This window comes from Ambystoma mexicanum, chromosome 4q, assembly GCF_040938575.1.
Source record: "Ambystoma mexicanum isolate Mex_15411 chromosome 4q, UKY_AmexF1_1, whole genome shotgun sequence".
Classification (NCBI taxonomy): Eukaryota; Metazoa; Chordata; class Amphibia; order Caudata; family Ambystomatidae; genus Ambystoma; species Ambystoma mexicanum.
This window is the reverse complement of record NC_090928.1, coordinates 1,044,939,961-1,045,012,049: the sequence shown is the minus strand read 5'-3', so window position 1 is coordinate 1,045,012,049 and position 72,089 is coordinate 1,044,939,961.

The following is a 72,089-nucleotide window of genomic DNA, read 5'->3' as shown; positions in this document are numbered from 1 at the left end:
CAAGCTAAAAATGCCTATTTTAAACATTGCAAGATATTCAAAAATCTCAATGAACACCAGCAGACAGTTGGCAGAATGTAGTCTGGTGTGCATACAAAATCTGGGAAAAGAAAGAGCCTAAAATAATGTTCATAATGAAACTGGCTGAGCTGTGGATGTCAGCAGCCTAAGTTAAATTGGACTGAAAGACACTAAAATATAAATGTTTAAAATAAATGAGTGACCTACTGTTGAGTGTCACATAGTTTGCAACTGTTAAATGTCATAGTCTTGAACTTAGAATCAGCGTTCTAGCTGCATGTGTAAAAATTGTAAGTTTGATTTGGATGAAGAAAAACTGGGAACAAAAGTGACATTTAGCTGAAGCCTCGATTAAAGAGATTGAATTCTGCCTGGCAACTACCCCCGACAGGAGTTGAAACTTGCTCAGCCACTCTTCCCAGGCCTGGCCTGCATTCTCCTGCCCTCACCAAAGGGAGATGACACCTCTCTGATTGGATTAGGGGAGGAGCAGCTGGGCACTGCAGGAAACTGAACAATGAGACTTCCTTGGCTCAGGCAAATGTTAAATTAGGGGGGGTCGTAAATGGCTTCCTCTTGAGAGAAACTGGGAGGAGCAGTGCCTTTGTGAGCAACCTGAGCTGGAGGAAGTGGACAAACCAGAAATTCCACCATGTGCTTTGGGAAACCACACCCCTCTGGGCCAGAGCATAATTTTAAAAAGATGGATAATTCATAGTACGGACTTGTCAAAATTATATAATTAATATAATTATTCTTGTGATTTTTCTGTGCACATTTTAAGAGGTGTTAAAACTCTGTACCATGTTCTGAGGCAAAACCCCATGAATTATGGAGATTGCAGACACGGGGTTCACGCTAGAAAAATGAAAATTTACTGGAATATGTGTAGAAAGGCGGTGTACATCTGTGTCATTTTTGGTAAAAATCCAATATTGGTAAACCAACCAAAAAGCGCAAAATGTTGTCATTTCTTAATCCAAGCTCTTAGAAACATCAGAGTTGGAACAGAAACTACCTTATGTAATATATGATATGTACATGTAATGTCAACCACTTGTGTATTTGGGAAATAGGTTTAGTTATGAAAATGATTTTCTAAGGTAAAAGGAGCCATAAACATGACACCTGATGACATAGGATGACTCACTGCTCCCTTCTCAAATCAGGTCAAAGAGAAATCCTTGACCTATCAAATCGTGAGTGGGTTGGGCATAGAAAGTTAGCATCCACACCCATTTTCAAAAGACATAAAAAGAGCCACTGGAAGCCAGACAGGGACATTCATTTTCCAACCTTCAACTGAATTCCTGCGCAGCACTCTGGCAGAGAACTCCAGATTCCAGAACTCCAGAGATCCAGAACTTCACTCCAGAACCTAAAGCAGAGAGGCCTGGACCACCAGCTAAATCCTTTTTCAGCAGGCCTTCAGAATCCAGCAATCCAACCAAACTATTCTACAGCCGGGCGAGCTGTTGGATTCTTGCCAAGAACTTTTGCCAGAACCGGTAGCAGACCCAAAAAGCAGTGCTGTATCCAGAGAGACCAGACCAGATCGCTGTGAGCAGAACCAGAGATCCAGACCAGACCAGCAGAGCAGAGCTGACCCAGATAGCTGTGACTTCAGAACCAATCGCCTGGAGTCCAGTCCCAACCTGACCAGACCCTGACGGCCTATTTCAAATTCATAGTGTGAGTACTCAGCCAGAACTGTGCAAAACCAATCTCTTAGCTTAAAATAATCTGATTCAAAACATTTGAACCTGTCCAGAACTGCATCATAGGAATCGTGTGTCCCTTCTCCGATTTTAAACCTGTAAAAGTGTCATTTTGCCATTTTGAATCCTTATTTCATTTCTGAAAATCTACCTTCACGAAATCGTCCATTTCTCTTGAACCGTTAGTGCTAGAAGCGAGATTTAACTTTCATTTTAAAACTAAGATTCTAGGCTTTCCCAGAACCGACTTTATTCATTATATTTTCCGTAATTGCGCTCGACGAACTCGGAAAAGGTGCCGCGATTTGCGATTTGGCTCAAATTTCTTCACTTGTCAAAATAGCAGCTTCTTGCTTTCCATTGCTGAAATTCGTTTGCAACCTGACAATCATTCATAGAGCATTGCTAGAGTGATCCTGAACTAATTTAAAGTAGCTATCACCCACCCTGAATCTCTTATAGGGAATTAAAAACCATTTTTAGCATATTTTACTTAATTGCCACCACATTTAAAAGGATTTTGCCTGTGTTTTAAAATCATCCCTGTGATCTAAGCTTGCTAGGGGGGGACTGAACTACATTTGATTGTATTCCTGAGAACTGTGTGCTCTCCCTTCCATCTTCTATTGCATAGGAGGGGAGCGAATTGCCACCAGGGGAAACGTGAACATATTATCTCTTGTGAAACCCTACCAGTTATTTCTGTACTGCATTCTTTCCATCATTGTTTTTCCTTGAAACCATAAAAGCATTCTCAGTTACCTTTTCCTCCCTATACTAACTCTTAAGTAATTAAATCAGTGTGCTAGTGTAACATCACCCAGTGTTGATCACTGTCATATTCTTAAGTGTGATATCAAATATTAATTTATTATAAATGTGTAATATATATATGTATTGTTTAATTTTTCCAATAAATCTTTTAAATTGCAAAACAAACCTACTTCTTGGCTCAGTGAGGTCTGGGGGATTCAAAGAGAGGGGCGATATACAAGGGTTCATCATCCAGATTATAACTTGTCATAAAAATATATAAATAAGGGTTTCCCTTGAGCAATCCCAGACAAGGCACTGACTTAGTGGGAATGTTGAATTGAAGTCATTTAACAGAGTGGGGGCGCGTAGCCGGGGATTCTGGATTAGATCTATCACTTGTGCAGATTAATACAGTGTGCTAACTGACAGGATATATAAATTCTGTTGGATCACCACGCCGTGTTACACTGTAAAAACACCCCTCAAAGGAACGCTCTAAGGAAACGGTCTGTTTTGCAAAATAAAATACAAACTTCTGTAAGTCAGGAAGGAAATCAAGTTCCAGAATGGCGACCTTGGTAGATATCAAAATAGCCAGAGAACACCTCTTACATAAGCTATTTGTGAGAGGTGAGTGGGCTCATCAGGACCAGGCGGTCTGGTTGCAGGCAATCGCACCCCAGATCACTGAAACAGGGTCAGATATATGGAGAGATCAAGGTCCCTTACATGTGGCCCTGAGTGAACTATATATGGCCCCTAAGGCAAAGGATGAGCACAACAAGATTGCCTGGGTAGCGGCATATTTATATTTACATATGGGAGCCATACAGGACAAATGTGCCTGGCAAATAGGCAACTGATGGCATTAGAGAAGGCCCAATCTGACCTGGTCTCTTCTGAGCAGAGGCTGCAGAGGAGCCAGGAGTCAGAAAATGATAGTAGGCAGTATATTATTAAAATAAAGGAGGATATGGATATCCTGCAACAGGAAAAGTCTGACCAGGATAACAGATTTCTGGCCTTGCAGAAGGAGTATCAAGAAGGTTTGGACACCCTACTGCAGAGCCAGAAAAAGCTGGAGCAACAACTGGACTTCAATAGGGCATGCGCAGAGCAGGTAGTCACCCTGCAAAGCCACCTAGATAGGGAGAAGACAGAGAGCAATAAACTGATTTTGAAAGACCTGGATACCCAGGCAGATTTTGAACAAGAACGCCAGAAAGCTGGTGCCTTTCAAAGGCAGAGGTACGACCTGGCGGCACAGATGCAGGCTTTTAGTCAGGAAAGGGACACCTTAGGCCAGGAAGTCTGCCAATTAAAAGAAAAAATTGAAGAAAATCACTTGGTCCTCCAGGGACTGGGTGACCTCCAAAAAGAGCATCAGAACTTGTTCAAGCACACCAGGAGGGTGGAAGATGCTCTGGCAAGAAAGGAGCAGGCCAGTAGGGATGGTACCCAGGAGGTAACCACCCTGCAGCAAAGACTGGCCCAGTATTTCAGGACCAATCAGGAGGCGCAGAGAGAAAATGAGGCTCTCTGTCAGCACAATGATAGGCTCCAGCAACAGGTAGCCATGCAGGAGAGACTGCTAGAGTCTAGTAAGGCCTTAACTGAAGAACTGAAAGTGCAGGCTCTTGCATTGCAACAGGGAGCAGGGGCTGATAGAGATGAAGTTCGCTGGGAAAGGGAAACCCCGGAGCATAACCTCAGGAGCCCTAGTACCAGAGGCCTCCACCTCTCCCAGTCACTGGACTCTGCCACCCCCATGTCCCCTGGCGCACATGAGCACAGGGCCACAAGGATGGTAGATTACTATCCAGCCAAAAGTACGGGTTTATAGGCCAGTACCTCCCAGGAATGAATGGGCGGGCATCCGGGTATGGGCACGTAAGTACAGTGCAATTTAGTGGGGAACCCCAGGAGAGTAGGCCCACTAAGGGCATCCTGAAAACCTCTGCCTAGTTAGGTCAGTGGGGGGGGGGGTACCCATCAAATCCTGGCAGCAACGAGGGATCTGAAGACTCCTCTGAGCGGCCCAGGACACAGGAGACCAGGTCCCCACCTTCTGCCAGCCATTCCCAGGCTCGCAGAATCCGGGAGAGCCTGGAAGATCAGGCGGGCACTTCTGGGAGCAGTGCTTCTGAGTCAGAGGATGAATGGACCAGGGTTACCCGAACCAAAAAGGCCAATAAGGCAAAAAGGGCCTTGCTTAAGGACCCCTTAAAGCAGATCAAGGCAATCAGGAGTGTCATCACACCTTATCACAAGAACGCCAAGTATTCTGTTTGGGAACACTTGGAGCTCTATGAGCAAATGATGTAGACTTTCCATTTGAAGGACAGCAGTAGCTGCATTCAGTATGTCAAATGGACATTCTCTCCAGAATACTCCAGTTTCTTTGCGGGGCTGGAGGACCAAAACCATTCAAGATGGTCCACATATAGGGCGGCCATCTTGAAACATTTTGTCATGCGCCGCATTCTCAGCTGGCGTCTTTGGCCCCGCTGCCGCTTACGGACTTCCTGATTCCCGTCACGCTTGACACTGCGTTCACTAAGCGGTCTAGTTTTTTTCCGCTTGGTTGACCGTAGCGTTATTTAACCACTCCTCTCCCTTGGTCCAGCGCGTTGCAACCTTCCACGGTCAGCTGCTTTTCTTCGCTGCTGCGGTCTTGCTACATGCTGTCTACCTCTTGCTCCTCGAGCCTTACCTTTTGCTCTTTCCTTTCTCTTCCCGGTCCTGCTCCGGTCCCCGTCTTCAGTTCTCTTCCTCCTCCCTCCTTTCACTCCTTCGTGCCCGGCTTTCTGCCTTTCGTTTGTTTACTTTCTTTTCCGGTGTTGCTGGAGTTTACTTATCCCGGTGCTTCCTGTTGCTGCCTTCTCCCGTCTCTCGTCTGCTTTACACGAGCCCAGCTGCCATCAGGATACCTGCCGGTTCAAGGTATTTTTTGCCTATTCTGGCTTTTTTCCCCCTTTTTGTCCCTCCTGAGAGGGGGACACGGTCAGGGCGTATTTACACGCTCTCTCTGTGGCTTCCTCTTGTGGGAGACATGCTCAGTCTCGAAAAAAGGAAAAGGACTACACGGCACACCGAGCGCTCAGCCCAGTTGAGGAGGATTTCGACTCCACAGGTGAGGAGGTTGAAGAGATAAAAAAGGGAACTAAAATTGTATTAGAAGCCGGTGCTGACACATTTTTCTGTTCACCGGAATCCCCAAGAGGCTCGCAAGGCAGCCTACAATTTGCAATGTGGGGAGGATCAGGCCCCACAAGAATTTGTGCAAGAATTGAAGCGTGCCTTTGCGCAGACCACCAGAAGGGTGCGCACGGACAGCAGAGAATTCATCAACAAATTTTTCCATGCTCTCCCCAAATACATAATGACCCAGCTCGTGAGAGACTTTCACGAGAAAAGATCTTTAGACTGGGTCATTGAGCAAGCGCCCGCATCTATGAGGTGCACAAACCAGTGGAAAATAAGAATCAGCCCAAAAACCCCAAAACCAACAGCACCCCTGCTCCTGCCAAGGTGGCAGAGGTAAAGGTTGCCCCCGTTTTAGATTTGGAGATGGGGGATCTAAAAACCTACCGGCACCAAATAATTCTAAGCCCAGAAGGCCCTCGGGCCAGTCACAGACAGGGAGTCGAGGAGGTAGTCCCACAAATGGGGTCCCTCGCTCCCCTGACTTTGTAAGTCCCCGCTATAAGGGAAACAGTCCAATCCTGGGTTATGTGTGGACTCCTCCGGCCCAAGGGGGGGGATCCAACCAAGCGCCCAACCCAGGGAACTTCCCTCCGCACTTCCCCCAGGAGGGCAGAAATTCACCAAATCCTGGGCAGAACTTGTTCCCCAGGTATCCACCCAACTTCCAGCCCCAAAATCATCCATCCTTCTTTCCCCACTTCCCTGAGCCCAGACCACCTAATCCGGAAGAGGGGAGGCCAAGGGTGGAAGGGTACCCAAATCTTCCCAACCCGGGGTACTACCAGAGAAGGGATAGCTACCCTTCCCGGGATCAGCCCAGGGGAGTAAATAGAACCCCGTATCAGCCTGAGCGGGTTTCACAGTTAGAGCGCCAGGCCCAAAATATGGCACGGGATCTGGGTCACATACTGAGGGCTCAACAGAACCCTCAGATGAGCATGCCACCGCAGAATGCCCCAAACTCTGGGCCTGGTGCTCCAGAACAATGACGGGGCAGCACTCCGATAACCCACTGGTTCCCAGGGAGGAGGCACAAGGGGAAGAGGGGTGTAAAGCCTTGGAGGAAGCTTCCTTCCCCACTTGTAAACAGCCCCTGGAAACGCAGGAACCGGAAACAAAACCTCCTACCCCTGAAAGTGTGCCACCCAAGGAGCAGAGAGGAGGTGGGAGAAACAAAGGACCCAAACAGACCCATTTTGTGGAGGAGGTACATGTCTTCAAATTTGAGGGAGAGGGATCCTCAGAGGATCCTGGGAAAGGATCTTCTCCTTCAGAGATGGGGGAACTCCTCCCAAGGAAAAATGGGTCCCAAGGGATTCCAACCCAGATTGGGTAGATGTGGGGATTGAGCTGTCGCCGCCCATCATTCTATCCTAGAACCAACAAGACCGAAAACCCCTGGTTCAAACCCATCCTGGTGATTGCCTCCAAAAAGGGGGGGCGGCCCAGAACCGGAACCAGGGGAATCCAAAACCGCATCAATAGACTGGGTAGATGTGGGGATTGAGCTGTCGCCGCCCATCATTCTATCCCAGCACCAACAGCATCAAAATCCCCGGGTTCAAACCCATTCTGGTGACTGCCTCCAAAAAGGGGGGGGCGGCCCAGGACCGGAACCAGGGGAACTCGAATATCCTCTTTCAAGTTGCCAACTTTTTCTTGCAGATTCCCATGACTCTCCACAGAATTCTGCCCAAATCTCTTCTCTCGCAATGTCCAGAAACCAGAAAATTAGCCCACCAGTTGTCCAAAAATGTGCATTATCTGTGCCCCCTTGAGGAGAAGGAGGGAAGATACTATGCCCCGGTACACGTACAGGGGCAGGGTACATTTTTGGCACTGGTGGACACTGGATCCCAAGCTACCCTTCTGTCCAAAAGGGCCTTTGATTAACTAAATGCAGGAAGGGGGGAGAATTACCGTATTCCTCTCACCTCTCTTCCTGGGCAACTCCAGAACTTTGACGGGAAGGAAATTCCCATCATGGGGACTGCAGATTTGGACATTAAAATTGGGCGACATAAGGTGAAACACCCGGTCATAGTAGTGACTCCAGAGGGCACCCCTTGTTTACTAGGGAATGACCTCCTGAGAAGGCTGTCATCCCTAATAGATTGCGTAAACAAGGTCCTCTGGACCCAGACCAGCCGACCAATCAAATTAAAACAGAGTGTCAACCATGTTAGTTTAAACGGCACCTGCCACATGGTTGAACAAAAATCTGACCAAGTAGAATTTCACTTCCAGAATAACCAAATTCCAGATGTGACAGTAATAGCAGTAGGACAACAGACTGGTGATGGGGGGTCCTCTCTTTTTCTGAAAATCAACCTTCCCTCCAGTTTAAGGTGGTATTCCACACTGGAAGGAAACACTCTGAAATTCTTTACTAATCCACAATCAGACATTCCCACTCCGATAGTCCAGAAAGATGTGAAATCAGTTCAAAGCCTGGTTGATATTCAGCAAATTGGAGAGCAGTTGTTTATCCCTGTTCAGTTAAATGATGGGAAGGACTCTGTTCTCGCTCGAGTGTGTGTGAACAACGGTAAGAGCTTCATCAGCGAAGCCATGTTCCGCCAACTCCCAAAAGATCCAGCCATTCCCACATTCAAACTAATAGACAAATGGGAAATTGACCTGGAAGCACCCAATTCCAAACATCTCCTGCCATGTATGCTCAAAATCTCCATTGGCAACAAGAGCATAGTCCATAATTGTTGGGTCGTGCGAGACGTCACTGCCGCCTTTTACTTAGGCAGTGACATTCTCAATCGCTTTGCCATTAGTTTGGACCTAATAAACTTCAAAGCTTGGTCCCGATTAGCGGATAATCCCACGGGCTTTGATGATCCAGAAAAACCATTTAGGTCAGCTCAATTGCTACCTTATGCAGTTGAAATTCAGATTAAAGAGGAAGTCACCATCCCAGAAAGGACCCGACAATTCTCCCTGGGAGTGAAAGTTAAAAGAGGACAAAAATTGAAAAACCCTAATGCTTATATTCATCTAAATGCTTATCTCCAACAGCAAGGGTTGGGGGTAAACCCAACACCATTAGTCAATATCGAACATGACACCATTCCAATAGAGGTGGATAACAGCGACTTAAAGAGTATTACTCTAGCCGCAGGCACCATTATTGGAATGGCGGTTGATGACCGACATTTCTCCATTGATTTAGGAAATGAACTGTTAGGACCAATCCCCAAGGACTGTTTTGACAGTGACAGTGATGACAATACAACACCAGGCAGGATCTTTACCCGGCATGGGGGGAACTTCCTGGTGTACACTTCCTGCCCTTATGGTAAGGAAGATGTGACTTGTGACTTCAGGAGGGATGAGGTGATTTTCCAGGTCCATGAGGGCTGCCTTTCCCACCTGAAGCCACCAGTCCAAATCAGCACTCTGACCAGGGACTTCTCCACCCAGCTGGAGGCGGCTGCTGAGATAGCGAAACCAGAAGTCTTTCCAGGCTTCAGGCAGATGGTGGAAGAGAGAGTCAACCTAGCTGATGCCTGCGTGACTCTGGAACAGAAGCAAAAGTTGAAACAAGTTTTCTTGGATTTCCAAGATCTCTTTGTGGTAGACTCATATGACTGTGGTCGCACTGACATCCACACAACAACAATTCCCACAGACCCTGGCATGACTCCAGTGTTTGTGAAGCAATATCGTTTGCCTCTCGCATCCATTCAGTACCTTACTGAAATAATTAAGAACCTTGAGTCCCGGGGAATAATCCGTCCAGTACACAGCACCATCAATAATCCGGTGCTGGGAATATTGAAGCCAAACGGCCAGTGGAGACTCTGCGCCGACCTTAGGGAGCTCAACAAACGGATCCATACTTCCCGATGGCCTCTTCCCTACATTGACCAAGGGCTGGCTCAGATTCAGGGGTCACAGGTATTCACTGCAATAGACCTGACCAATGGATACTGGACCGTGCCTGTCAGTAGGGAGGACCAATACAAGCTGGCTTTTACCTTCGGGGGCCAGCAGTACACATGGACCCGGACTCCCTTTGGATACCTCAACTCCGGAAATGAATTCAACATTTTCCTACACAAGGCCATGCCCGACCTGGGTGCAAGGGGTAACCTGGCTTATGTAGATGATGTCCTCATTAAAAGTTCATCTGTGGAAGAACACATAGCGGAGATCCGTTATGTTCTGACCCAGTTGAGGGCCGCCGGAGCAAAACTTTCCTTTCAGAAAGCACAGTGGTGTAGAACCCGTGTTAATTTCTTGGGGCATGAGATTACTCCTCAGTGTCTCTGTCCCCAAGAAAAGAAAGTGGAAGCACTTCAGAAACTGAAGGAGCCCACAACTCTGCAGGAACTAAGGATTCCTTGGACTGACTAATTACAGCAGAAAGTTCATTGAAGGCTACGCAGAGATCACTAGACCCCTGATTCATCTTTTGAAGGGGGGAGTCAAGTGGGAATGGGGTCCAGAACAATCTGAGGCAGTAAGACAACTCAAAAGAAGCCTCTCACAAGCACCTTGCCTAGCTTACCCTGTCAGAAACAAGGAGTTCTTCCTGGAGACAGGGTTCTCTTATACGTGCTTGACGGCAGTATTATACCAAAAGCATGAGAAGGTCAATAAAGTAATCTCCTATGCGAGAAAAACTTTATCCTCTGGGGAGGAAAAATTCAACGATTGTGAGAAGGCACTCCTGGCAACGGTGTGGGCATTGAAGAATTACTGCCCGTTTATCGAGGGGGAACACATCCTAGTGGAGACTCCACACCAGCCTCTGCAATATCTCCAAAGTGACAGAATCCGGGCCGGAAATGTGAGTAATTCCCAAATTACTTCCTTGATTCTGTCAATGCAAGGCTTTCCTGTGGAGGTCCGATATGGCCAAAACAAGAAGAGTCCCTTCGCGCAAGGTCTGGCTGACTTGCATGATTGTGCCAGAGAAAACTGTCTCGAGGACGAAAGTCTAAAAATCAAGGACAACATGGAGGTATACCTTAATTCCCCACACAAAGTCTTTAAAGGAGACAAGTGTGAGGGAATGCCCACTGTCTATTTGGATGGATGCTCTTACCATGTTGACAACAACGGGGAAAAAGAACTGGTGGCCGGCGTAGGGAATGCGTGGGTGAATGAGTCTCCAGAACCCTCCGCTGGGTACAAAATCGGTCCCCGAAGTAGTCAAGTAGCAGAGTTGATGGCTGTGCATCAGGCCATCCTCACTGCTGTCCAACATCAACTCCACGAACTGGCCATAATCACAGATTCGGGTTATGTACGGAACAGGTTCGTGGAGCACCTGGTTAATTGGAAAACAAGAGGCATGTTATGTGCTAATAACAAACCCTTGAAACATGGGAAGTTAATCCAAAATATTGATGATCTGGTCACCTTGAATGGGATGACCATCTACTGGAAGAAGATCAAGGGTCATTCCAAAGTAGAGGGACCAGACAAAACTGGAAATGACTTAGCTGATCAGCTGGCCAAAACTGGGGCCATCCAAGGGGATCTAATAGAAATAGAGTCCCTGTTGGGAGAAATCCAGGTCACTGCTATCACTAGGTCCCAGACAAATGCTCACAACGATCTTTCAACTGCACAATGGAGTAAGGAGACCCCTGATGCTGATTTAATTACGGCTCAGAAGGGGGATCCAATAATTGGTAAGTTTTACCAACACATTGAGGACCCTGAGAACTTTCCCCTGACGGATACCGATTACATTGGGAAGGAGGACCTTAGAGTGTTGATGAAATGTCCAAAAATGCTCCGAATCCAAGACCGTTTGTTGGTAAGGAAATCCAAAGCTGGCCATGATCAGTGGGTGGTCCCTACCTCATTCCGAAGCCTGGTGTTAAGTCACGCCCATGATGCGGCCGCCGCCGGTCATAGGGGGTTTCACACAACACTGGAAATCTTAAGAGGGGTTGCTTACTGGCCACACATGGGGCAGGACCTCGACCAATACTTGAAGGGGTGTCTGGAGTGTGCACAATTTCAGCCATCATCCCTCACACACCGTGCGCCTCTCCAAAAGAGGGGGATGACACTGCCATGGTCAGATTTGCAAATCGACTTCGTAGGCCCTGTGATTCGCTCGTCTAGGGGAAACAAGTACATGTTGACGGTCACATGCTTGTTTACCAAGTGGGTGGAATGTCTCCTGGCCCCAAACTGCAAGTCAGAAACAGCAGCTGCCCTGATGATTAACCACATCTTTTCCCGTTTTGGTCTACCTCAAAGGATTGAGTCAGACAGAGGTAGCCATTTTACCAGCGAAGTAATGACTAAGATGTGGGAGATACTGGGGGTCAAAAGGAAGCTACATATTGCTTACCGGCCAGCTTCTTCTGGGGCAGTAGAACGCTACAACCGGACCATTGTGAGCATATTAAAAAAGTTTGTGGCAGATTGTGGGCCAAGTTGGGATATCCGATTACCTCTGGTCCTAATGGCCATCAGATCTACCCCTTCATCTGCAACCATAATGTCACCATTTGAGTTGATGACGGGATGCAAGATGGTGCTTCCCCAGCATTTGCTCTACAGGACCCAAGAGCAGACATTGATAAATGCCTCCACAACTCATGAGTATGTGGAGAATTTAAGGAAACACCTTCAGCATGCTTTTGCCTATTCTCAGCGGAATCTAGAAAGATCAGCTGCTAGCAGGAAAACCCATTACGACCTGAAGACAACCAGGAAGGAATATAATGTGGGAGACCGGGTCTATCTATATAATCTCCAAAGGAACCAGGCCAAACAGCGATCTCCCCAGTTGCCTACAAGATCCGCATCCCCAAAGGTAGTGTGGCAGAAGGGGAGACAAGTGGGTCCATATAAATCAGTTAAAGTGTTGCCATCCCAGGCACACTCAGTAGCAACTGGAGGAGTCCTCTGCAATACCAGAGGGGGCCGCTCCAGAGTAATTCAGTTCCAACCCTAAAATATCCCACAATATAGTCTCTAAAATATTATGATTCTTGAACGAAAATGTCTTATAATTATATCTTGTTTTAAAAAAAAATAAGAATGTAAATGTCTATTGATTTATAAAATGTATATGTCGCCCCACTATATCAATAGTGGGGGAGAAATGTCTACGACTAGGTGTTGCCGCTTTGCTTTGTCGTCCTAGGAGAAAGAAAACCTGTAGACTGACCACGGAAGACGACCTGGGGACCGGGAGCAAAGATCCGAGGGGCCCGGGGTACCGCCCAAAACTCCCATCAGGACCGGCGAGGAGAACCGATCGATCCACCCTGATGCAGGAAAAGACGCAGAACTTTGTCATCTGCGGAATCGGAAGATGATGCGCACATCCCAGCGCGTGGATCAAAACATCCTTTGCACCCGACTCCCCCTCGACTTGAAATCAAAGCGCAGTCGGGCGGGGGGCTTGTTGGGTGTCCTGACCCACGTTTGGACTATTATGCTGCAACATTTGGTGCTATGGGTTAAGGAAATCCAAGATGGCGGAAAAGCCCACATTGCGCCAGAATCCAGGAAAACCGCGCAGTTTTGGCGCACACTAAAATGTTCCGCTGACCTGCCACCCACCAGTGCGAGCGTGATGGGCCAGGAGTGCCATGGGTGAAATGTGTGCCAAAGGAAAAACAGCAGTGCCGGTTAGCTCAGAAAGCGCTTTGAAATCAGCTTTGTTTCTCTGAAATGCAAGCTAAAAATGCCTATTTTAAACATTGCAAGATATTCAAAAATCTCAATGAACACCAGCAGACAGTTGGCAGAATGTAGTCTGGTGTGCATAAAAAATCTGGGAAAAGAAAGAGCCTAAAATAATGTTCATAATGAAACTGGCTGAGCTGTGGATGTCAGCAGCCTAAGTTAAGTTGGACTGAAAGACACTAAAATCTAAATGTTTAAAATAAATGAGTGATCTACTGTTGAGTGTCACATCGTTTGCAACTGTTAAATGTCATAGTTTTGAACTTAGAATCAGCGTTCTAGCTGCATGTGTAAAAATTGTAAGTTTGATTTGGATGAAGATAAACTGGGAACAAAAGTGACATTTAGCTGAAGCCTGGATTAAAGAGATTGAATTCTGCCTGGCAACTACCCCCGACAGGAGTTGAAACTTGCTCAGCCACTCTTCCCAGGCCTGGCCTGCATTCTCCTGCCCTCACCAAAGGGAGATGACACCTCTCTGATTGGATTAGGGGCGGAGCAGCTGGGCACTGCAGGAAACTGAACAATGAGCCTTCCTTGGCTCAGGCAAATGTTAAATTAGGGGGGTTGTAAATGACTTCCTCTTGAGAGAAACTGGGAGGAGCAGTGCCTTTGTGAGCAACCTGAGCTGGAGGAAGTGGACAAACCAGAAATTCCACCATGTGCTTTGGGAAACCACACCCCTCTGGGCCAGAGCATAATTTTAAAAAGATGGATAATTCATAGTACGGACTTGTCAAAATTATATAATTAATATCATTATTCTTGTGATTTTTCTGTGTACATTTTAAGGGGTAGTAGAACTCTGTACCATGTTCTGAGGCAAAACCCCATGAATTATGGAGATTACAGACACGGGGTTCACGCTAGAAAAATGAAAAGTTACTGGAATATGTGTAGAAAGGCGGTGTACATCTGTGTCATTTTTGGTAAAAATCCAGTATTGGTAAACCAACCAAAAAGCGCAAAATGTTGTCATTTCTTAATCCAAGCTCTTAGAAACATCAGAGTTGGAACAGAAACTACCTTATGTAATATATGATATGTATATGTAATGTCAACCACTTGTGTATTTGGGAAATAGGTTTAGTTATGAAAATGATTTTCTAAGGTAAAAGCAAAGGGGAGTGTTCTTTCCTTGGAGCCATAAACATGACACCTGATGACATAGGATGACTCACTGCTCCCTTCTCAAATCAGGTCAAAGAGAAATCCTTGACCTATCAAATCGTGAGTGGGTTGGGCATAGAAAGTTAGCATCCACACCCATTTTCAAAAGACATAAAAAGAGCCACTGGAAGCCAGACAGGGACATTCATTTTCCAACCTTCAACTGAATTCCTGCGCAGCACTCTGATGGAGAACTCCAGAATCCAGAACTCCAGAGATCCAGAACTTCACTCCAGAACTTAAAGCAGAGAGGCCTGGACCACCAGCTAAATCCTTTTTCACCAGGCCTTCAGAATCCAGCAATCCAACCAAACTATTTTACAGCCGGGTGAGCTGTTGGATTCTTGCCAAGAACTTTTGCCAGAACCGGTAGCAGACCCAGAAAGCAGTGCTGTATCCAGAGAGACCAGACCAGATCGCTGTGAGCAGAACCAGAGATCCAGACCAGTCTAGCAGAGCTGACCCAGATAGCTGTGAATTCAGAACCAACCGCCTGGAGTCCAGTCCCAACCTGACCAGACCCTGACGGCCTATTTCAAATTCATAGTGTGAGTACTCAGCCACAACTGTGCAAAACCAATCTCTTAGCTTAAAATAATCTGATTCAAAACATTTGAACCTGTCCAGAACTGCATCATAGGAATCGTGTGTCCCTTCTCCGATTTTAAACCTGTAAAAGTGTCATTTTGCCATTTTGAATCATTATTTCATTTCTGAAAATCTACCTTCACGAAAATCGTCCGTATCTCTTGAACCGTTAGTGCTAGAGATTTAACTTTCATTTTAAAGCTAGGATTCTAGGCTTTCCAACGAACCCAGAACCGACCTTCTATTCATAATACTTTTTGCGTAATCGCGATCGACACACTCGGAAAAAGTGCCGCGATTTGCGATTTGGCTCAAATTTCTTCACTTGTCAAAATAGCAGCTTCTTGCTTTCCTTTGCTGAAATTCGTTTGCAACCTGACAATCATTCATAGAGCATTGCTAAAGTGATCCTGAACTAATTTAAAGTAGCTATCACCCACCCTGAATCTCTTATAGGGAATTAAAAACCATTTTTAGCATATTTTACTTCATTGCCACCACATTTAAAAGGATTTTGCCTGTGTTTTAAAATCATCCCTGTGATCTAAGCTTGCTAGGGGGGAACTGAACTACATTTGATTGTATTCCTGAGAACTGTGTGCTCTCCTTTCCATCTTCTATTGCATAGGAGGGGAGTGAATTGCCACCAGGGGAAAAGTGAACATATTATCTCTTGTGAAACCCTACCAGTTATTTCTGTACTGCATTCTTTCCATCATTGTTTTTCCTTGAAACCATAAAAGCATTCTCAGTTACCTTTTCCTCCCTATACTAACTCTTAAGTAATTAAATCAGTGTGCTAGTGTAACATCACCCAGTGTTGATCACTGTCATATTCTTAAGTGTGATATCAAATATTAATTTATTATAAAACTGCAATATATATATATTGTTTAATTTTTCCAATAAATCTTTTAAATTGCAAAACAAACCTATTTCTTGGCTCAGTGAGGTCAGGGGGATTCAAAGAGAGGGGCGATATACAAGGGTTCATCATCCAGATTATAACTTGTCATAAAAATATATAAATAAGGGCTTCCCTTGAGCAATCCCAGACAAGGCACTGACTTAGTGGGAATGTTGAATTGAAGTCATTTAACAATATGCTCCTTATTGTCTTCTCTTTACACTCCCTCTTTTGGTCTTATCTCCGCTTCTCCATTCTCCTGTTTCCACTCTCAAGCTCCATCTTGATCTTATCAGCTTCACTACTGGTGTGACCACTCCCCACAATTCCCCTGCCTCTATCTCCTCCATCCTCCTGTCTCTCACTTCCTCCTACTCCTCATCTTCTCTCTTTCTTTGTTTCTCTCTCTTGCACTTACTTTCACTCTATATCTCACTTACTTACTCCTACTCTTAACTCACTACTGCTCTCTCTCCAAAATTACCTTCAATCGTTCTCTCAGGCAAACTGCCAAATTGGTATCCACCTATCTGTCCAAACATCTTACCATCACTCTCTCCAAACACGGCAAAACTCTCCTCCAAGTCCTCCTCCACCTGCTGCACATTAGCTTCTGGTCACTTGGTCTTCCTTCAACCTCACCCAGACATCTCCCATTGCTGACTGACTTTGCTGCATTTTCATAACCCTCCCCTTCCTACATAGAAGGTTCTGTCTACTTCCATTGGCTACCCGATTCAGCTGATTCTCCATGCCAGTCTCTGGATAAACTAATCCCAACTCCCCAAATTTCCTCCCCTTGTGGGGTGGGATTTCACTAAGAAGTCTTCTTAAAGACCATTAGCCCTGCCCCCTTTTCAAGTCTCCATTTCCTTCCAACCAGCCAAGCGGTCACTGTAGTCGTTGGTTCTCTGGTTTTCATCTGTATCAAGTAAATCCATGTCAATGACTATGTGGAAGGTTATAACATCTACCATAAGGTCACTCTCTGCTGCTCCTCTGGAACATGCCTGTGCAGTCTGTAGTGGGTGTTTGTGCTGTGAACATGAAAGCGCAGCAACAATCGCTTTATTCATGGTGGTGTCTTTCTTGGAGATTTTATCAACAGTGGCCTTGCACAAATTACTGCTCCCGTGGTATGCCCTTTGAGCCATTGGCATCTGTGCATGGGTTTTCGGAGTTTGAAAAACATGGTAACAAAATCCCTTACTGCATTTGTAGTGTGCTTCTCAATAGACATCCTGCCAATGAGTAGCGTGCTGAAAGTTTTCTGCTCTGCTTCACCCTTTTGCATTACCTAGTTATGTACTTTCGCTATGCACCTGGAATATTCTCGTGGATTGCCCTTTCATTTGGTCTGTTGTTCTTTGGTCCTGATTTACTACCTGACTTTCTTGACCTTAATTTGACAATGGATTTTCAATATTTGCACTTCCCAAAATGCATTTGGCAGTTTGGAGTGTCTAAGGTAGCAGTTTCTTCCTCTGCTGCATTCCCTTGAAGGTGGCACCTGTGTGACACGGTCATTACGCTGACCTTCTCAAAGGGATGGACCCCTCTCAACTTGGGTGGGGGGGCATACCAGGGTGGAATCCAGAGCCAGTCCTACCTCAGAGGGGGAAGGTAGCAGTTGAAAGGGCCCCAGTTCTTGTCCTTTCCCCACATGCCTGCATGTATTTGAAGACTCCCACTTTAAATTACATGAAACTTCTACAACCAACTGCTTGCCAGCAAAATTGTAGCCCGCCGATGTCTCCAAGCAGACTACTCTGGTCATCAGATTGCTCCGACCAGCGGGAAACGACAGGACTGCCTGCAGAGGAACAGAGAATCCGCGCAGCCGTGAGGAACACAGCACACCACCATATGTCATCAACACATGCTGCACTCTGGCAGCTGCAAGGGAGTTCCATGGTGAAGACTATTACAAGTGTGCCACAGAGTGCCTTGTTGAAATCCCCAAGGCCCTCCAATACTTACCTTGACTTAGCCGCAGCCTGGCCCCCTGAAATGTACTGGAATGCTTCCCAATGTGGGTCTCCATCTTCCCAACACAGCAGACCCGTGCAACAAAAAGGTGGCAGGGCTTAGCCCACATTTTATGAATGTTGACACTAGTAATACCTCCTAGGTGGGCAAGTCAGGAAGAAAGTGGCTAGGAGGAGAGGTTCAATGGAAGAAGGAGGGGGAGGATACCAAAAGGGCACAGGATATAGACTAGATCAGGAAGGACAGTAGACTGGAGTGTGGAGGTGTTTTGGAGGGAAGGTGAGGTATTACTTGGTGAGAGAATGAGAGCAGGTAGTACTGCTGTGAGTGTTCATGTAAGGTGGGTGAGTAAGGCAGAGTAGCAAGTGAGGGGAATATGATTGGAGAAGTGAAAGGATAGTGACTAAGTGAAAGGCGAGACTGAGTAGTAGTGGAGTAGAGAAGGGTGAGTAGTAGTGGAGCAGAGAAGGAAGAGTAGTAGAGGCAGGGGATTATTATCAGAGTGGAGAGGGGACAGTAGTAGCAGAGTGGAGAGGAGAGAGTAGTAACAGAGTGCAGAGGAGAGACCAGTAGTGGAATGGAGTGGAGAGGACACCTCTCTGTAGGTGTGCTCTGCCTACAGAGAGGGTGTAGGTAGAGCATAAAAGGAGAGACAAAGACATTGGAGGGTCAGAAAAAAGATATACAAGGAGAGAAGGTGGGTGGAGGTGGAACCCTACAACCTCTTAGACATAACCTTGCAGTGAGGGTCCAGCCTAGAGAGTCCCAGAGGGAGATTTGACAGATACGTCAGTGTCCGTTCGAGCCCCGACTGACGCAAGCCAGATCTTAGACATTATGGCCAATGAGCTCCACATACTAACTTGTGGAGTAGGGATGCCTGGGTTAATGAGGAAAATGCTTCTTCTACACGAGAGAGTGAGGGACAGGCCTTCAGACCCTGACAAAATATTTTTAATAAAAACCCTTGTACCATCTTTGGGAGTTGGCGTGTTCTTTAGGTCATCTGTGACATGTGGTGTCATTGTGGGATTTCATCCAAACCCCGATACAGAGGTTGCCCGCAGACAAGATAAGATGGGAGCACAAGAGCAGACGTCAGCCTTAAAGGCTAACTGCAACAGGGTAATGCCAGAGAAGAACAGAATCCCAGGTCTGGTCTTCTTTGCACTGACTGAGCAGGCATGCTCACCTGCTAGAAGGTCCCCATGGGAAAATGGGTAGAACGTCTGTAGCGCCTACAACTACTGGTCCGTATGAATGAAAATATCATGGTGGCAACAGATCTAAGAATAGACCTGCTGATAAACATCTTTGGGTATTTTACTCCAGACCACAGAAACCCGGCACTGTCATCCTAGCAGTTGTTCAATGTGGTCATCTCAAACAAACACCACAGTAATGTCCAGTCCCACCTGGTTAACCACTCCTCACCAGCCATATCCAGCCCCAGAGGAGGCAATTTTAGTGGGATACCCTGGTGATCATTGAGTTTGACCCAGAGAAGGGAATCCCCTGTGAAGACAGATGATACCCACTGGGGAAATCCAATCCAAGTCCGGACGGTTCAATATTCCCCCTGGCATGAGGACTTAGTGGCTTCCATAGAAGACATAAGACAGTGTAGACCACCAGCAGGAGTCAAAGAAATGGAAACAAAGACATGCTATGGCAGTTACATGAGTGAGCCAGAGAATGACTATCAACCCCAGCAAGCTCTACATTCACAGGGGAAATTTGGGAATGAGCCAAAGGTTGGAGAAGAGAAAGGCTTGCTGCTTGTTCCTCCAGACCCACCCTTTCGAGCCTGGTTTAGAAGAATTAAACTGGTTCCCCCAGGAAGGGGATCACCCGGGCCAGGATCAACAAGAAAGGAAAGACCAGAGCCCACACCCACTGAATCCTGTGCCCCGATTACTGCGGGTTAATCTAACGTGACAATGTCGAGGATGAGGCAGGAAGATTCTCCCCGATGGGAACAAAGGAGGAAGACCCAACAGGGACACAAGATTTTGCAATCGGTGGACCCATGCAAGATCCGTAGAACACGTTGTCCTCAGGGAAAGACCATTCAAGTGGAACCACTGAGACATACTTTAGATCACTTTCCCTGCCACAAATAGGTCCTTCCCAGGAGGACATACACCAATTACGGGACATCATAATACAGCAATGGCCACAAGACAAGAACCTAGACTGCCTCCCAGAGAAAAATGAAGACTGATCAGACAAAATGTGCCAAGTCTGTGGGATGAGGGGGCACACTGAACATCTATGCCCAGTCCCCACACACCAGTAGTTGGACACTGTCCCCACAGGGAAACCAATACCCCAGAATAATGGTAAAGGCAGAACAGCCAAGTGACTCTCCCACTAGTGATAGCTATATGTTCCAGGGTGACCTACTAAACAGACCGTCTGGGTACCGTCTTGAGTTCAGTGGAAGATGGTTTTGGCCCTGCTAGACCGCGGGAACACCTAGAACACCATCCACCCAGAATGTCTATGTCCACCTAAATGCAAGAAGTACATTCTGTAGCAACCTGTTCAATCCATGGAGACCGGGAAACATACTCAACAACAAAGGCCCACATTCAAATCAGAAAGACCACCTGGAAGATCAAGGTCCTGGTAAATCCAAATTCCCCCGAGATCTTGTATTGGGCCACAGCTTCACTGGGTTTAAGGGATGGGTGGAATCCCTGTATCAACACAGACCACATGACAGGACACCAACTCCCAGAAAACCTGATTTAACCTGTTAACCAAGTGCTATTCCTGTACTGTCTGCTGTCATATTTCCTATAAATGTCCCAAAGGTATTTATTCCAGGGCCAGATCCAGAGGTTGGCTGATAAATAAACACAGGGGGAGAGAAGGACCCAAATAACATCTGGGGGAAGGCAGTTAGTTGTCCTGATGAAGAGGGCTTAGGAGAAAGTGTTGAGTTATGTGCCAAAGTCAGTCATATGACCTTTTTCAAGAGGGGATGGGAACACATATCAGCCTCGGGTGGGACACCTTCCAGGGCTGAAGCCCGAGCAAATCCTACCCCAGAGGGGTAAGGTGGTATCTGAGATGGCCCCAGTTCCTGTACCCTTCCCATGAGCCTGCTTATATATGAAAAGTACCACATTAAATCACCTCATATCTCTTCAACCAAATGCTTGCCAGTTTCCTTCTTTTTAAAAAAAAAAAAATTAAACATGTTTATTTTTGAACAAGGCAGGAAAACATTACATTCACTTGCGGTCAACATTCAGTATGCATTATTACACGAGAGTACTGCTCCCCCCCCTCCCTGAGTTCATCCCGTAGTTCATTCCCCTTCCTTCTGTTCCTGTCCCTGTGGGGTGGGCCAGCTCTCTAGGACCCTCCTGGCCAGCTGAGGTTTGTATGTTAATTTTGGAAAGTCTCGATCAAATTCGAGGACCGGGTTCCAAATGTTCTGGAAGCGGTGGAGAAGGCCTGCTCTGGCCACGGTCACCTTCTCCGCGATGAGTACATCCCACAGTTTCACCCACCACAAGGGCAGTAGTGGGCCTTCCACCGACTTCCATGTGCGGGCCACCACTAATCTACCCGCCAACAGGCATTAGGACAGCAGTTTAGCTTTAGGGCCTGTGCGTGGGTGAATCCCTGGGACCGGGGCGGCTAAGAGACTAGGTTCGGGCTCTAGTGGGAGTGCAATGTGCGTGATTTCTGCAATGACTGCTAGGCATTCTTTCCAGAAGATCTGGGCCTTGGGACAAGTCCACCACGTGTGGAAAAAGGATCCTACTTGGCCACATCGTCTCCAGCAGGCCGGGTCCACCGAATGATTCATGTGGTGCAGTCTTTTAGGGGGGTAGTACCAGCATAGTAAGATTTTGTGGGCGCATTCTCTATTTGTAACACAGGTGGATGCTGATTGGGTGCGGGTCCGGATGTCCACCCAGTCTTGATCCTCTATGGGGTGTCCCAGGTTCGCCTCCCACTGTGCCATGGCCTGGGATTTGGAGGTGAGAAAGTCTTTTTGGAGAAGCTTATATAATGTTGAGATCTTACTTCGGAGTGGAAGGTCTTTGAGAGTAAGTTCTATGGGTGTGGGAAGGCGGGTTGCTGCTTGGCGTATCTGTGAGTGGGAACACCAGTGCCGCAGTTGGAGGTAAGTGAACCTGTCGTTTCTTGAAGGTGGAAGCTATCTTTACATTGTTCGTAAGAGAGTGGTTGTCCTCCCTCGAAGAGTTGTCCTATGGTCTCCAATCCGCCCGCGATCCAGTTTTTGAAGTTTTTGGGAGCTGTTCCCTGGGGAAAAGGCAGGGTTCAGGAAGACCGGGGATGAGGGGTTAAGTCCCCTTGGGATTTTCTTCTGCTTCAGCGTCTTATCCCATATGGCAACAGTGTGCCTGGTGGTCAGTAATAGCTCCTGCCATGGTCGTCTGGTCGCTGGTGGGATGTGGGGAAGGAAGCGTAGGAAAAGGGCTAGGCACGATTGTTCCATGTCCACCCATCTAGGGCGATTGTTCCATGTCCACCCATCTAGGGCGATTGTTAATTGTTTGCCATGCTTGGGTGCACGCTAGTTGGGCTGCTATCTGGTATTTCTGGAGGTCAGGGACCCCCAGGCCGCCAAGTCTTGCATTCCCCATCATCGAGTCTCTTGGTATTCTGGATTTTTTCCCCCTCCAGATGAATTGCAGCATTTTCCTCTGTAGGTTCTGAAGTGCAGGGGTTGGGATCATCACTGGGAGGGCTGAACATGTATACAGAAATCTTGGAAGCAGGTTAATTTTACATGCTGTGATCCTGCCCATCAGGGAGATCTCCTGGGATGCCCAGCGCTTCCGGTCGGACTCCAGTTCTCAGAAGAGCGGAGGGAAGTTCATGCGGTAGACATCTGTCGGTTTAGCCGGAATCTGGACCTCCAAGTAGTTGATAGCCTTTGTTTTCCATTGGATCGGGCACATTGGAATTAGGTCTTCTCGCTCTCTCGGTGAAATCCTTATTCCCAGTGCTGCTGATTTATTGAAGTTAATAGTGAAGTCCGTGACCCTTCCATAGTTGTTTAGTTCGGCCAAGGCGTGTGCCAAGGAACTGCGGGGGTCAGTGATAGTTAAAAGGACATTGTCCGCGTAGAGGGCCAGTTTATGGTGCGAGGGCCTACTTGGAGCCCCTTAATTGATCCTTTGGGCGAAGGGCTCCATGATCAAGGCAAATAGGAGTGGGGACAGTGGACATCCCTGTCTCGTTCCGCAGGTCAGCGTGATGGGGGCCGAGAGATTGCCATTGATTCTAAGTAGGGTTCTGGGTGCTTTGTAGTTGGCTAGCATCCTCGTGCGGAATTCCAGCCCAAATCCAAATGACTCTAGGGTAAGCCTCATAAATGTCCAGTCCACCTTATCAAATGCCTTGGTTGCGTCCAGTGCCATGAGTGACATCCCTCTTTCTCCACGTGTGGCTAGATCCACCAAATTCAGAGCTCTGCGGATATTGTCTGCCTTAGATTGGTTCTTCAGAAAGCTGCACTGGTCGGGCTGAATTATATCCGGGAGGATGTGCGCTCGTCGATTCGCCAGAATTTTAGAGTAGATATTGGCGTCAATGTTGAGGAGGGCGATGGGTCTATATGAGGCTGGACATCTCAGGTTGCCTCCAGGTTTGGGCAGCAGGATGGTGATTGACTCTTGCATGGAGGGGGTTATCACGCCGGTCCCTCTAAAGGAGTTGAACAGCTGTACCAGTGGGGCGAGTACTTGGTGCTTGAAAACCCTGTAGAACCTGGTTGTGTAGCCGTCTGGGCCTGGCGCACGAGATTTAAGCGATTTTATAGCCTCATCTACCTCCTCAGTAGAGATTGGTGCGTCCAGGAGGTCTCCCGTGGCGTCCGGGATTCGAGGGAGTGCTGCTTTGTGAAGATATTCCCTTTGTTCGCTCACGTCCCGTGGTGGAGCGGTCATTATCTGTTTCAGATGTTCAGCTGCCAGGCGTTGTTTGTCTTGTTCTGCATATTGGATTCGACCATGTGTGTCTCGGAGCCCAATAAACGTGTTGTTTCGTTTTGCTTTGGCTAGTTTGGCCACCAGTAGCTTATTTGCTTTATTGTTTTTGGCGTAATAGAATTGCTTGGCCTTGGCCATTTGGTGTGCTGTCTGTTCGGCGTAGTGGGTTCTCGGGGACCATCCTTTTTCTTTATGAGTTTGCTCTGCCTTCCAGAGGTCTTCTTCGAGGGCCAAGCGGGTTTGACGTCTGGTTTTGTGGAAGGCAAGTCCCCGTGCTATTAACTCCCCCCTCACAACCGCTTTCATAGCGTCCAAAGTGTTGGTGGGTGATGTGTCCGTTACAGGGTTTTCCAGAAAGAAATTCTTGATTGTGGTGGTGATCGAGTCCCAAAGCAGCATTTCGTTGAGAATTGGATCATAGAGTGTCCATCTACGTCGGGCCGGGTGGGGAGGGCCCTGGATTCGGATTTCCAGGGACACTGGACCATGGTCCGACAGAATCTGTGGGCCTATGGAGACCTCGTGGGTGAATGAGAGAATTTGGGGGGGAGACCAGAAGGAGATCGATCCTTGAAAATGTTCTGTGGACGTGGGAGTAGAATGAAAAGTCTTTTTCGGAGGGTTGGAGAACCCTCCACGCGTCTACCACATCCAGAGTCCTGAATAGCTGTAGTAGTGCCAAAGCTAAGGTGAAGTCCCCAGATGATAGGGGGTGGGACTTGTGTATTGTAGGGTCCGGCACTCCGTTGAAGTCGCCCCCAATGATAACTTGGCCTTCTAGGAAGGAGGGGAGAGCAGCGCATAGGACCTCGTAGAAGGCGGTTTGAGACGAATTAGGAGCATATATCGACACAAAGGAGTATAGTTCCCCAAGTAGAAGGCATTTCACAGCAACAAACCGGCCCTCCGGGCAGAGCTTCGTGTCGAGAATCGGGGGGTCCACCCCTTCCCGAAGAGAATGGCTGTGCCCCCTTTTTTGGAGTTTCCAGATGCAAGAAATTGTTTCAGGAAGAGACGAGAGCATAGACGTCCAAAGTCGGCTGGTAATAAGTGCGTTTCTTGCAGCATGGCTACCGCCGTCCCTTCATTTTGAAGTTTTTGCAATATTGACTTGCGTTTGGCTGGGGAGTTTAGACCTCTGACATTCAGTGAGACGAAGTTCAGGGTGGAATGATCTGGAACGCTAGACGAGGGAGTCGTTATGTCTGGTGGGGGTGCAGGGGACGAGGTTGTGTCAGCCAGCATCTCGTGGGTACTGTGGATGCGTGCTTCCCTGCCATTGAGATTTTTGCTCCAGTCTCCAACAGGGAGGTGGAGATTTAACTGGGGGGGCAGGTTTATGTGTCCAGCACCCCCCCTTGGCCAACATGGCCCCGTAACTATTCATAGCCAACTTGGCTAAACTTGTAGGGATCGCATTCCAAGGATGTAGATGGGTTGATCCTCGGAAGCGGACATGGGACGTGGGGTGGGGCCCGCCGCCCCGACCGTCGGGGTCTTCTTTCGTTTCTTATGGATGGTGAGGTTCCTTTAGGTGTGGCTATTTCTTCTTTCTGAACCTCGGGACTCTGGACCAGGAGTTTGCCTTAGTGATGGGAGATTTCGGGAGGTCTGAGTCAGAGGCCCTCTCAGAGTTCATGGGTGACCGTGCTTCAGAGGGCGTCAGGTTCATGATCTTTTCAGTGTCTTCCAGGTGGCTGATTCTTCTTTGGGTGCCTTTGTAGGAGAACTGTAGAGCCGTGAGGAAGAGCCATCGATAACGAATTTGTTGGTCTTGTAGAAAGACAGCTAGGGGTCGAAGGGCTCGTCTTTTCTGGAGGGTGAGGACGGATACATCTTGGTAAATTTGGATGGGGGTGCTCTGAAAAGTTATTTCATCACGAGAGCGACTGGTTGCAGAAATGGCTTCCTTTGTCGTGAAGAAGTGCACTCTGGTAGTGACGTCTGGTGGAGAGTCTGTTTCCACTCCCCGGCGAGGGCGCATCCTGTGAGTGCGGTCCAGGAGGAGTTGTGACTTATCGAAGTCTGGTAGAAGAGCTTGGAATAGGTCCCCCACATATTTCGCCAGTTTTCTATCCGGAACTGAGGTTGGACCCCTTGGATGCACAGGTTGTTGCGTCGGGCCCTGTTTTCTAGGTCTTCTTGTTTAAATTCTAATATTTCACATTTATCCTGGAGGAGTTTGATTTGGCGCTGAACCTCCACCAGGGTCGATGCTTGGTCCTGTGTCCGGTCTTCTACTTCTCCTAGCCTCTGTTCGGCGTCTGTTACCCTTTGGTCAGTGTTTTCCAGTTTGGTAGACAATTCCAGCTTGCATGATCTGAATTCTGATTTAATGTCTGTCATGAAAGCTTTAATATCAGTTTTCGTAGCGAGGGTACCCTTATCCTCTGGGGCTGATAGAGGGGTGGAACCAGGGGGTTCTTGTTTTTTAGATTTATCAGTCGCCATCAGCATTGTTGCAATGTCTGTGTTTTTGCCGGTCTTGGCTTGTTTGGACATCTCGTTCCCCTGGGCAAAACGGGGCTTCTGTGTACTCCGGAGTAGAGGGGAAGATTACTGCAGTGTTAGGGGCCAAAGAGTCACAGTGGGTGGATGGGGGGTTGCAGAAGGTGGGCCGGGGCGCCCCAGGAAGATGGAGGATCTTTTCGTGTGTCAGGTAGGTAAGGGGGTAGTTGTGTCTGGCTGCCCCCTCTTAGTTGCTGATGGGAGCTCACCAGGCCTGCTCAAACCCTGCTGCGTAGCTCCTAACTTGTCTTCAGAGCTTGTCCCACCCGGAAGCTGAGCGGAGCTGTAGTAGGGGGAGATCAGGGGGAGATCAGGGGAATCACATTTTTACCATGTCTGGGCGTAGGGTGGGGGCTCCGGTGGCCCAGCGGGGGCTCCCCTGCTGTTGGCGGCCTCTTCCGATGGTGGGGAGGGGGGGATTGCTATAGGCCGCTAAGGATGGTGGCCGCCGCTGGCTGTGGTGGTTCAGTATTGGAAGGCACTGGAGCAGCGCCGCCGATGTCCCCCCTCCCCCGGCTCACCTCCACTCCAGGCCGGGGCTTCTTCTTATTTTTGTTGGCGCGGCAAGCCACGTCTGAAGCAGAATCCTCCCGGCCACTCCCCGGCCATCCAGGGCGCGGGTGCAGCCAGGGCCACCGGGACGTCCGCAAGGGCCCCTTCTCTCCGATCACGGGCGCACCACTGCCGGCACCCTGCAGCTGGAGCCAGGGGGCCCGCGCTCCTCGGCCAGGCCGCACGGGCCGCGTCGGGCTGTTGTGTTGTGGCCTCAGCGTTGCCCGCAGAGACAGGGCAGGGGAGGAGGAAGGGGGGGTAATCCCCAGTGAGGAGAGTTATATATGTGGGGGTCAGCACGCTGGAAGGGGACCGCCGCGAAGATCTCCCGGGGGCAGGAGCTCCTCCCCTTCTTCACGCTACTCCTCGGCTTCTGCAATCCTCTGAGCCCTCGTCCGCCATCTGCGGCTTGTCCCCAGAAGACTCCCGGAGTGCGGCCATCACTGCAGCAGGCTTTCACCAAGCCTCGGTTATATTTCGGTCCATCGTCCTAGCCTAATATTGGCCCCAATTTGTTGTGGCAACGGGCATCCCACAGAGGCCGTCAAAGGAGCGACTGCATCGTCGGTGCTCCAGGCCACCCCCCCTCACCCGCCCCCCAGTTTCCTTCTTTTTATTCCAGGTACAACAAATAACTCAAGCCTGGGTGGACCACCCACAAGATTGCAGCCCACCAGCATCTCCAAGCAGACTCCACCGTCATCGGATTGCTCCGACCAGACAAATGAGATAGGACCACCAAGCAGAGCTGCAGAGCAGCAGAGCACCCGCACGGTCGCCAGCAATGCTGCGCACCAATAGATGTCATCAGCGCACCCCATGCTCCGTCACCAACAATGGAGCTCCACAATAAAGACTTTTACAAGTGTGCTGTGGAGCTGATTGATTAAAACCCCAATCCCTCATAATACTTAGCTAGCACTTAGCTGTGGGGTGACTCCCTAACAAGAACTGGAATGCTTCCCAACACAGGCAACCATCCCGACAAGACGGACCCACACACCAAAAAGGGGTTGGGCTTATCTTCCGTTTTGTCATTTGGGCCCTTGTAACATCTCCCGGCTGGGCAAGTCAAAGAGAGAATGTCTAGGAGAAGGAGTCCATTGAGAGAAGGAGGGAGAAGTGGCACAGGAAACCGTCAGGAAACAGGAAGGGGTGGGTTGTTCAGAAGAGGTCGGATGAGGAGGTGGCAGACCAGAGACCAGAAGGAGGAAGAATGGTGGACTAGAGTGTAAGAGCACTTTGAGAGAAGGTGAGTAATTGGTTGGAGAGAGCAAGCAGTACTGTGTTGTGAGTGTGTGTGTAAGATGGGTGAGTGAGAGTATTTGAGGAAGTGTAGCGAGTGAGTGGTAGGTGATTGAGGGAGTGAACGGAGGGTGAATGAGTAGAAGGTGAGGTGGATTAGTAATAGAGTAGATAAGGGTGAGCAGTAGTGAAGTGGATGAGGAGAGTATTAGTGCAGTGGAGAGGGGAGAGTAATAGCAAAGAGAGGGGGAGAACAGCAGGAGAGAAAGGAACTTCGGAGAGTGTAGGTAGAGCATAGAATGAGAGTGGGAGACATTGGAGGGACAGAAGAAGGAAGTATGAGAAGAGAAGCTGGATGGACTTGGAAAGAGGAGAGTAGCGGAAGAGCATAGAACAACAGTGAGAGAAAGCGAGAGGAACATCAGGGTGTGAAAGTAAGGAGACTTGTCTGAAAGTCACCACCGTACAAACCCCTTAGAACTAAACTTGATGGTAGTGTAGGTCCAGCTTAGGATGTAACGGAGAGAGATTTGCCAGATAGGCAGTTTCCCTTTAGGCCCTCACTGACAGCGAGGCAGAACTTTGAGAGTAAGGGTCAATAAGCTCAAGATACTAACCTGGGGAGTAGGGACACCTGCTTCTTCCAGAAGATACTGTGAGTGTCGGCCTGTTGGGTCCTGATAAGACATTTTAATTTAAACCGTTGAACCATCTCTGGAAGTTGGCGTGTTCTTTAGGCCATCTGTGACATCAGCTACACCTTGTGTCGTATTGCCATTAGCCGCTGCCTTGTGCTATGCAGCTTAGGCCCATTTTGAACTGTATTTTGAGACTGTTTGGGTATGTGCTGTCTGGGTTCACAATATCAGTTGGTGCGTTTATTCTGGCCTTTAGAGACTGCTCTACTCAGCAAGGAAGGATACTTACCATCGTTCTACCAACGTTACTTGTCATGCTCCAGATAGGTCGCCCAAGAGGTGTGTTCTTTCAGGGTGCAGTCTGCATATCTTATATACATTTTATTACAAAAGTGAACCTATCTTTTGTGTGTTTTTTGCTTCCCCAGCTATGGAGAGTGTTTGCTGCAGTCCGCCTACCTTTTCTCCTGATTGTTTGGTAGAAGTGTTCTAGTTTCTAGTACTTTTACTGGAACATTGTGAGGAAAGTAATTGCTGCCCTCCTGAAGGGCCCCCACCAACAGTCTGACTAACAGTTGGGTCTCCTTTTTGGCTCCTGAATGGGGAAGCATCCCCCACTCCCATTTGGGTATCAACTCCCTTCCAGACTAGATCATATTCGTAGTACTGAGGTGTATTCTGAAACTTTATAGTGTTTTTGGATAGTGCTGTTTCCCTGGTACATTACCCAGTACCCTGCTGAGCTATGTTACCAGCCTTAGCAGATGTAGCTTTTGTGGAGGAGGAAAATGGTTTTCGGGTATAGTGGTATTGGTAAGCCAGTAGTAAAGCGCAAATTTGGAGTTGCTCCATTGGTCTGGAGCAGGAGATGAATTCAAAAGAAGATGGATAAGGAACTAATTTCTGGCGATTTGCTAGAATCTAAACATTATTAGCATTGGTAGGGTATAGGAAGAGCTGCAACAAAAAACGTTTTTAAAAGGACTGAAACCTCGTCTGACAGATGTTGCTTTGATGTGCAAATGTGAGTGGCAGAATCCTGAGCAGAGATGTTCCAAAATGCACCAGCTGAAAGGATTAGCTTGCAAACAAGTTGCAAAATACCAGTGAGTTGATGTTGGGGGTGAAGTTTTGGAAAGAAGAGAGATCAAAGTGGGTGTACCCAGAAGTTAAAGTTGCCAACAGTGATTATACGATTGAGATACTACATTACTGCATGTTTGAGGTTGAACCACAGTTTGGAGAAAAACTCCCTTCTTCGAATGAATTGTGTCCTCCCACGTATTCATCATCTTTGATATTCAATATCCAGCTTCAGTTGCTTCGCAAAAACCTTTTTGGCAGAGGGTGCTGTGTGTCGAAGGCAGTTGATGCAATGTCCCTCGAGGACCTCCGCCTCAAGGATGATATCATCGAAGGCATATATAGCATGCGCAGTGCCCATTGGCTTCAGTTCTGTTTTTCTGAGTAAGCTTATGCTTCGAGAACTACGTTGTGCTTCAGTAAAGTCCTTCGCGAAAGATACAAAAATGTCTTCATCTTCGACACCGTCTACCCCGAAGACCGGGTTTAAAATGTGTCAAGACTGTGAATCCAAGATGTCGATAACCGATCCGCATTGAGTATGCTTGTGGTGTCTCCGTGTGGACCACTAGATCTTTTCCTGCTCCTAATGCCAATCAATTCCGGAAAAGCTCTGAACAAGCGAAAGGGCAAATTGGCGGTACGTAGAAACCCCAAGAAATCCCCATAGACTACCCTGTCAAAGAAACCTTCTTCTGACAATGCGAGAGGCGACTCTCCTCGAAGAAAGAAGGCAAAATGGTCCAGGTCGAGGAGTGGCTCCCATCACTCGTCGTCGTCGAGGAAGTCGAAAAAGAGGCACCATAAGTCTCCCACTTCAACTTGCTCGTCTGAGAGAGCTATATCCTGTCCCACTAAGGCCTCCACTCCTGGCGAATGGGAAGCATTCAGGTTAGAAATGCTGAAAATGTTGAAAAACAAAAACCCTTGACAAGCCATGCTCCTACTGCGCCTTCTAAAGCTGGCAAGGAAAGGGCTTGAGTCAAATCCTGTGCGCCCTCGAGCCCGGGACGAAGGCCAGATCCACATCGAGAGCCATCGAGCTCTCGACGCAATGAGAAATCATCGAAGCTGCAAGTAAAACAATATGTCGAGGTCGTCGATACCATCTACGCCAGCTTGGCCCTCGACGCCAGCTGCGCCATCAATGCTAGCCGGCGCCATAGAAGCCATTGAAACCTTTGGTGCCATCGAAGTTGAAAACATCTTCATTGAAGACATCAACGACTCCTCGGGCGTCGAGTTCAACATTTTTTAAACCTTTGACGCCCTTACGAGAAAAAAATGTCACTCCTTTACCTAGAAAGGATTACTTTAAGTCACTAACCTCTATATATGAGGACAATGAGCCATCTGATAGCGATGCACCATTTGGACTACAGTATGGTACACCAAATGTCCCTGATAGCTTTATATCAGAGGAATCCAGGCGAATGGACCTTTATGAACATTTACAAACAGCTAGTGGAGTGGACACTTCACTAGAATTTGAATTTGGTAAGCCTGAGTCTGAACATGCAGATACATTATACTCGCAGTTGATGTCTAAGGTTGTAGATTACCTGAGATGGAGCAGAACTGCCTTCCCCTTCGAGCAGGATGATCTAACAGACATTCTTGATAAAGGTCCGCAAAAGGATCCCATTATACCATTCTACATTGCTCTTCAAAAAGGGTGACGGCCGATTGGGAGACGCCGGAGTCCGGTAGTAAACAAGAACTTTTATAAGAAAATACCACCCATCTAGTAGTGAACCCAACTACTTATAAAAATACCCCACCCCAGAAAGTCTGGTGGTGCAGGCAGCAATTGCAACCTCAAAACAAACAGCGTATGCAACCATCCCACCGGATAGGGATGACAAAAGCGTAAATGCATGGGCAAGAAAAGTATTTTCTGCAGGGAGCATGGCTCTTAAATCCACCAACTCCATATGTGCCTTAGCAAAGTTTTCATTCACTCTATGGGACTGCATTTCTATAGCATATTCCTGAAGGGGAGGAAAGAGACAGTTTCTTGGCCATTGTTAGGGATGGCAAGGAAGCCGTGTGCAAGTCTCTTCAGTCAGGTCTGGATTCTGCGGACCGCATCAGCAGAGCCATGGCGGCCAGCACCGTAATTAGCAGATTTGCGTGGTTAAGGAAGTCTGGATTTTCACCGGATGTGCAATTTAGACTCCTTAACATGCCTTTTACTGGTCTCACCTTTTTGGCAGAAAGGCTGATGAAAGCCTTGAGAAGCTGCAGACCTCAAAGGCGGCAGCCAAATCTTTGGGTGCCGCTATTAGGCAGCTACAGCCTTTTCGCCCCAGTGGTCCTTCTTGGAGAGGTAGATCGTTTCGCTGCTACTACTCAGCTGGAAGTGTGAGAGGAATGGCTGGTCAAAGAGGCCAAAAAAGATTGTCTCGTGGTGGATAAGGGAGAGGTTCAAAGCCCGCTCAAACAGGAGCATCTTTACCAACAGCCACTGCTTCAGGCGCCTCAAAACCTCTCTGAGGTCTTGAGTCACAAAACCCCTGTGGGAGGCAGACTGTCTCAGCATCTGAAAGATTGGTGAGACATTACTTTGGATGCTTGGGCATTAGAAACCATAGCCCAAGGTTACTGCCTTCCCTTCATTCAGAGACCTCAGAACCATCCACCGGGGATCCATTTTTTGAGAGTTCCACTCCTTGTGCAAGAAATTCTGACCCTTCTAGAGAAAGCTGCTATAGAGCTGGTACCTGTAGCGGAGAGGAACAAAGGATGGTAATCTCTGTATTTCCTAATACCCATGAAGGACCGAGGACTGAGACCCATATTGGACTTGAGATACTTGACCAAGTTCCTCAGGAAGGACACGTATAAAATGGTCACACTTTCTCAGATCCTTCATGCCCTCCAACTCCAGGATTGGATGGTGTCATTGGACCTTCAGGATGCTTATTTTCTTGTGCCAATCTATCTTAAGCACAGGAAGTATCTGCGATTTGCCATTGACTGTTCTCATTATAAGTTTTGAAATCTGCCATTCGGGCTGACCTCCGCCCGAGGGTTCTCACCAAATGTTCAAAGGACTACGTTGTAAGGACTATACCTGTCCTGTGCCTGTGCTTCATACACAGCCTTTCCAGCATCCGAGGCGCAGGAGCTCCCCACATCACTGCCGGAGCAGTGTCATCAGCTGGAGCCCCATGAAGCATGCCCAGAGTATGCTGAATAGTAGGTAAGCCACAGGGCTTCACCTACTTTATTTTCTTCGCAAATTGCAAAAGCTTGAGGATCGTGCTTAAATAGCATTTTAGATGGGCCGCTCTGATTTGGACTGTGCCCATTACCTGGGTTTGTGTTCAGTACCTTGTTTTCAGCTGTGCAGGCTGCGCCACCATTAGTATACATGCGGCATATCCTCATTCCAAGATGGCCGCCCCACCATCCTGAGCTGCCTCTCAGCTCTTGAGGAACACCTTCCCCGAACCTAGCAGCCGGATTGGCTGTTCAGCACCTTTAACTGACCTATCATGAACCGAGAGGCGCGAGCCGTCCCACGTTCAAAGGACTACGTTGTAAGGACTATACCTGTCCTGTGCCTGTCCAGTGCTAACAGTGCTCAGGGCCAGAATCCATGCCCGTTCCCGTTCCACGGCGCCTAGTTTCCATCTTGACCTCTGACATTTGGTAAGCAGCACCTACCCTCCCCATTGCCATAACCAGTTGCCAGACTGCAAATCCGCTACTATACTGTGTCTGTGGCTCGCAGCTTTAGCTGACTTGGCTTTACTGTCACACGGCCTTGATCGCCACGCTCCATTCATTATTACTGTTGTACGACTGCCTAATAGCCGATTTGGTGTCTATCTACCGTATTCCCACCATATGACGCTCCGGTCGTGATCTGCTTATCTATTCTAGTTCGCATGTGCTTGTTGTTGAGAACGCCGTACTGTGTCGCATTGCATTGGTGTGACTTTGTTTTTATATGCTTACCTAGCTACCATATCTAGTTCTGCCATCTTCCATTTAGTTAACGTTTTCCGTGCTCTCTTGCACTCTTGTATTCCCATAGCGTTGCCTATTGCCATTTACCACAGTTGAACGTATCTACAGACTAATCCCAATACTGTGATTTATATTACCAACCTGCCCTAGGCATGTAACGCCTCTATCCTTGTCTGCGTACCTATTTCACATCTAGCGGTGGCCTAGATTATCAATACGCTGACGCTTTACATCTATATGTGCGTACAATGCCCGATTGATACCTTCTGTTCCTGAATATTGTGCCTCTCGGACTCTTTTTGCCCTGTTCACATTTATACTGTTTTATCTGCTGCCTCCTCCGGCACCATGTTCTAATTAGTCCTTGTAACATGTGCCTGTCAGTGCACACTGCATCCTTGCTGTTTTAATGCTTTCCAATACTAGCCACTTTGCCACTATCAGTGTAAGAGTGTAGACGTGAATGCATTGCTCAATAGCCAGACACTCACCTCGGGCCCTACTCACTGAGTTCCCTACTATCTCCCAGCACCATTAGATAACTCTTTGTTGATTAGGTGCTAGGTTCCCATTCACCAACTACATTTCCACTAAAAGCATGTCATTACACGTCTTCACCTATATCTGTAACATATTGCCTATGCCACTTGTACTCAATTCATGCACAGAATTATCTTTCTTGCAGCCCATCACACTCATCTAGCACACACCATTATGCATTGGTGCCTCATCACTCTCCTTCATTTATTGTACAATTCCACTAGACGCTGGACCCGTCAGTACAATACGCATTTGTACATGATCTGCCCATGTATCGGGCACCATACATCCCCCTTCTCTATTGAAGAAGTCAATACACATACTCTGTGGCTTAACACCATGGCCTGTGCTAACCCATATCTGAACAATCCTGTCCTTTGGCTTCATCACTTTGCCACTAGACCAACACCGAATCAACCTTGCTCTACCACTAGCAGAAATTTTAGACTGAGCTCCAGAGCCACCCCTTTAAAATGGTGTTCATACCTTAAGGGTCACAACAAGGTACCTTCTCCTTACGGCAAAATCAAAAGTGATTCTGCTCAAGACACAACACTTTCTTATCACCCAACCACTATACTCAGAAACCTAAGATTAGCAGCTATACTGCGTACTAAAACCCTTCTCCAACATTCATTCAAGTGAAATAAATACCTGCAGCAACATAACAATCTTGCTAATACAGCTAATGAAATAGACACCAGCATGGTCACCAACACTCTGTCTGATATTCACTTATCTTTGCAGAAAACCCTCTGTAAAGACACCTTTATCAAGGCAGCCTTGGTAAATGCCAGATCCCTCCCAGCCCATGCATTGGACATTGCAGATTTCATAACCATTGAAAACCTCGACCTTCTTGCAGTCACGGAAACATGGTTAAATGCGGCTTCCGGCCAATCCCTGGCACTGGCCATCCCAGACAATTATGCTATCATCAGATGCGATAGAAACACCAACCATGTGAGAGGCGGTGGTATCGCTTTCATCTTCAAAAACACTATCGACATTAGAGCTATTCCCCACCTACAAATCCCCTCTGCTGAATCTCTATCTATTAAATTATTTCTATCACCTAACCACACAGCAACAGTGCATTTTATCTACCGACCTCCAGGACCTATTTCTACATGTCAAATCCAATTCGCAAAGTATTCTACTTGGTGATTTCAATCTTGGGTTCAATGACCCTTTGAATACTAATGCCCTTGACTTGGCTAGTACATAATCAGATCTGGGTTACACTTATCACATTCACGAGCCCACACATAATAAATTAAGAACTCTTGATTGGCTTGTGCACCTCAATTGCACAACTGATCTCATATCCACCGCACCTTGTATTTGGTCAGATCACCATAAAATAAGCTTAAAATAACCTTCTCTATCAAAACCACTACACAAGGCTCCATTCCAATCATTGCCCCAGCCATCATCACCCGGAATAAGAAAGACATCACTACAGGTAAACTCCTCCCATTAATACTTCCTCTTCTCAACAACATATCTTCTTCAGACCCCAGACCCTACAGTTCTAGTACACACTTATAATCAGACATTACTGAAAGCATTAAACACCACAGCCCCTCTAAAGCTGCGTAAACCTAAACCACAACCTCACCTTAACTCCTGGTTTACACCGCACTTAAGAGAGTTGCGCAAAGCTAAGAGAATTGCTGAAGTACATTGGCAAAGTGCCCTTTACACACTTTCACGAAGCATTACTGCCTTGATTCTTCCCTGAGTCAGGATGGAAGCTTTGGAAAAGCTGTCCTGCATTCTGTTCATGGAAACCATTTATACATTCTTACTCCCTCCTCCAAAACAAACACTGCTTTGGGAGTCTATCAAAGATGAGGAATACGTGGGAGGACACAATCCATTCGAAGAACAAGTTACTTACCCCTGGTAACATTCTTTCGACTGGATGTTCCTACCACGTATTCCTCACCGCCCTCCCATCCTACCACGCAGTAGAATTTCCCATGCTATTACAGCTTCTGCTCCTTCAGAGCATAGTATGGTCAAACCCATGTTGATGCGGGTAGTTCTACTGAAAGAAAAAACAGCACTGAAGCCAAAGGGCGATGCGCATGTGATATATGCCTTCGATAACATCATCCTCGAGACGGAGGCTCTCGAGGGGCATCGAGTCGACTGCATCGACGCACAGTCCTCTCTGCCAAAAAAAACATTCTGAAGCAGCTGAAGCTGGATATTGAATATCAAAGATGAGAAATACGTGAGAGGAACATCCAGTCAAAAGAACGTTACCAGGGGTAAGTAACTTGTTCTTGTAATCTGTGTGAATGCAAGAGAAATTAACATTCTCTATCAACTACCCCATTCTAATGAGGCCACACAGGTCTACCTGCATGATGTGTGAACTCTGAAGAGGAGTTGCTAAGTGGGGTTCCAGCACCATGCTGAGAATCCTCAAGCTGGGCTACAGGATCTCGTGGAACCAGCTGTACCCGCTTTTCCTATTACAGGAAACAAAAGCACCAAAAAGAGCCTGACTGCATGAATTCACTTGTTGTCAGTCCTCTCCACCCTCATTTACTGCTCCCATGAGAATGAGGCCAAACATCATCTACATAATAATAAAGGTTTGTTCAGAGTCTGAAAAATTGTAGATACAAAGTAGATTGAAAGAAGTTTGATGAAAAAGTGACCACTAGACCACTGCACCACCTGTAATTCAAAGTTAGCAGAGGGAGGGAATACAATGATTGTAGATTTGAGTCATGCAGAGTAATGCCAGATCACACCCTCATCCAGATGTTACATTTTGGCAGCCAATGTTGGGGCATCCAGGAATAGGCCGTACTGAACTTAGATATTGTTATTATGGACCCTGGTTTCTTTGATGAATATCAAGGATCTAGTTTTAGATAAGGAAGGAGTCTATGAATGTGAATTCTATGTTGAGTTGGGGACATTTTAACACCAAGAGCTAGGTCACCTTGACAGTGAATGAGTCAAGTCCGAGAGAATAGTCAACTATGTGAGTAAGCTAGGTAAAATGCGTGGGAAAACATTGGTGGATTTTGCAGATCGGAGGTGGTGTCAGAATTGAGAAGATTGCTTTGTAATTGGGGAGATCAGCACTTTTGGAAGGAGAAATAAGACTGGTTAGGTTAGGCATGGTGTTCAGTTGATGAACACTAAGCAATAAAAGGAGTGATGGATAGACAGATTTTTTTTAATCACATTAATGACAGGGATCCAAAATGCTAGGATTTATTTAATACATGTGTGTAGTTTAGAAGAGCCTGGTTAGTTTGACAAAAATGGGAGCTGCATTAACAGCCCAGGGCAACTGGGGACATACAAACATATCTATGTGACATTGACTCTGTTTTTGACAATGTGAGTAAGGGAGTGGAATATGTATACATGAGAATAATGACACATCTACATGAGATTTAAAGCATGATTAGTCTTATATGATGGGAAGAAGGGTATGGTTTACATTATCTGTGGAAATTATAATTGTGGCATGTTATGCACTAGGTACTCATTTCACAAATATTTATCCAGCTTACTCTGTGATACCTGATGCCCAAGACCTTCTTTAGGCTTCTGCTCATAAAATCTTTGTTTAGATTCCTGAAGCGTAAGCACCAGGGATTCCTTGGGGGAGCTTCCATTTGATGTTATTAGCTTGTTTGTGCTATTATAGATGTGGACCAACCATATGTAAATCAGTCTCAAGATTTGGCGTTCATAGTAGATCTTCTGAGATGGGAGAGTTTGCGCCCAAATGGGGGTCTCATGTTCAATGTGACTGTCGAACCAAGTTAGACATCACTGATGAAGCCCAACAAAGTCAAATATGCCTGAGGTTGTTTGTGTTCCTGTTTGGAGGGGACATGGCCTAGCACCTTGGATTAAACTGCTTCCATTAGGGCCAGGTCCTAGATTGACTGGCAAGTTATGGATTCCTTTCATATTGTTGCAGCCAAGGGCATTTAGCATTTGTAGTGGAGAGCGTTAAATAAGGTTCAAGCAATTATTGCTGGTGTAGATTGAGAAACATTTACAGCTGTGAGAGTTGTCATCTGAAATATGTTGGTGTTTGACAGATGCATTGCTGAGAGATTCACTCATTAACGCTGAGTGAAAAGGCAGCACAGAATTACTCAAAGGACTGCCCAGAGGGATTCAGACCTGCCAAAGTCAGTTCTTCAATTCAAGCTGTTTCTCCACTTGACTCCATCTCTATTTGGTAGTCCTTTATGGATTCCAAGTCTTCACTTGTTTGTCCTTTGTCCTTTTGTACACTTGTATCCTGCTCCCTAAATCACTCCCTCTCATCTTCACCCTCAACCCAGATCAATCCACTAATCTGACTGATCTGATAATCTTTCTCCACTTGTGTCAGAGCTTGCTTCTTCCAGGCGCAGAGGCAGCACAAACGCAGCTAAAACGCCTCCCTCCCCGTTAGGTCGCAGTACCTGGAGATAGACAGCACAGGCAACCTTGACCCTTCGGGGAAAGAGGGTTAGGGTCCGTTGGTTGGATAGGTAAGGAAGTTAGGAACACCGGAAAGAGGTTAAGGTAGAGGTTCTGGATGGGAAGGGGGAATGTCAGGGTCACATGCTCCTCGGCTCCTGTTCCATGAATTCGCCGCCCATGCACTCCTGCTCTCACCACTCACTCCTTCACTGAATGCCTGAATTCACCTTGGGCTTTTGTACTGGAGCCCCTCACCAGGACATCACATGTAAACATACATTAACTTAGGTACAGCTTAGATAAGCCCCCAAATTGCAGCATGCGGGATTCCAAACCTGCATTACTTCATGCAGCATCTATAGCAATTGCCCAACTTCCCACCCAAACCTGCATTCACTTCATGCAGCACCAATGGGAATTGCCCCAAAGCAATAATGTACTTAGCTTCGGTTTCTGCCTGAGTCCACGGCTTTTCTGGCCTTTTCATGTTGATTGGCCACAAACTTTCTCCAGGATTTCCAGTCTCTCTGCAAGAGCAAAATTAGAGTCAATACCAGTGCGCGCTGTGCGCGTAATTGGCTAGTGGCTTTTGGTACTCTGCACGGCGAGATCGCCGCTCCGGAGTCATGCGACTATACTTTTGATCACATTAAAACATGCGGGCATTGTTAGTTCGAGTCTCATGCGTGGTTAGGGACGTTATAACTCTTAGCGTTCCCTTCAAGAGTTTTGCGCTCTCGGCTCGCTGTGGGCTGGTGGGTTTCTGAGCCGCTTCTACTGCGTGCCCCCCCCCTCGGGTATTACTGGCGAGATGCGCAAGGTAAGTATTTGTACTTATCTCAGACTTGTACGTGGGGTCTGGGGTTTGCAGGCGTTGGGCGGGATCGCCCCGCGTAAGCTTGCCACCGGAGCTCCTGTGAACACGTCTTTCCAGGACGCCGGTCAGGATTGCGAGCGGCTCCCCACGGGCGCGGCTCGCGCATGTGCGCTGATGCGGGCGCGGTCGGGGGCGTGGCAATCGTCCCCCGAGCAGGCCCAAGCGGCGAGCGGCCTGCTGGGAAATGTAGTTCCCGGGCTGTTCTCCATCCCTGGACCACGGTCCTACAAGAAGGGTGGAGAACACGCCTGGAGTACTTGGTAGAGTGCTTTCTGGCTGCTTGTCTGCCCCCCAGGCTGACCATAAGGGCATTTACCCCCAGACCTGCCCCAGCCCTTACAACCTGCCTCTTACAAGGTTTCCCATTTTTCTCTCTAACTTCTCTGGACATCCCTAAATCTAACTAATACACCAACCTCACCTCTTCACCTCACGCCTTTCCCCCCAAGAAATCCTTAGCTGTTCAGGCCATGTTTCTACCCCCGGTCCCTGCTCCACCTCGTCTCTCTCTGTAAATAACATTACTAAATGCCTTTTCCCTAAGATCATGAAAATCAGAGACATCCTTACTGCTCTCCATTCTCTTCTCATCCTTCCTTCTCTTCACCACCCACCATCTCAGCAGAACTGGAATCCATTTGCCAGTCTGCAAGCCATCCCGTGCTCCTGCTCACCTGTTAATGTTACACAGACTGTGCCTTAGACTGACAACATGCTGGCTCAACGCACATGTACTTCCCTTCCTCCTCTATTCAATCTATAGCTTGCCTCTGAGAGGTTCACACTTTGCTTCAAGGTGGCTACCGTTCTAGCCATCCTGATGAAACCATTTGCCAATTCTGATAATCCCTCCAACTGTCAACTTTTCTGTGTTTTACCTCACTTCTGACATTATCGATTGTGTAGGGTTTAACCACCTGACAGTCTTCCTGGGTAACAAAATTCAATGGCAGGCACCCCATCTCTCCGATCTAGATTCCCCAACAGCTACTCCATGGAAACAGCCCCTGTTCACATTTCCAACGTCCTCACTAGTGCTCACCACACACACCTCTTCCACCCTCATCCTCCAGCTCTCTGCCGCCTTTGTATCTTTTGACCATCCCTTTCTTATCCTTGCTCACTCTTGCTTTGGCTACTTAGAAAAAACAATTGATTGAACATCACAATTGATATGAATATTGTTCAGCCCTTTGTCACCCCCACTCCTGTTCACTTACTCCATATCTCCTCTCAACAAACGAATCTCCTTCAGCTTCTATTACTTATTCTTTGACAACACCCAAATATGTCTCTCCTTCTCCTTCATCTTTAAACAATCCACTTACAGATCCAACTGCCTCTTCATCATCCGTCACGGGATAGTATCCCCATAACTGATGCTTTACTCTTCCAAAACAGATGTGATCTTCCCTCCAGTTTCTAATATCTCTGCCATCACACCCTTTCTGTATTCACTTTACCGCTAATCTGCTCACTCCATTCGCCATGGCTCAAAACCTAGGGGTTCTCCTGGACAGGAACCTTAAACTATATTTATTACCTGTACTGGCACAACTGCCAGGTTCTGCAACACTGAAGGTTGATGGTTTGAAGGCAATGAATGAATCTTAACCACTGACAATTGCTCTGGGCAACACTCCAGACCATCGCTTCTCAGCATGTCGCGTCATTAGAGCTACCAGGTTAATGCTTCTAAAAAAATGTTCAAAATCCACCTCCACAGCACAAATCAGTGATTTCAACTTTTGTCATTAGCAGGCTCTGTCCGCTGTCTTCCACTTCTTTGTGCTCCATTCTAGTTACCACTGGAACTTTCTACCATCTCAAATTAAGAATATTTAACTACCATGACATGTCCAGAGAAAGAACTGTTCAGACACTGGAAATCAGTGCACAAAACCAGGGTAGTGGCCTGTCTTCAAGACACAACAAGCTTGGTAGCATTTGAAGAAGCCTCGTTCAGAATAGGTGGTGATTTAGGTGCCTACAAAAAAATATGGAAAGAAGTATTGAGCTATTTGCCTGATAGGAGAGGTTTGGAAGATAAGATAATGCATAGATAACCTCCTTAAACTATCTATCTTTTGCCAAACATGCCCCTTTACAATCCAAAAGGGTGATTGATATGTCTGAACTTAAATTATCACACCTAAAATGGTATCACAGCACTAACTGATACCTTAGAAGCTGAAGCTGGAAGAGGAAGAGATGATGTCATGTACTGTCAGAATGGGATGCTCTTCAATCGCTTCCAAAGTGAACATAGATTAACTAACCCACATACCTCTTCTGGAAGGGTGTTCCAAAAAGAGGTCATTTGACTCTGAAAAGATTATCTGAGTACTTTTTTGCCTTAAGACGAGATGAAGCTATCAGACATTTGTCACTCATGTAAAGATTCCTTCTGTGATGATAACCCTTAATTTTCTCTTGGAGGTATCTGGGTGCTTTATCATACAAGGCGCTAAGTGCCAGCGTGAGGTCCTTGAAGAGTATACAACCTTGTACCTGTAGCCAGTGCAATTTTTCAAAGTACAGCAGAAATGTGGGACTGCCTAGGAGTCATTGTGACAATCCTAGCAGCCGTATTCTGAAGGACTTGCTGCTGATGCAGTAGGTTCTTATTTGCTCCTGAAAGGAGAACATTACAGTAATCCATTTCTGCTCTGATTATTGAGGCACAGTGATATTCAGATAAGAACAGACAAATTTGCCCCAGCAGCATCAGATGAAAGTTTGATGCCCTAATTATGGTGTTGACCTGCGCTGATAGTGGTGTGCTTTGGACAAAGGGAGCGATACATTGTGTTACCTGCAATGCATTACATGTGCCTGTCCACCCGTGCCCAGTTAGTGCTGGGGTGTCACTCCATGCATTCATGTGGTATGTGCCACTCATGGCCAGCCACTCCTGCCTGTGGTTGTGCCACTGCTTTTGCATGGTGCCTGTGAGGCATGCACTACTGACAGTTTATGTCCCCCTCATTCACTTCCCATGCAATGTGGTTCCTGTTGATCATTTTACTCACCCAATAGCCAGGTCTGCTGTCCAACGTAACACAACATGTAGCCGGGCAAGGTGCTTTTGCGCAGGACCAGTGAGTCATGTGTCGATCCTGGCGATGGTACGCAGCAATGTGTGATGGTCAAATCGGCGTCACATACAACCTGCACATTCAGGGAGTGGTACATCTTTGTGTTACAGTACATCTCCTCTGTGTCATGCCCTGCCACTAGCTTAATGTGTGTACAGTCAAGTGCCCAAGCACATTGGGCATGCCAGCAAGGGCATGAAACCGGATCTTGGTGGCATTCACCTGTGCTTGAGTCGTTGGCAATTAAATGTACTGGGACACAGTGCGGAGGAGGGCATCCAGGACCTGCACCAGCACTTTTGCCAAGTCAGGCTGGAGATCCCATGCAACTCACCAGCTGTGTGTTGAAATGTGCCTGTGGCAAGGAAATGCAGCACAGCCACCACCTTCAACAGTGGAGGTGTGGCAGTGTGGATTCCAATGACGCTAATGGATGTCGGCCTGGATGAGGTCAACTATTGAGAGGATGGTCTCCCTGTTCAGCCAGTCGAGTGTGTGAATTTGGCTGTCTGTCAGGGTCCAGCGTGTGTCACTTGTGTGGGGTATGGGTGCACACCTATGTGGCACGGTTTGCTGTACATTATTCCTTGCAACCATCATTTGCCTCCTCTTCCGCTGCATGTCTGCTTGTTGCCAGACTTCAACCTCCTGCGCATAGAGATTCACTCCTGTATGAAGCACCTCCATGTCCATGGCTGGTGCTACAAGTAGCAGCATGGTTGTGTTGCTGTGTGTGTGAGATGTGGGTGGGGTCCTTATCTGCAGTCCCTGTGCTCATTGTGTGCAGCTGGGTGGATTGGGAGAACCTGTGGCCTATACCTGGGCCTGGTTACCGCCTGGTCCGCGGTGCCGGTGTTACTGGCACGGTTTTGCCGGTGCAAGCTTCATTTCTGTGCCGGTATCACTGGTGGTTACGTGGTAAGAATGGTGCCTTCTTCAATTTTACAGAGCGTGCTTATGAGGATGGGAGCACAAGCCTTGATTTTTATTGCAGGCTATGTATCCCCTTTACAAATGGTTGGTTTAAGATTAGCAATAATCACTGCCAGTTCGGATTATGTCACATGTTTAAAATTAAACTGGTGGTCTTGCAGACTTTGTTCTGAACCATCTAGACCACTAACTACCAGTCCGGTGTTTTCCTTATTGACCTCAATATTCTTTTTTTATCCAATCGAGCTTACTTAGCATAGCTTCCTGAATCAATGTCCACCAAGCAGCGTCTTTCATATGGATCTCGGATTTGTTCTCACAAGGATCTTCCAATTCCCTCAATTTAAAATGTTCTTTAGATTCAGAATGTGCATTCACAATCCTATCATCAAACATACTTCTTGTAACTGCTATTACTGCTAATTTAAACTCTTTAACTGCCTCCTTATAGAGCTCCTTATTGTGAGCGCCCTGGAAGGATCTCCAGGCATAGAAGCACTTTGTTTTCTTTGCTTTGAGTTTTTTTAGATCTGGGAAATACCAAGCCTGCCTTTTCTCACAGCAACATATTTTATCCTGAGGGGTGACAAAGTGTTGGTGGCTTCCTGTATTGCCTGTACTAAACATTAACAATATCATCGTCCGACTTGAGTTCATTCATTTTATGAATCATGGGCAGTAGCCAAGGCTAAAAGCTTGTGGAGTATTTTTTTTCAGATTCCTAGAGATTGCACTAATCTTTTTTATAGATTTATTCCTGATAGCCTTTTCACAGGCTACTGTGAAGTAAAAAAAGTGGTCCGACCGCAGTCAGGGCAAGACCCCCAAGTCTGTCGTTTTAACGTTATGCATAGCTATCCAGTCTAAGGTATTTCCCATTGTGTGCGTGGGTGACTTTATCAGTTGCTGAAAACCCAAAGGGAGTGTTTGCCGAGTGTTGAAGTAGGAAGGAGACTCTTTACTTTCTCTGTTGCAAGAACCTGCTTTCATCAAAGGAAAGACTGAAAGTCTGTCTATAGTGGCAGTGAAATTCAAATCTTCAAAAAAATACTTCGGGATGCGGAGCGTCGCAGAGTGTTTGCCGAGTGTTCGCCGGAGTGGAGGGGAGTGGAGGTTCGGCGGTCGCAATAGATATGGAACAAGAATCCTTGAGCCATCGCACCAGGAGCCAGGTACGTGTGCACGAACTATGCACACATACCAAAGTGAAAAGCACCACTAAACAACAAGCACCACCTGTTACTGTTACTGCTACCAGAAATTACCATATAAATGCAAGTGATAGTGCATTACTTGCGTGTACCTCTAATGCCTGTCTAAAGATACCACAGTTGAATTCCTAGACACGTCCGTGCTCTGTGCTGGCTTCGCAAATTACGTAGGCGAGATTGGCACCTTCCCCGCTGATCTAGGACCAGCTGTGCCACAGCCGACTTCCTCCCCCTTCCCCGCTCCTTCGCCTGTCATCGCCGCTGTGACTGCTCCAAGCTCGTCTGTTTTTCTAGTTCTTGCCATACCCACCCCGGAGCAAAGACTCACCTGTTCCCCCAAAGCAGCTAAGGAGCTGTTAGGGAGGATTCTCAAAAATATGCTAATTCCCCCCAGACCCCCAGCAACTTTGCTGGATTTTGAGGACTTGATTTTTTTACCTGGAAAGAGTGGGAGCCTTTTTTCCCACTCTTTTATGTATTTTGATGTGTGTTTTACTCTTGTGCTCTTTGATTCTGGAGTTTTAAGATAACTCCATGGGCATCCTTTCATGTGTGTTACACAGCACCCTCAGTGCAGTGACACAGGGATGTCTTTTTAGACTTCCAAAAGGTTTAAATACCTTCTCTGGGATAAACTACTGTTTCCCAGAGAATGTAAGGTTAAATTGACTGTACTAGTCTTTTTAAATTCCTAGACCCAGCACACACTATCTTCCTATAAATTGCTGGAGGGGTTACCTAGTATCCCCCGTGTCTAGAAACTCATGTAGCAGTCAAATGCTACCCTTTCCTATCTAAATGGCTTGTGGCAGTGGTTTTACAACGAACTACCATGATAAAAATCGCGGGAGCCATGTTTTTCAAGATGGCGCCTTAAGCCCCTTTGTTTAAACGGGCCCCGGTCTTTTTTTTTTTGCCGTTTCTTTTTGGAAAGGCCGTTCTAGAGATTGTCTCTGCGCGCCAAACCAGGTCTGGTCCCTTTGCTTGTACGCCTTTGGCGGGCTTCAGGACTGAAGACCGCCTCTGGCACCTGAGTATCTGGGGTGGGCAGGAAGTGAGGGAGGTGCCCGAAACTCCCTGTGCTAAGTCTCCTAAGAGACCCAAATGCACTTTGGCATGATTGGCTGGCTGACTGTCCGGCAAGGCCAGCGACAGCCACCCTGCTGGGTGAGTGACAGCTAGGCTGGAATGAAAGGGAGAAAACTGTTTAAAAGGCGAGTCTCTTGGACTGGAAAGCAGAGTCAACCACTGGAACGAAAGAACCGAAGACGAGCTGGAAGAGGATAGCTGCTGCAACTCCTGGACTGTTGGTTTGCCCGGTGAAGCCCTGCTGTAGGTCTGAATCACCAAGTTCATCTCGACAGAGTAGCCCCTCAAGGACGACTTCTTCCTTTGAGTTGGTGGGACCAATCAACTCGTAAGCCACTTGGATACCATTCTTGGAGTGGTTAGGTTTAACCAGGGGGAAGGACACCAGCTTGTGTGCTTGACGACAGCTACTCGAATCGAAGATCTTCCATTTTGCCAGCTTGTTTGACCCATCCCTGTGTAGTGTAGGAGTCCCCTGACGTCCTCCCTCTTGTCCCCACGACTGAGGCTAAGGAACAGTTAGATCTGCAGGAACTGCCAGGAACCAACATCTTCAGCTGCATCTTTTTCTTCATACTAAGGTACTGTGCCAACCCGATTGAGAGAACTTACCTCTCGCTGTGAACGTTTGTGAAACTTTCCCAACTTGCAGGCATAATCAGCTTGTGACCCAACATATGATTCTTTTTTGTATAAACTACTTCTGGGAACTTTGGCAAAGGCTTTACCGTTTACTACAAGAACTGCTCTTTCCTATCCAAGACACTAGCCCATTGACTTTGGCCTAGGCCTATTGAACTGAATCGAGTCCTCTAGTGAACTAAAACTATTTGCACTGCCTAAGAAAGTATATGTGATCTATTTTGTTAACTTGGGGCTTTTTCCTCCTATATAAAGTAACTGAAACGCCGTTTTGCTCCTATATCATGGGAGCCTAATTTACTCAGAAATGTATTGGTTTGGTATTGAAGTGTGTTTGTGTATAATATTAAGTTGCCTCTTTCTAGTGAATGTTTTCTAAATGACTGTGTGATAAATTAATAAGTGTTTTACCAAGAAACCTTGAGTGTAAGTGTCTACTTGAACCACTGTGATTGTAAGACCTCTGTGTAACATCCTTGTACTGCTCACATTCCCTCTTGAGATAAGCCCGGCTGCTCAGCTTGCTCCCAAAAACTGTGTAGTACAGACCTATACCAAAGGTTGGTTTTGCTTACACCTGTAGTCCTAATTATATGTGGTGGTCCCAGAGGGTACTGCATGTATTTCTGCCTAACAGGAGCTTCAAATTGACAAAGCCGTGGGCCTAAAGGTTTCGTCGGCGCCGCTGATAGAGTCTGTGGGCATGACGTAATGACGTAATGACGTGTCCTTACGAAGAGCAGACCTCCTTGATTCACATACTGCAGCAACTCCAAGTGGGAAACAGGCAACAGCGACCGAAGCAATAGGTATAGTGGCTGGATCAGATTAGCAACTGAATATGCATGGGATGTTTGCACGTCCATGTAGCAATCCCTCTGTAAATCAAGAAACGCCAGAAAAACAAAACATTTCATTAAAATTAAATTAGCAAAAACGGAAAATCCAAGAGGATAAAAACGTGCATATTATCTTGCAAAAGAATCCGAAAAACATTGAAAAAACAGTTTTGAATATAGCAAAAAAATAAACAACTAAGAGGAGCTATTCTGGCTCAGACGTTGGTTCTTTGCGATGGCATTTCAAAATGAAATCACCGCCAATAGCCGGGACCTCACCAGGAACAAATAATATATGTAATGTAACAAAGGCAAAGGTAACCCTAGAACCAACCGGAATGGGAAAAAATGGAGGTGAGCTGACAGATGAAGACCTATTGTCTGGCTCACAACTGTTATGCACTGAAGAGTTTTGTTTAATATCAATGAGCAGTGGTCTTCAAAAGAAAGTCGAGCTAACTGTGTTTACAAAAACTACAAACAACATTTTTCCTTCTCTTATGCAACACATGATGCCAGACAAGCATTTTGTTCTGGAAATGGTGCGCTTAGAACATGCGAAGGAGCAGTTGTCCACACCTGTTAGGCTATCTACAGACCACCAGAAGATCGAAATAGCGAGATCTGCAGTGCCACCAGAGAGTGCGCTGGTGTTAAACTCATCGAAAACCCCTAATGATGCAAACAAGCCTACAGAAACACCTCAAAAATATATGCGAGATCTGGAATCCTGGGCTCCAAAACGACCCAGACCGATGGACAAGCAGAGGAATATAATTATTCAAGAACAGCAGAGGCACATCAATCGATTATGGAGAAAACTGGAATCTTGGAAAAAGAAAAGGTAGATACAACTCAATCAATTGAAATGATAAGCAGTGATAAAGTTGTCTCAAAACAAACCAAAAGCGATTTTTCTGAAAAGATCTTTGAGGAATCGCAATCCTCTATTGAAAGGCATAAAACATCTGATGAGTCAACGGATTCTTCATATACTAATGAAAGTAATAGCACAAGTTGTGAATGCAACAAAAGACAAAACTTTCAAAAATTTAAACATAATAAACGGACTAAAGAAATTGAATTAAAGGAGCGGGCATAGATGAAAGAAACACAAGAAGCAATTACCTCTTCAGTGGTAATAACCTTGGTGCCGTTCCTCAAAATGTATAAGAACCTGAATGAAAATTGCAGAGACCAAGCAACATTGTTGGCTTTGATGAACAGTAAGTTGATCTATGTTGAGTCAGTAATGGAAGCGCTAAAAGAGAAACGCAGTAGAGAGAAAGAAATGGAAGGTGTCATTCTCAAAACTTTAGTTGATCTACCGCAGGACGCAAAATCAGATAAGCGGACATTCTTAGAAGCAATTAAAGAAATTGTATCTAATTTTCACGCAGAGCGAAAAGAAACTCTAGTTGATCCTCCTAAAACTTTAGAAAAAAACCTGGGAATTAAAGATGGAATCTCAAATGGTCTGCCTGTAAGCACTATAGAATTACCAAACATGGTGCACCTAAATGCGGCGGCCCCGATCCAAGGAAAGGATAATACTCCCTTGTGTAATGTTCCAGTAGCAAAAATCTCAGAGGAATTAAATCACAGAGAACAAATAAAGTTAACCACGGAGAGCGATTGTAAATAATGAAAAAGATACATTTAGGGCAAATTCATTTTCAGTATTTGAGAAAGTCGGTGCAAATAAACCTGAGGAGGAAAAAAAACAAAACACATAAAAGAGAGGTGGAAAACATACCTGCAAAACTAAAAACATAAAGTAACAAGACACAAAGAGATTGTGTGGTTCTAGAAGTTTCCTTACTATACCAAAAGCAAACGAAAATTCAGTTACCTTGAGCATGACATTAAAGACCACCGATAAAATGCCTTTAATGCCGGTAACAGCCGTTCCCACAACAAAAGCTCAAGAAACTTCTTTTGAAGAATCAAAAGAATCTGATAAAATAACGCAAGAGCTATTGGATCTATCTGTATATGAAACAGAAGATCAAAATGAAAATTGGAATGAAGAAAGGAGAATATGTGACTTTAATGTCTACGAAACACCAGAGGTCTGTTTACCACCGCAAGATACTAACAAAGAGGAACCTGAATTCCCGAAAAGGAGCGAAAAAAGGGACAGATGTAATCGTAAATACCCTGACGTTCATAGTAATGTGCTAGAAACTGCCCCTCAAAAAGCTCAACCGTCTAAAGTCAAAACTGCACCCCAAAATAGCACAAATGCACACAAAAAAAATGCACGATCAACAAATTAAGATGCTACAAAAAAAGGGAAACAATAGACAAGTGGAAAAAAAGCCCAATACCCAAGATGTTGGGTGTTAACGCTAGAAACAATCACAAAAACTACAGATGGCCTGATCCTAAATAGATCATGAATCATGAAAATATAGGAATATATACCCCAATTAAGAACTATACAATCAGAAGAAATACTGACAGTGATCTTTCCCAACAAGAGCAAAAATGATACAGCTGAAATAATCTTAAATTTAGTGGTCCTCGCCGCTATAATGCTGGAAGCAAGAGAACATTTCCAATTGCTCGGATTTAAAATTGAGAAAAGTGCGACACATGAAGATGCTAATGATGTGAACAGATATATGGATATTAAAAAATCTGAAATGAATATCCAACAAGAAGTGCTGAAGAGCATAAGTAAGGAAGAAATAAATCCGGCAAATCCTAACTTTTCGTGGGATACAGAAAATGTTGCATATCAAAATTTGAGTTAGGATAAAGACCATCTAAACAAAATCAGGATCACCATTAACGGTATGTCATATATGGAACAGGCCTCATCCTCAAAGCTAGGTGCTAAAGAAGATCCAAAACACTGGAATTGGTTGGCTGGTACCTTGGCAAAAAATAAATAGTGAGGATTAGCAAAAGAGGACACATAATGAAGAAACGTGGAAGATAGGAAGCTGTAACAGCAGGGGATACAAGCACTTATTTAATGGGAAAAATCAGTTGTTAAGTGATCTAGAAATCATCTGTGTACAAGAGTCTTGGCTCAAGGAACCACCCCTGGTTGATGGCTATATTGTATTGTTCAACCCAGCAAAAGGCGGTGAGACTGGATGTTCTGATCTTGATGGTCGTGCAGATTATTAAACCTCCGTCCCCAAGTACCGCACAGACAGAAAGGATACACTGTCTGTGCAATCTTTGAGGCCACAGGTGTGTTGAGCCGTCAATCAGGTAGCAGGAACGCCGGAAGGACACCTGACCGCTGCAAGGCAATGGTTAATGGTTAAACAGGAGCAGTGCAATTGATACGGGTAACAATCAGTATTAACAAGGCTTACCCAGGAGTGTTGCAAGTAGGGTCCTAAATGTGGTAAGAGCCACAGATTGTTGATGGTGGTGAAATAGGCGTTCTGCATGGCTCGAAGATGAGACACACCTGGGTCTGATGTAGATGGACCAGCAAGGCAAGAAGGTCAAAACCAAGTTCCAAGATTCTAGGTTCAGAGAGGATAATCCAAAGGCAGTCCAAGAGGGTTCCAAAGTCAAGGAGCCGGGGAAACAAAGCGGAATCCAAGAAACAGAAATCCGAGGGACAAGCAAGACAAATCCGAAGAACAGTCCAAGGTCATAAAATCTGTGATCAAAAACAGTTAAACCAAAGCGCTACACAATCCTCAAGAGATCAGCTGTGAAGCGCTGTACCCACGTTGCCAAGATGCTTTTAAACTGATTAAGTAACCACATGATGTGTCTCATGGACGTGTGAGACGTGCCGTGATCACGTGGGCACGGGACGCTGGATGTTCGTTGCCGTGGGAGTCTCCGTGGGCGTGACCAGCCGTGAGCGCGCCTCCATGGTGACTGCCAGCGAAACAAAGGACGGTAGATGCCGAGTCTACAGGCTGGTGTCCTCCTACGCCAGGCAAACTGCTGGTTCTTTCTATGTGCAAGGACTGCTCTTGTTGTTAGGTGTGGTGTGGGGCCTGTGGTCGTGCGGTTCTTAATGGAGCGAGCAACGGGAGACGTGACAGAGCCCCCCCTCAAAGGCCCACGACCCCATGGGCTGGACGGGTTATCCCGATGAAAGCGAGCGACCAGACGCGGGGCATGGACGTCCCGGGAGGGAACCCAGGAGCGTTCTTCAGGGCCATACCCCAACCAGTCAACCAGATACTGGAGGCGACCCCTGCAGAGACGAGAACCCAGAATAGCACTGATCTCATACGTATCCGGGGAGGACACAGAAACAGGGGCAGGAGATTGGACCATCCGGGTGGCAGAAAGACAAGGCTTGAGTAGGGAAGTGTGGAATATGCCAGGAAGAGGGAATAGAGAGCCGTAGGGCTACCGGGTTCAGAACATGTGAAATCTTGTAGGGACCGACAAACCGGGGTAACAGTTTCCGGCAACCAGGGATCCGCAAATGGCGAGTCGACAGCCAAACACGGTCCCCAACCTGATAAACAGGAGCCGCCACCCGTTTCTTGTCGGCTTTGGTTTTCATAGAGGCTTGGGCTTCCCGCAAATGAACCAGTGTCTGGGCATGGATAGATTGCAGATCCCGAGCACAAAAATTGGCGGCGGGAGTGGAGGAGGAAGAAAAATCGGGTAGAGGGAGAGAACGAGGGTGCTACCCATATAGTGAATAGAAGGGGGAGAACCCGGTGGAGGAATGCCAGGCATTGTTGTATGCGAATTCGGCCAAATGGAGCAGGTTCAGCCATGTATCCTGATACTGAAGGGTCAGACATCGTAGGTACTGTTCGAGAGCCTGGTTTACCCTCTCAGTTTGGCCATCGCTCTCCGGGTGGTAGGCTGAGGAGAAGCGGGCATCAATGCCAAGGATCTTGGTAAGGGCCTGCCAAAAACGGGATGTGAACTGCGTACCGCGATCGGATACAATGACTTGTGGAAGACCAAAGAGACAGAAGATTGACTTGAAGAATAGTTGGGCCAGAACAGGGGCTGAGGGAATCCCGTGACAAGGAATGAAACGGGCCATTTTAGTATAGGAATCGACTACCACCCAGATGGAGTCGTAACCTTGTCTGCGAGGCAAATCTGTAATGAGGTCCATAGAGACCGTATGCCATGGTCTGGGAGGAATAGGGACGACCCCTGCGTGTCTTGCACTGTGCACAGATGGAGCAAGTGTTTACATAATGTTGCACGTCGTGCCTCATAGATGACCACCAACACCATCGCTTTAGTAACTCCAAGGTGCGGTGCTGTCCAGGGTGCCCATTGATGGCCGCGTCGTGAGACCAAGCAAGTGCCTGGTTACGTACATCGCTAGTGGGGAGGAATAACTTATCTTGTATGAAGGGCAACCCTTCCTGAAGTACCAAATCCCATTCTGTTAGTGCTTGTGGATGATGTGGAACCCACTGTCGGATGAGAGTTAGCATGGAGGGAGGAGGAGTGCACATACATATGACATATGACATGACCTTCGTTCAGAAGAGTATCGGGATATAAGGGCAAAGAATCCCCTCCGGGCGAGCGAGATAAAGCATCTGCCTTACCATGTGAAAGCCCTGGTCTATGTTTTACCACAAAGTCATAGGCGGCAAAAAACAGGTGCCAACGCACTTGTCTGCTGTTCAAACATTTAAGGGAGGCCAGGTCCTGCAGGTTTTTGTGATCTGTGTAAACCACGGTTTGATGTTTGGCCCCAATGAGATGGTGTCGCCAGGTCAGTAATGCATCCTTAATGGCCAGTAACTCCTTCTCGGTGACTGTGTAGTGGGACTGGGAAGGTGTGAATTTCCTTGAGTGGAATGCTACGGGATGCAACTGACCCGTGGAGGGACAGGGTTGGGAGAGCACTGCCCCTAATGCAAAGGAAGAGGCATCGGCCTCTACAACAAATGTGAGTTCGGGGTCGGGATGCTGTAGTACAGGAGCTGTGGTGAATCTAGCTTTGAGTGTCTCAAAAGAACGCTGATGTTCTGAGGTCCAACAAAACTGGACCCGAGGACTGGTCAAGGCATTCAGTGGTGAAACAATGGATGAAAAACCGGCAATGAAACGCCGATAGAAGTTGGCAAAGCCCAAAAACGACTGGAGCTGTTTGAGACAGGTTGGAGCGGGCCAGTCGATGATGGCACGGACTTTGGACATGTTCATGGATAGACCTCCAGGTGTAATAAGAAAGCCTAGGAACTCTACTTCCCTAGTATGAAACACGCATTTCTCGGGTTTGGCGTACAAGGAATGTCTTTTAAACCGAGTTAGGACTTCTGTGACATGGCCTATGTGTTCCTCCAGTGAGGACGAAAATATCAATATATCGTCTAGGTAGGCCACAACAAAAACGTCTAAGACGTCATAGAATACTTTGTTAACAAAACGTTGAAACGTAGCAGGAGCATTTCAGAGACGGAAAGGCATTACAGTGTACTCGAACAGCCCTTGTCGAGTACAAAATGCCGTCTTCCACTCGTCTCCGCTACGCATACGAACCAAATTGTACGCCCCCCGAAGATCCAACTTAGTAAAGATGGATGCCTTGGTCAATCGGTCTAGAAGCGTGGAGATAAGGGGTAAGGGATACCGATTCTTGATGATAACGGCGTTCAATCATCTGTAATCAACACAGGGACGTAAGTCACCCTCTTTCCTGGGCACAAGAAAAATCGGACTAGCAGCTGGAGAGCTAGAGGGTCGTATGTGACCTAAGCGTAAGGCTTGTTGGATGTATTCCTTGAGTGCCAACTCTTCCGATGGAGGTAAGGAGTATATTCTGCCCTTTGGTATAGTTGCCCCAGGAACCAAATCAATGGGGCAATCATAGGGTCGATGTGGTGGTAGGCCTTCTGCCGTGACTTTGTCAAAGACCTCTCGGAATTCATGATAGACAGCGGGAATCCCAGCTGTAATGGCCCCCACAGTGTGTGGGACGTTCATAGATGGATCAGTCTCCTCAAGGCTGGCGGAGGCCATAGCCCCAAGGACAGTGGCCGGGGATGAAATCGTACCAGACTCGATCAAACAGAAGTGTTGGCAAACTTCAGATTCAAAGGTGACCTGTCCATTACCCCAGTTAATCAAGGGATTGTGCTGTTTGAGCCACGGAATGCCTAAAATGATACCGAACTGCGGTGTGGAAATGAGATCAAACGCTAGCGTCTCTTGGTGCGTGCCCTGAATCACCACTAACATGGGAGCGGTCTGGTACTCAATGGGACCAGAGACAAGTGAGGTACCATCGACCGCTTGTACCGGCTCTGGATACTTTTTCTTGATCAATGGTAGGTTAAGGTCGTGAGCCAGCGAAATATCAATAAAGCAGCCAGTGGCCCCGGAGTCAATCACAATCTGTACTGAGTGTGCCAAATCTCCGGCTGGTTTCAGCTGGGCCTGGACCGCAATCGGTCTGATGGGACCAAATACAGGTTCATTGGGGGTCAGAGAAGGACTCGCCCGTACCCCCATGCCTAGGGGCCAGCCTTCTGAAAACCTGATGTTTTATTTTTAGGGCGGCAAGGACATTCATTAACATAGTGCCCTAAAGTACCACAGTAGAAACAGGCGTTATCGGTTCTCCGGCGTTCCCGTTCGGCCTGAGTGATGGGACTCCAGATCCCGCCGATTTGCATGGGTTCTGGAGCAGAGACGGATGGGGCTGGGAGTGTCTGATTGGAAAAAGCCGTCTCTGCTTTCCTCTCGGATCTGCGAGCGTCCACCTGTAGGGCCAGGTCCACTAACTCAGGGAAGACTGAGGGAAGAGCCGGAACTACAGAAAGAGCGTCTTTCATGTGGCTACAGAGACCACGGTAGAACACTATGGCTTTCTTTTCTTCAGGTCACGAGGTCTCTGCAGCCAATTGATTGAAACGGGTGATGTAATCAATCAAAGTTTGCTTTCCCTGTGTAAGATCAAGCAATTCCAGGTCTCGGGATTGTGCCTTATACCTGGTGTCAAAAACCATTGCCATTTCTGTCACCAGTAGATCGAAATTGTATAGAGCAGGGTGATCGCTCTCTAGTAATGGGTTCGCCCAAATGGCCGCTACACCTGACAGATGAGAAAGAAGGAAAGCTGCCTTGGTAACAGAGTCAGGAAAAAGCTGTGGTCTACACAAGAAGTGAAGTTTGCACTGGTTGAGAAAGGTACGATATTTCCTGGGATCCCCTTGATAACGTTCGGGGGCAGCAAGAGGAAAGGAGGTTGGAAGGACCACTGACGTGGGGACTGGGGGTGCTGTGGATGGATGTGCAGGCGGATCCGGGGGGGTGGGGTCGCCGAACTCGGCATCTGCGGGTAAAGGGGCACGTGTGCTTTGTAGGGCATCGAGTCTATGGTGGATAGCCGTTGTGGCTGCGCGCATGTCGGTCCTAAGGGCCGCAACCGCTTGCATTAGAGCGGCCACAGGGTCCCCGGAGGAGGTATCCATAATCTGGACAACCAGGAAGGCTTCACAGTCTGTTCTGATCTTGATGGTCGTGCAGATTATTAAACCTCCGTCCCCAAGTACCGCACAGACAGAAAGGATACACTGTCTGTGCAATCTTTGAGGCCACAGGTGTGTTGAGCCGTCAATCAGGTAGCAGGAACGCCGGAAGGACCCCTGACAGCTGCAAGGCAATGGTTAATGGTTAAACAGGAGCAGTGCAATTGATACGGGTAACAATCAGTATTAACAAGGCTTACCCAGGAGTGTTGCAAGTAGGATCCTAAATGTGGTAAGAGCCACAGATTGTTGATGGTGGTGAAATAGGCGTTCTGCACGGCTCGAAGATGAGACACACCTGGGTCTGATGTAGATGGACCAGCAAGGCAAGAAGGTCAAAACCAAGTTCCAAGATTCTAGGTTCAGAGAGGATAATCCAAAGGCGTCCAAGAGGGTTCCAAAGTCAAGGAGCCGGGGAAACAAAGCGGAATCCAAGAAACAGAAATCCGAGGGACAGGCAAGACAAATCCGAAGAACAGTCCAAGGTCGCAAAATCCGTGATCAAAAACAGTTAAACCAAAGCGCTACACAATCCTCAAGATATCAGGTGTGAAGCGCTGTACCCACGTTGCCAAGATGCTTTTAAGCTGATTAAGTAACCACGTGATGTGTCTCATGGACGTGTGAGACGTGACGTGATCACGTGGTCACGGGACGCTGGATGTTCGTTGCCGTGGGAGTCTCTGTGGGCGTGACCAGCCGTGAGTGCGCCTCCATGGTAACTGCCAGCGAAACAAAGGACGGTAGACGCCGGGGCTACAGGTTGGTGTCTTCCTACGCCAGGCAAACTGCTGGTTCTTTCTATGTGCAAGGACTGCTTTTGTTGTTAGGTGTGGTGTGGGGCGTGTGGTCGTGCGGTTCTTAATGGAGCGAGCAACGGGAGACGTGACACTGGAAGACCGTGAGCAGGGCTGATGACACTAATCAAAAATGGAACCTGCCTTACTGTAGTAGAATCAATAAACATAAGTGCATACATACAGCTAACGGTTCTACAGATAGACTCTGGTGTTGATAAAACAATTGAAGTACTGCTAGTACTAAATGTATACTGGAACCCAATGAACAAAGAAGGAAACGATTTTTTAGATCGAGTCACTGACTGGATTGACCAAATGAGAGAATAATATCATTCAATTTACATTATGATTTGCAGAGACCTCAATGAAAATTGCTGTAGGATGAATGGTCAAACGCAAAAATAAAATCCAGCCATAATGAAAAAAAATGTGCACGTGGGAAAAGCTGGATGGAAGAGATGGAAGCTCGACGAATTCATAGACTGAACGGAAATATGACAGGAGATATACCACCAGCTACCACTTGGTCAAATGGTAAAACACGCAGAATATTGGATTACATGTTCACATCGGAAAATTTACTTCAAAGAACGGTGAAATTACGTGTGTCACCGACTTTACACAGTGATCATGATCTTATTACCGCCACGATAACCAAAGGCAAGAAAGTGGGAAAACCTAGGTGGGATGTGAAGGTTGACTTGGAATCTGGAAGAAATCTTCGTCGAATACAACCAAAGGATATACCAACAGTAATAAAGAGGTTGAAATTACTACAAACAGAGGACCCAAACTCAGTAGAATACAGTTTTACGTTACAGAGTTTTAAAGAAGCAAATGTTAAGACAATGAAACCACATTTCAAGCTAAATCACATATATGACATAGAAGTATCACAACAAAAGAAACAACTAAGACAAGATATAAGGATGTTAAAAAGATCTAAACATCAACAGAAAAGAGAACTTATACGGAAACGAAATCAACAATACAAAAATTGGCAAAAATCCCACAAAGCAGTTGTTCTTCAGAAAGATGCAGAAGATATGTGCAGAGCTCTTAATAATACTAACACTAGAAACCTATGGGATTTACTAAATGAGAAAGACAATGCAAAGAACTCTTGTCTAATCAATCCAATGTCAGAAGGTACCTGGATAAGTCACTTTGGAAAATTGTTTAATGAAACAGGAAACAGCACTGAATTCAATAAGGAAGATCACAAGGCAAAAGAAGAATGGAAAATAAACTTTAACAAAGAAGATATTAGGATACTGATCAACAAAACAAGCAGCTCATGGGCACCAGGCCCAGATGGGCTATTACATGCAGTCCTAAAAACAGACCTGGAAAAATGGTTGGAGTATTGCAAGATGCTATTCAAGAGAATAATCAAAATGGGAAGTATTCCAGAGTCCTGGAAATCTGCAATTATTGTACTCATTTTTAAAATGGGAGACAGCTCGGAACTGACAAATTATCGTCCATTGCCTTGCTGGATTGTGTGGGCAAGATTTTTGCCACCTTAATTTTGATTCAGCTGAAGAAATGGATTAAAGAGGCTGAGTGTAATGACAACCGGCAGTCGGGTTTTGTTGAATGCGTGGGTTGTAGTTTGAACCTTCTGTTATTGGCACTGCTGAAAAAAAGAGCTTTCGACAAAAAACAGAAATTATATCTAGCTAGTATAGGCCTTCAGCAGGCCTTTGACAGTATAAATCGAGATTTACTTTGGAAAAAACTAGAGAGCAAGGGCTGCCCTGAAGAACTTTCAACAGCAGTAAAAGATTTATATACAAACACATTGATAAGAGTAAAGCTAGACCATCACGACAACTTATCAAAAAACATTGTAACAAGAAAAGGGTTAAAACAATGATGCCCTTTGGCAGCTACTCTATTTTGTTTATATATAGAAGACTTACAAAGGATACCAGAAGATTATTGTATGCCGATGATCTGATCATTCTAGACAAAGATCTTTTAAACCTCATTAATTGTATTTTATAGGCAAAAAGTCATTCCCTCACTGACTTATGTTGGAGAGTCCGGTATGGGCTTAAAAGAAGACTTCTGGAATGCCCTCTAGGGCTGCTTTTGGAAAAACATTCTGCCATTACCAAAGGTAATTCCCATGGCAGTAATTCACCATGAACTGGGACTGTCCTCACTATTTGCCTATATAACTTATAATAAATTAATGTTGAACCGGAAAACCATGCTCGACAACTGTCCACCCAAATTTGAAATATTAAAAACTAAGAGCAACCGACATATCGAGAAAGTTGTTGTAGAATGGAAAAAGGACTGTGATCTGCTGCTGAGTAATTTGGGATCTGGGTCAAATACATTAATAGAAAACCCTAAACTAATAAAGAGACTGATTTGGGCTGAAGAAACCGAACAGCAACAAATAAAATCAAGGACCCATACCTTGCTGAAAACAAAATGGGGTATAATGTCCGTTATACCAGAATATCTAAGAAAGTTTCCACACTGCAAACAGAGAGATCTGTTACTGCGCTTCAGACTAAATGTACTCCATAATAAGACTACGCTGGCAAGATACAGTAAAGAACACATTTGTCTGAAATGCAGACTGTGTAGACAAAAGTGTGAAACGTTACATCATCTGATATTATTTTGCCCATAATTGAAGGATCTGAGAATCACATACCTCCATCACTGTGAGGTGGATATATGCAGTCTGGACTCCAAAAAATGGTGGGAAATGATTTACGAATGTAGAAACAGGAAATTGAACTATGCAATAACTAACTTTTTAGAGTACGCATTCAAAATATTAGGAAGGAAGAGTTAAAAGAAACAGAATTAATAAGAATGATAGCATATGGCATCGGATCATTCTTAATGTTGACAGATATGAATGGAAGTAACTTGTTTTTATATTTTATATTTATTTACATTTTACCTTGTCACTTTACTTCCTTTAGTTGAAATCATGAAGGATAGCACTTTCTTTTTCTTTTTTTTCTTTTCGTTACTCTTTCCATTTCTAAGTAATTTTAGTTGTTCTAAAATATTGAACAGTTTGAAATAAACTATGTACACTAATAATAAAAAAGAAAAAAATGAAAACCCAAATTGCATAGTGAGTCCTCTAAAATATTGGGTATAGGGTCAGAACTATTGCCTAACCAGAAATTAAAGTCTCCCAGGACACTTGCCTTAGTACTCAGTTTGAGACTGGGTAAAATGGTATTACAAAGATGCATCAGAAATTCGTCTTTGAGAAAAAAAGGAAATATGAGGAGTCAGTGCTGTCAATCTGTGACACGTTCCAGGCGTTTTCAGATGGGTTTGTATTTCCACTGAGGAAAGGATACTAAAAGAGACCTTGCAAGAGTTGGCTGGGCTTGAGGCAGATCTCCTAAGACTTAAAAGGTAGCACAGGATGATTGTGGAGCTGTCACTGTTGGAACGGCAGACCAATATGACCAAATTGTAGGGAGAGGTCCTGCACAGGATTTTGTTCCTTACAGAACATGCTGGTCAAGAAGTGTCCCCAGGGGACTGCTCAGAGTATCCTGGCATAGCTGATCAGAAGGGAGGTCAGTAAGACAGACATATGTGAGGTGGTTGCACAACTAGGGACGAGTTGCACGGATTCCATTGTCATTTATAACACCCTGGCACCCTACTACAAACAGGTGTATAAGCAAGAAATCTCTTTCCTCAATCATTAGGTTCATGTATATTTATCCCAGATTGATTTGGTTTGGCTGAGAGACATACAGGATCTGGTGTTGGAGAGGCAGATTACGGGTGGGCAGTTATGGCAGCCGTTATTGCATTCACAACAGCAGATTGGGAACATCATTTTATAAAACACAGGCTGCTCCACTGGTTCCCAAGTTGTGTGTGGGTTTGTTGCCAGTCTCTCAGGGGAGGGGAGTTACCTCAAAGTATGAGGGAAGCATAGACAGTGGTCCTACATAAACCATGCAGGTATGTGACATTCTGAGGTACTCATATATTTTGACTGTAAAATATTAGTCAAAGTGACAGTGTCTAGGATATTACCCCTCAAGAAAAGTCTTGTGCACACTGAACAAGGTGGCTTTGATCAATGCCCTTGAACCATCTCAAACGTAAAGTGACTAACGAATGTATTACAAGGACAGGCAGGACGTGTATCAGCGGTGGTGGATTGGTTTGATGCAGAGAAGGCCTTCGACTCTGCCATGTGGCAGAGGCTACTGAGACATTTTAGATTTCAGTAGGGCACATCATCGCACTCTGTTTTTGCCCAATGGCACAAATTATGATTAATGACATACCTTCTCCCATATTTTCAGGATTGGGGTTTAATGTTACTTTGGCAAAATGACGCTCTGCAGGAGTACAGGGATGAGTAGTGCCTAAAGCGCCTAATTGGCCCCACAATACCACTAAACGAGCAGTGATCCCAATCATAAAAGTGAAACAGGCATTTCCCAACATGTCTACCTCTTTCGCAGAGATAGTGTGGGCCAAAGCTGGATATACTCTTCAGGAGGGGTGTGAGCAGGCACAACAGCAATCCAAACTACAATAGTACAGTGACACCCAAATAAATTCATATGCAGCCATAGTTCTATAAAAAATAGGATCTTTAATTAAACTAAGAAAAATGCACACAACTAATAAACACACTACTGGCCCATCCCTGTAAGGGAAAACACAGAGTAAGCCTACTTTGGAATAAAGGGGCACTCTAGGTTTGTAGACATGGGTGCTCATGCAAAGATGACAACAGCAGAACCTTAAAGTTATTTAGTATGTTTTTCAAAAAGTAGAGAAGTGGGCTTATAAGTCACTAGCTTTCTAGAGGGGGTACGATTACTATGCGCTGTCACGATCCAAAGTGGAATTACCTTGTGCTTGAGGAGGTCTGTTCAATGGGATGTGTTAAAGGGAGGAGGGGCAGTGGTGGACTTGAATAGGGTGGAGAATAACGATCGCTTGCAGATCTGCACATTGAATGTTAAAGTGCTTAATTCAATAACCAAGAGGTCCTTGGTGGCTAGAGAATTCCTGGAGGTCTGGGGTTGATGTTCTCTTTCTCCAGGAGACGCGTTTCTCCAGGGGTGAGGAAAGAGAATTCTCTGTGGTCTTTTGGGACAGGAATACTGGAGTTCGGGGGACTGAAGAAAGGGGGGTGTCGGCATCCTGATGTATAGGAGAAAATGGAGGTAGCGAAAGTGTGGAGGTGCCCAGAGGGGAGGGCGGTTCTATTGTCGGGTCCTATATGGGGGGGAGCAGTTTCATCTTTGTGACATTATATGCTTCTAACCATGGTCGGCTGCACTTTCTCAAACACATGCTGGTGAGAATTTTGAATGAGGAGACAGGATACCTGGTAGTGGGGGACGGGCAGAATTCGCAACATGTGGGCATATGTTCAGCTGGATAGGAGAACTATGGTAACGACAACGGCGAGGGACCCGTATATGGGGGGATAGACTCAAGGCTTGTCTGGACACATACAGCTTGTGGGAAGCCTGGCACTTCTTTCACCCTCAGGAAAGGGGATTTACGTTCTACTCTGCGCCCGATGGAACATATACTCGGATAGACTATTTGTGTGCACCGAGGGAGCTTTTGGAGGTGGCATTGAGCTCTGAAATCCACTCAATTGCCTGGTCTGACTATGACATGGTATCCCTGGATTTACCTTGGGATGAGTTGGGTCCCGAAAAATCAATATGGAGGTGTAATGAGTCTCTATGGAAGGACATGGTTTTTAGGGGGGCGTTTGATGACACAATGCAGGAATATTTCCTCTTGAATGACACAGGAGAAGTGGATCAGGGAAAGGGTTGGGAATGTGGCTAAGGTGACATGGAGTGGTCTCCTGATCAGAGGGGGGGAATGCAGAAAGAGGCAGCGGACCTTGTTGGAGAATAGGCTGAGTGGGGAGATAGGGACTCTGGAAGGAAGAATATGAGCAACAGAAGAAGGAGTGGGGGAATGGATAGAGGAAGCGCAGAGCCAGAGGGAGGAACTTTGGTTATTAGAGGAAGCAAGGAAATATAGTCCGGAAGCTCCCTAAAGCAGAAGTACCATGAAAAAGGGAATAAAGCGGATGCCCTGCTGGCAGCGCGGCTACGTGGCCAATGGGCGGGGAGATGGATATCAGGGTTGGACTTTTATGAGGGGCTATATAAGGAGATGGACAGCCTGCTGGGGAAAGGATGGCACTTTATTTGGAAGATGTGTCCCTTGTGGCATTGACTCAGGAGGAGGCAAGGTAAAGGGATGACCGTATTACAGGGGATGAGATTTTGCAGGCCATACGGAAACTGTACTTGGGTAAGGCACCAGGGGAAGACGGGCACACCGCAGGTTTTTACAAGACATTTGAGGGTGCCCACTAGACAGGGATGTCCCCTCTCGCCATTACTCATTGCTCTATGCTTGGAGCCACTGGCCCAGAGGCTGCAGAATGACCACCGAGTGGAATACAAGCTGGGTGTGTACGCCGATGATGTTCTGTTGCATGTTAGGAATCCAGTGTCCACGGTCCCAGTGGCGGTGGAAATAGTGGAGGAATATGGGGTGTTTGCAGGCTTTAAAATTAATAAAGGGAAATACATCCTGTTCCCATTAGACCCAAAGGGATATGACGATAGGTGGGGTCTGACCGCACTGGGAATGAAGATTGAGGAGGATAAGCTGCAATATCTAGGGGTAAATGTCATGAGGGAAATTGAGGGGTTCTATATGAAGCAAACTTCCCTCCGCTGTTAGCAAGGGTATTTGACGATTTGGAAGATGGGGCAAATTTGACAATCTCATGGCTGGGTTAGTTGAACACCATAAAGATTAATTTTCTCCCCAGAATCCTTTATTTATTCCATATGATCCCGATTCAAATCCCGGACTCATTCTTCCGGGTGGTTAAAGGCCAACTCTTGTGGTTCATGTGGCAGGGGAAAAAAGCCAGGGTGGCATATGAGGCATTGGTACTTCCAAAGGACAGAGGGGGGGATAGGCCTCCCAGACATATACCTATACAACAAAGCGGCGCAGCTCAGGGTCCTGGTTACACATCTAAGGGATCAGCCGGACTCCCAATGGGTGGGCTTGGACAACTTTTATCTTAGTCCAGGGACGGTGATGGGAGTGGATTTGGGTACCAAGAGACCTTATCCCGAGAAGGATTGGGGAACATCGATTTTGGGGGTCATTTGGAGGAAGGGCCTGGAGATGAGAGGGGTGATGACTTGACCTGCACCGATGAGCCATCTTTGGATTCTGGATGAGGTACCTAATCGCAAACCTGGATAGGTTTCAGACATGGTTTGCGGTGGGGCTAACAAGGATTTATCAGCTGTGGAAGGATGGCTGCTCCATCTCACTGGTGGACCTGGAGGAAGCTCTGGGAATAGGGAAACTCTCTGTGTTCTCATACCTACAGCTGAAGGGGGTGATTACTGCAGAACCCTGGAAGGATATGATACAGAGGGAGCTAACACCCATGGAGAAGGTTTTGGACTCGAAAAGTGAAATGTGAGGTTTAATCTCGTCTTTATATAAGGCGCTAGTGGAGGTCAGCAGGGGAAGCACAGAGAAACTCTGTAGGAAATGCCAGTGAGATTTGGGGGTGGAGGTGGATTACCATTTGGGCCAGATATGTTGTAGAGCATGGGCTCCATTGCCTGCCAGTATAAACTCCATGCGATTAAACTACTCCCTAGGTGGCAGTATGACCCGGTACGACTCTCTAGGATGTTTCTGGAGACAAGCCCTCTCTACTAGCATGAATGTGGGCAGCGGGACAATTATTGGCACATGTGGTGGGGCTGTGAGAGGGTTCAAATATACTGGGACGAGGTTCTCGGATGGATTAAGAAATTGGAGGGAGTCCCCTGAACAAAGACGCTATTATTGGTATTATTCAGTCTGGAGGGCAGTGAGGGGAATACAGCAGCCTCCCACGACTACCACACTTTCTATTGCTAGCGGGCAGGGTGTTCTTGGCAATGTACTGGAAGAGGTTGTTGTTCCCAGGGAAGAAGGAATGGATAAATACCGGGAAAAGTATACATGTGATGGAAAGGATCACAGCAGCCATGCACAGCAGGGGGGCAAGTGCTGAAATTGAATGGGGGGATTCAGGAACAGGTGTATGCCAACGGAAGCCTGAGCTGGAGGTCAAAGGGCCTGTTAGGGCAGCAGAGGTGGTGGAATGTTGATCTTTTACATGTGCAGGAGTGGAGGTGGTGAAGGGCGCAAGAAAATGAAGAAGTAATGGACTGAACCAGCAAATGAGGCAGGCAGACCATACTCAGCGGTGGTTTACTTGATTCAGGTGGTAGTGACAGCATGAGCTACGAAGACGGAGAGGGGTAAGTGGGGGTAAAGAGGGTAGGATCATATGTTGGGGACGTTTGTTGTGAGACATTGTTTTGTGGATCATTCTGGTTTGATACTTATACTTGGCAGTACTGTGCATCGTTTATTGGAAAATTACAATAAAGTTGAATTTGAAGAAAATAAAAGTCACTAGCCTTGCAGTGAACCAGGGGGACCAAGCCACTTCAAATACCTTTTGGTTCTTGTTTTTCAGGTTTTTTGCTTGGTTGTTAGTGATACTGGGTGCCTGGGCACTTTTGGTACTGAGTCGGCAAGCAGCATCAACAGGATTCAATGACGTGCTGCGCTATGGAATGCAAGTCGAAGACGCTGGGAAACGGAAGGCAATGACGGGTTGTCGGGATAGAAGACTCGACCTCTGGGAGGGAGAAGCATAGACATGCCTTTGGTGGTAAGCAGGTTCGACTGGCTCAACACAACATCATTATACTGCACTAGCTACACCTTGGAGACTAAAGCAGCTGGTAATTAGGCAGGCAGTGCTGAGTTGGGAATGCTAGGAGGTGGTCGAGTGTCGAGGTTGGAGATGACTCCAGAAGTTCCCATGGAGAAGCTGTCATGATGCCTACCCCCAGGGACCCAGACCCAGTCAAGCAACCCCGGAAGCAGGCATCAAGTTATCCCCAGCAAGCCCAACAATCCCTGCTAGGGGCAATTTGGGTGCAGTCCTGGCTCCTATGGCGCCAGGCTCATATGGAGAGTCAGTCCTGGCGACATAGGCGCCAGGCTCATAGATTAAAACGTACCTGATGCAGACCATGCTGCAAACTTACCTGATGCAGACCATGCTGCAAGAGCTCCAAGCCAAAAGAGGCTTGGAAGGGACTACTTTACCTAGGGACTATTTTTTTACTTGGGTGGGGCTGGGGAGGAATACTTACCTGGGACTACTTTGGAGGCTATTTAAACCAGCCCGAAGAACAGCACACGCTTTGCGTTATTCTGCATCCAGCAGCGTAACGCTCACCGTGCCTGCAAGTCTGCATCCAGCCTTCTGCCACGCCCGCCTCGAGTTTGGAGCTCCTAGAAAAAGGGAGAAAGAAGGAGAAAAGGTTAGAACAAGAGCAATACCTTTGATCCTTACCTGAATTCCCGATATATCGCGCCTTCGAGCTGGAAGAAAGAAGTTATTTTATGCGCGTAGCCTCGCCTGCTGCAGCGTCGCGCTGAACTCACCGGCCTTCGCAGCATCTTCACATTCCACTGCATCCTCCTGCATGTTCCCGCCGCACTCCGGCACCTAAGGAGAAGACAAGAACAGCAAGATGAGCCAAGGGAATACACAGAGGAATATTAGTTCCCCCCATTAGACTTACCGGATTTTACCGCCGGGGGTACTATTCCTCTTCACGGGTCGGCGCAGCTTCCACTGCATCTTCGCCGAACCCCGGCCACTAAAGGGAAACAAAAGGACAGCAAGATGAAACAAAGGGACTAACAAGGGGAACCCTCCTCACCACAATAGACTTACCTGATTTTACCGCCGGAGGTATTATTCCCCGAGAATTAATACTTTCTCTCAGCGCCTGAATAGGGGAGAAAGCAACAGGTTACATATTGACATTATTTTATCGAACTGTGTTGGATAATAGAAATCCTTACCAGAATATTACCGGTTGCCACGAGGAACTCTTCACTAGGGTCAAGCTGCAACCTGCAAGGAATCGGACAAGAGTGAAAGTCAGGCATTTGAACTCTTACGAACTACATACTTACGGCGTCTTGCCGGGAATCACAGAGTCAATATTGTTCTGGAACTCACCAATTCCTTCGAGCCAGTGAAGCAACTGGTTATCTACGCACCCCTGCGCTTAATGCAGGATGGAGAGCTCATCTTTTCAAACCATCAGGTGAGACTATAAGAGGGGTCATCAAAGGTGATCAGTGGGGAGAACAGCGGGGGTGGGGGAATTTACCATCACCTCCACGGGTGGTTAATTCCCTTTCTCCATTTGCAGAAGAATATTCCTACGGGCCAAGCAAACGAAGTTAGGTGGGCCAGTCCAGTCTGTCATCTCGGTCCTATGCATCACATTGGTGGAGACCGCAGCTGTCCAGTTCAGATCGACGCCTCTGTGGGAGCCAGGTGAGCGTAACAGAACGCAAAGCCTACCTACAAATCCCCACCTGGGCGTTATGGATACCTCAGAAACTGACCAATTGGCCCAATTACTAGGGGAACTGAGGGCTGAAGTGCATTCCGCCCGCCAAGAAACAAATGCTCTTAGGAGAGAACTGATTTTGTCAAAGGAGCGAACTGATGACCTTGCTAGGCAACTATTGCAAAGCCAGGCTGGACAAGCACCCCTACCTGGTTCCGGGGGAAATCCAGCTCCTGTGTTATCAAGTAACCCTGTGCAAATAAACCTACCAGGAAATATTCCATTAGCTCCATCCGAACGCTTTGCCGGAGATCCCAAATAGTTCACCGTGCTTATGAACCAATGCCGCTTGCACTTTTTATGCAGATCTGGAGCCTTCCCAAACGATCAAGCCAAGGTAGCCTTTGTATTGTCATATCTCAGCGGCAGTGCAGCTGATTGGTCAATTCCACTTGTTACTCAGGATGACCCAATTCTTCGGGATTTTCAGGGCTTTCAAACGAGTATGGAAAGACTATTTGCCCGGCACTCCCAAGGACAGGCCCTGGATAACAAACTTTTGTCCCTACGACAGGGTAACCAGGACCTTCTATCCTACATCGCAACCTTCAATAGGTTGATAGTGGAAACTGGATGGCCTGAGGTAAAACGAATCACGTTATTTCATCGAGGGCTTCGAGGAGGACTCAAGGATGTCTTGGCTCAAGTCATGAACCCACCTCAAGACTGCACTGAATATATAGACTTAGTGGTCCAGTTAGATCACAGACTTCAGAACAGAAAGGCTGATCGAGCCAAGTTTGAGAATCGGGTGTTGGTCAAAACCCATGCTAACCCCAAAGGAGCAGATGCTTCAGAACCCATGCAAATTGGAGGGGTTAAAGGACGCTTAACCCAGAAGGAAAGAGAAAGAAGACGGCAAATGCAGTTGTGTCTATATTGTGGAACTTCTGGGCATTTTTTACGGGATTGCCCTGTAAAACCACCCAAGAAGGTGGTAGGAGCTGCTGATAAAAGCCATATGGAGTCAGACTCGGGAAACGACCACGCCCGACAAGCGTAGCGGTCCGCTTGCCGAGCTTGAAGAAGGATACTCAGACCTCGCATTTCATCATACCAATGGTCCTCGTAGATCCAGGGCAGCCATCGCGTATGCACACAGTAAGGGCATACATTGATAGCGGGGCCATAGGAAACTATGTGGACTACGAATTGGCTTCCAGGATGAATCTACCTCTCCGCCGAAAAACCACCTCAGATGTCATCACCACAGTCGATGGAACTAAAATTGCCTCTGGGCCTGTAACTCATTCCACCGTAGAGATGACACTATTGGGTCAGGATGGGCATCAAGAGACTATTGTGTTTGATCTAATCAAAGCCCCACAGTTCCAAATAATAATGGGGATACCTTGTTTGGAAACACATAATCCTTGTATTGATTGGCAAGAGAAGAGAATAACCTTCCCGGATTGTGCACAAACCTGTTACCCAAAGAAAAATCTGAACGCAGGCCTGGCCACAGTCACCACAGCAGTCATGCAACTACCTCCTGAATACCAAGAATTCCAGGATGTCTTCCAAAAAGAACAGGCAAAGACCTTACCTCCTCACAGATCGTACGATTGTCAAATTGATCTCATACCTGGTGCACAACCCCCTTGTAGCAGGATCTATGCCCTTACGGAACCAGAGAACCTTCACCTACGACAATACTTAGACCAGTACCTTGCCAATGACTTTATTCGCCCATCCAAGTCCCCTGCATCTTCAGCTTTGTTCTTCGTGCCCAAAAAGGAAGGTGACCTCAGAACGTGCATAGACTACCGCGCATTGAACCAGATAACTGTTAAGAACCGATACCCATTGCCTCTGATCCCTGAACTACTAGACCAACGAAAGGACGCTTGCATATACACTAAATTAGATCTCCGGGGGGCATACCATCTGGTACGTGTAAAAGAGGGCGACGAATGGAAGACTGCTTTCCGTACTAAGTATGGGTTATTCGAATACCAAGTGATGCCTTTTGGGTTATGCAATGCACCAGCAGCCTTCTAATACTTCATGAACGATGTCCTTCGTGAACTCATTGACGTTTGTGTTGTCGTATATATCGATGATATTCTAGTATACTCCTCTTCAGAATCTGACCATGTGAAGCACGTCCGAGCAGTCCTTGAGAAATTGCGCCAGCACAAACTATATGCAAAGCTGGAAAAATGCGTTTTACATGCCACAGAAGTTGAATTCCTTGGGGTAATCCTGACCCCAAAGGGAGTCCGAATGGACTCACGAAAGGAGGACGCAATCCTTAAGTGGCCATCACCAAGTTCAGTTAAAGGAGTACAAAGCATGCTCGGCTTTGCCAATTTCTACTGCAGATTCATCCCGGATTTTTCACATGTTCTACATCCCATCACAGCACTCTTGCGAAAAAATAAACGCTTTATGTGGACTGAAGAAGCTGAAAATGCCTTTCAAGAGCTGAAAGTGAAATTCATGTCTGCACCTGTATTAAAGCACCCGTGCCCTGAACTTCAATACATAGTGGAAACTGATGCATCCAGTCTAGCCATGGGAGCTGTCCTGTCTCAAAAGGACCCTGAAACTGGCAAGCTTCACCCAGTAGCATTTTGGTCCAGAAAGTTCTCGGCACCTGAGTTAAACTATGTGGTTACCGACAAGGAGTTATTAGCCATTAAATCTGCCTTTAAGGCTTGCCGGCACTATCTTCTCGGTGCCAGGCATACCATTACTGTGATCACCGATCACCGGAACTTACAGTATTTAAAGACAGCCAAGGCCCAATCGTCACGTCAACTCCGATGGGCATTGTTCTTTGCCGAGTTCGATTTCGTGATAACCTATCGACCAGATTGTAAGAATGGTAAGGCAGACGCCTTATCCCGAATAGGGATGGGAGAGGCAGAAGTGAACCCAAAACCAGTACCTATAATTTCCGAACAAAGGATTCTTGGCATTACTACTCTACAGACACTAGAGGACCTTCAAGTAAAGATCCAGCAACTCTTTGATCCTGCAGCCCTGCAGGAATGGGTAAAGAAAGGCCCGGACTACTCTGTCACCAATGATCTGCCTTATTACCAAGGGCGGCTATTTCTGCCACACAAGGAACGACAAGAGCTAGTCATTTCCCGTTATCATGATACCCTAATGGAGGGGCACCCAGGTATTGCAAAAACCGAAGCTAAAATTAAAAGACAATTCTGGTGGCCCACGAGAAAGGATATTAAATCATTTGTGATGTCTTGTGGCATTTGCGCCCCAAACAAAAGTCAAAAGAAAAAACCAGCTGGACTCTTACAACCTTCGACATTCCGCCTACACCATGGCACACCTTATCGTTAGACTTTATTACTGATCTACCCCCATGCAATGGATTTAACACCATTCTAGTTATTGTGGATCTTTTTTCCAAGATGGCCCACTTTATTCCTTTAAAGGGATTACCTTCAGCTTCAATCCTGGCCAAGAAGTTCCTCGAAAACATTGTTCGCATACACTGATTTCCGTCCGTATTGATCTCTGACAGGGGCAGTCAATTCATTTCACATTTGTGGAAAAAATGCTGTCAATTGGCGCAAATCGATGTGAGGTTATCGACCAGTCACCACCCCCAGACCGATGGTCAAACGGAGAGGACCAACCAGACTCTCGAACAACACCTGTGTTGTATGTTACATCAGACTGAGAGTAATTGGAAAGACATTCTTTGGATCGCCGAATATGCATACAATAATTCAGTACACTCTGGAACTAGACAAAGCCCCTTTTAACCTTGTATGGGCACCATCCTCGAACCTCAGACCTTGACTCACCCCAACACTTAGAAATGCCCGCAGTGAACCATCTGCAGGCTACCATTACACAAGCCTTTAAGGAAGCAACTACACATTTAAAACAGGCGAAAGAAAAATACAAGAAAGATGCTGATCGGCATAAAAGTGATACTCCACAATACCAGATAGGGGATCAAGTATGGTTAGCCACAAAACATATACCTCTAAAGGGAACACGGACCTTTAACCCCAGATATTTGGGACCTTACTCTATTAAGGCCATTATCAACCCGGTGGCTGTCAAGTTGGATTTACCTGCTAATATGCGAATTCACCCCGTCTTTCATGTGTCACTTTTGAAGTCAGTGCAACCAGGGACAAGACTAACCAAGCCACCAGACCCCATCCTTGTAGACGGAGAACCCGAATTTGAAGTTAAGAACATCCTGGACTCCAAGCTGATAAAGTCAAAACTTTTTTATTTAATCGACTGGAAAGGTTACGGACCACAGGAAAGGTCATGGGAACCTAGTGACCATGTTCATGCACCCCGATTGGTGAAAAAATTCCACCGAAATTTCCCAGACAAACCGAAACCACAGGGAAGAACAACTTTCGGAGGGGCCTTGGGGGGGAGTGCTGTCATGATGCCTACGCCCGGGGACCCAGACCAAGTCCAGCAACCCTGGAAGCAGGCATCAAGTTATCCCCAGCAAGCCCAACAACCCCTGCTAGGGGCTATTTGGGTGCAGTCCTGGCGCCTATGGCGCCAGGCTCATATGGAGAGTCAGTCCTGGCACCATAGGCGCCAGGCTCATAGATTAAAACTTACCTGATG